The sequence below is a fragment of the Nothobranchius furzeri genome, chromosome 13 (genome assembly GCF_043380555.1).
Source record: "Nothobranchius furzeri strain GRZ-AD chromosome 13, NfurGRZ-RIMD1, whole genome shotgun sequence".
Lineage (NCBI taxonomy): Eukaryota > Metazoa > Chordata > Actinopteri > Cyprinodontiformes > Nothobranchiidae > Nothobranchius > Nothobranchius furzeri.
This window is the reverse complement of record NC_091753.1, coordinates 3,178,354-3,250,442: the sequence shown is the minus strand read 5'-3', so window position 1 is coordinate 3,250,442 and position 72,089 is coordinate 3,178,354. Positions and strand designations below refer to the sequence as shown.

General features: G+C 42.2%; 1 protein-coding gene across 2 annotated transcripts in view; it reads left to right on the top strand.

Annotated features, from left to right (window-relative positions):
• The first annotated feature begins 70,362 nt into the window (after positions 1-70,362).
• The window catches only part of LOC139062447 (spectrin alpha chain, non-erythrocytic 1-like), a 2,890-nt gene continuing 1,163 nt past the window's right edge, over positions 70,363-72,089 (top strand). For both annotated transcript variants that reach the window (XM_070543310.1, XM_070543311.1), the window contains exons 1-3: positions 70,363-70,509; positions 71,713-71,835; positions 71,906-72,089. The exon at positions 71,906-72,089 is cut by the window's right edge and continues 34 nt beyond it. Coding sequence is in view for 1 of the 2 variants with exons in the window: in XM_070543311.1 (XP_070399412.1) it covers positions 71,826-71,835; positions 71,906-72,089 (194 nt within the window). In the remaining variant the exon portion in view is untranslated. The remainder of the gene's footprint in view (positions 70,510-71,712; positions 71,836-71,905) is intronic.

Below are 72,089 nucleotides of genomic sequence, written 5' to 3'. Positions count from 1 at the left end.
ACCTTTGGGACATGGTTTGACCCCCTATAGGAATGTGCGATCATCTTGAAACGTTCAGATCACTTACAACTCAATAGATTCTACCTTCTTGTAGCGTTTCAGCCGGATTGGACCTTGTTTTCACACAAATTGACCCAGAATGATGTGAAATTGTGCTTCGTGCAACATAATTCTGGGTGCCATTTACAAACCATAAATGCTAATGACTTCATTCCTTTTAGTGGTAATGGGGGCTGCTAATTGGAGTACTCTAAAACAAACCTGACCTCTCTAGGATATTCAGAAGCCAAGATATAAGCCCACAAAGGTGTAACTGGACTACTTCTTTAAAGTGACACCAGGCCCGGTGACCTTTGGGACATGGTTTGACCCCCTTAGGAAAGTGCTATCATCATGAAACGTTCAGATCACTTACAATTCAATAGATTCTACCTTCCTGTAACGTTTCAGCCTGATTGTACCTTGTTTTCACACAAATGAACCCAGAATGATGTGAAATTGTGCTTCGTGCATCATAATTCTGGGTGCCATTTAAAAACCATAAGTCTAATGACTCCATTCCTTTTTGTGGTTGTAGGGGCTGTTGATTGGAGTATACTAAAAAAAATCTGATCGCTCTAGGACATTCAGAAGCCAAGGTTTAAGCCCACAAATGTGTAACTGGACTACTACTTTAAATTGACACCAGATCCGGTGACCTTTGGGACATGGTTTGACCCCCTATAGGAATGTGCGATCATCATGAAACGTTCAGATCACTTACAACTCAATAGATTCTACCTTCCTGTATTGTTTCAGCCTGATTGGACCTTGTTTTTACACAAATGAACCCAGAATGATGTGAAATTGTGCTTCGTGCATCATAATTCTGGGTGCCATTTAAAAACCATAAGTCTAATGACTCCATTCCTTTTTGTGGTTGTAGGGGCTGTTGATTGGAGTATACTAAAACAAACCTGATCTCTCTAGGACATTCAGAAGCCAAGTTATAAGCCCACAAATTTGTAACTGGACTACTTCTTTAGATACCAGATCCGGTGACCTTTGGGACATGGTTTGACCCCCTTAGGGAAGTGCTATCATCATGAAACGTTCAGATCACTTTCAACTTAATATATTCTACCTTCCTGTAATGTTTCAGCCTGATTGGACCTTGTTTTAACACAAATGGACCCAGAATGATGTGAAATTGTGCTTCGTGCAACATAATTCTGGGTGATATTTACAAACCATAAGTGCTAATGACTCCATTCCTTTTTGTGGTTGTAGGGGCTGTTTATTGGAGTACACTAAAACAAACCTGACCTCTCTAGGACATTCAGAAGCCAAGTTATAAGCCCACAAATGTGTAACTGGACTACTTCTTTAAATGACACCAGATCCGGTGACCTTTGGGACATGGTTTGACCCCCTTAGGAAAGGGCTATCATCATGAAACGTTCAGATCACTTACAACTCAATAGATTCTACCTTCCTGTAACGTTTCAGCCTGATTGGACCTTGTTTTCACACAAATGAACCCAGAATGATGTGAAATTGTGCTTCGTGCAACATAATTCTGGGTGCCATTTACAAACCATAAGTGCTAATGACTCCATTCCTTTTTGTGGTTTTAGGGGCTGTTGATTGGAGTACACTAAAACAAACCTGACCTCTCTAGGACATTCAGAAGCCAAGTTATAAGCCCACAAAGGTGTAACTGGACTACTTCTTTAAAGTGACACCAGGCCCGGTGACCTTTGGGACATGGTTTGACCCCCTAGAGGAATGTGCGATCATCATGAAACGTTCAGATCACTTACAACTCAATAGATTCTACCTTCTTGTAACGTTTCAGCCTGATTGGACCTCGTTTTCACACAAATGGACCCAGAATGATGTGAAATTGTGCTTCGTGCAACATAATTCTGGGTGCCATTTACAAACCATAAGTGCTAATGACTCCATTCCTTTTTGTGGTTGTAGGGGCTGTTGATTGGAGTACACTAAAACAAACCTGATATCTCTAGGACATTCAGAAGCCAAGTTATAAGCCCACAAATGTTTAACTGGACTACTTCTTTAAATTGACACCAGATCCGGTGACCTTTGGGACATGGTTTGACCCCCTTAGGAAAGTGCTATCATCATGAAACGTTCAGATCACTTACAACTCAATAGATTCTACCTTCCTGTAACGTTTCAGCCTGATTGGACCTTGTTTTCACACAAATGAACCCAGAATGATGTGAAATTGTGCTTCGTGCAACATAATTCTGGGTGCCATTTACAAACCATAAGTGCTAATTACTCCATTCCTTTTTGTGGTTGTAGGGGCTGTTGATTGGAGTATACTAAAACAAACCTGATCTCTCTAGGACATTCAGAAGCCAAGTTATAAGCCCACAAAGGTGTAACTGGACTACTTCTTTAAAGTGACACTTGGCCCGGTGACCTTTGGGACATGGTTTGACCCCCTATAGGAATGTGCGATCATCTTGAAACGTTCAGATCACTTACAACTCAATAGATTCTACCTTCTTGTAGCGTTTCAGCCGGATTGGACCTTGTTTTCACACAAATTGACCCAGAATGATGTGAAATTGTGCTTCGTGCAACATAATTCTGGGTGCCATTTACAAACCATAAATGCTAATGACTTCATTCCTTTTAGTGGTAATGGGGGCTGCTAATTGGAGTACTCTAAAACAAACCTGACCTCTCTAGGATATTCAGAAGCCAAGATATAAGCCCACAAAGGTGTAACTGGACTACTTCTTTAAAGTGACACCAGGCCCGGTGACCTTTGGGACATGGTTTGACCCCCTTAGGAAAGTGCTATCATCATGAAACGTTCAGATCACTTACAATTCAATAGATTCTACCTTCCTGTAACGTTTCAGCCTGATTGTACCTTGTTTTCACACAAATGAACCCAGAATGATGTGAAATTGTGCTTCGTGCATCATAATTCTGGGTGCCATTTAAAAACCATAAGTCTAATGACTCCATTCCTTTTTGTGGTTGTAGGGGCTGTTGATTGGAGTATACTAAAAAAAATCTGATCGCTCTAGGACATTCAGAAGCCAAGGTTTAAGCCCACAAATGTGTAACTGGACTACTACTTTAAATTGACACCAGATCCGGTGACCTTTGGGACATGGTTTGACCCCCTATAGGAATGTGCGATCATCATGAAACGTTCAGATCACTTACAACTCAATAGATTCTACCTTCCTGTATTGTTTCAGCCTGATTGGACCTTGTTTTTACACAAATGAACCCAGAATGATGTGAAATTGTGCTTCGTGCATCATAATTCTGGGTGCCATTTAAAAACCATAAGTCTAATGACTCCATTCCTTTTTGTGGTTGTAGGGGCTGTTGATTGGAGTATACTAAAACAAACCTGATCTCTCTAGGACATTCAGAAGCCAAGTTATAAGCCCACAAATTTGTAACTGGACTACTTCTTTAGATACCAGATCCGGTGACCTTTGGGACATGGTTTGACCCCCTTAGGGAAGTGCTATCATCATGAAACGTTCAGATCACTTTCAACTTAATAGATTCTACCTTCCTGTAATGTTTCAGCCTGATTGGACATTGTTTTAACACAAATGGACCCAGAATGATGTGAAATTGTGCTTCGTGCAACATAATTCTGGGTGCCATTTAAAAACCATAAGTGCTAATGACTCCATTCCTTTTTGTGGTTGAAGGGGCTGTTGATTGGAGTACACTAAAACAAACCTGACCTCTCTAGGACATTCAGAAGCCAAGTTATAAGCCCACAAAGGTGTAACTGGACTACTTCTTTAAAGTGACACCAGGCCCGGTGACCTTTGGGACATGGTTTTACCCCCTATAGGAATGTGCGATCATCTTGAAACGTTCAGATCACTTACAACTCAATAGATTCTACCTTCTTGTAGCGTTTCAGCCTGATTGGACCTTGTTTTCACACAAATGGACCCAGAATGATGTGAAATTGTGCTTCGTGCAACATATTTCTGGGTGCCATTTACAAACCATAAGTGCTAATGACTCCATTCCTTTTTGTGGTTGTAGGGGCTGTTGATTGGAGTACACTAAAGCAAACCTGATCGCTCTAGGACATTCAGAAGCCAAGTTATAAGCCCACAAATGTGTAACTGGACTACTTCTTTAAATTGACACCAGATCCGGTGACCTTTGGGACATGGTTTGACCCCCTTAGGAAAGTGCTATCATCATGAAACGTTCAGATCACTTACAACTCAATAGATTCTACCTTCCTGTAACGTTTCAGCCGGATTGGACCTTGTTTTCACACAAATGAACCCAGAATGATGTTAAATTGTGCTTCGTGCAACATAATTCTGGGTGCCATTTACAAACCATAAATGCTAATGACTCCATTCCTTTTTGTGGTTGTAGGGGCTGTTGATTGGAGTACATTAAAACAAACCTGATCTCTCTAGGACATTCAGAAGCCAAGTTATAACTCCACAAATGTGTAACTGGACTACTACTTTAAATTGACACCAGATCCGGTGACCTTTGGGACATGGTTTGACCCCCTTAGGAAAGTGCTATCATCATGAAACGTTCAGATCACTTACAACTCAATAGAATCTACCTTCCTGTAACGTTTCAGCCTGATTGGACCTTGTTTTCACACAAATGGACCCAGAATGATGTGAAATTGTGCTTCGTGCAACATAATTCTGGGTGCCATTTACAAACCATAAGTGCTAATGACTCCATTCCTTTTTGTGGTTGTAGGGGCTGTTGATTGGAGTACACTAAAACAAACCTGACCTCTCTAGGACATTCAGAAGCCAAGTTATAAGCCCACAAAGGTGTAACTGGACTACTTCTTTAAAGTGACACCAGGCCCGGTGACCTTTGGGACATGGTTTGACCCCCTATGGGAATGTGAGATCATCATGAAACGATCAGATCACTTACAACTCAATAGATTCTACCTTCTTGTAACGTTTCAGCCTGATTGGACCTTGTTTTCACACAAATGGACCCAGAATGATGTGAAATTGTGCTTCGTGCAACATAATTCTGGGTGCCATTTACAAACCATAAGTGCTAATGACTCCATTCCTTTTGTGGTTGTAGGGGCTGTTGATTGGAGTACACTAAAACAAACTTGATCTCTCTAGGACATTCAGAAGCCAAGTTATAATTCCACAAATGTGTAACTGGACTACTTCTTTAGACACCAGATCCGGTGACCTTTGGGACATGGTTTGACCCCCTTAGGGAAGTGCTATCATCATGAAACGTTCAGATCACTTACAACTTAATAGATTCTACCTTCCTGTAATGTTTCAGCCTGATTGGACCTTCTTTTCACACAAATGGACCCAGAATGATGTGAAATTGTGCTTTGTGCAACATAATTCTGGGTGCCATTTACAAACCATAAGTGCTAATGACTCCATTCCTTTTTGTGGTTGTAGGGGCTGTTGATTGGAGTACACTAAAACAAACCTGATCTCTCTAGGACATTCAGAAGCCAAGTTATAAGCCCACAAATGTGTAACTGGACTACTTCTTTAAATTGACACCAGATCCGGTGACCTTTGGGACATGGTTTGACCCCCTTAGGAAAGTGCTATCATCATGAAACGTTCAGATCACTTACAACTCAATAGATTCTACCTTCCTGTAACGTTTCAGCCTGATTGGACCTTGTTTTCACACAAATGAACCCAGAATGATGTGAAATTGTGCTTCGTGCAACGTAATTCTGGGTGCCATTTACAAACCATAAGTGCTAATGACTCCATTCCTTTTTGTGGTTGTAGGGGCTTTTGATTAGAGTACACTAAAACAAACCTAACCTCTCTAGGACATTCAGAAGCCAAGTTATAAGCCCACAAAGGTGTAACTGGACTACTTCTTTAAAGTAACACCAGGCCCGGTGACATTTGGGACATGGTTTGACCCCCTATAGGCATGTGCGATCATCTTGAAACGTTCAGATCACTTACAACTCAATAGATTCTACCTTCCTGTATTGTTTCAGCCTGATTGGACCTTGTTTTTACACAAATGAACCCAGAATGATGTGAAATTGTGCTTCGTGCAACATAATTCTGGGTGCCATTTAAAAACCATAAGTGCTAATGTCTCCATTCCTTTTTGTGGTTGTAGGGGCTGTTGATTGGAGTACACTAAAAAAATCTGATCGCTCTAGGACATTCAGAAGCCAAGGTTTAAGCCCACAAATGTGTAACTGGACTACTACTTTAAATTGACACCAGATCCGGTGACCTTTGGGACATGGTTTGGCCCCCTATAGGAATGTGCGATCATCATGAAACGTTCAGATCACTTACAACTCAATAGATTCTACCTTCCTGTATTGTTTCAGCCTGATTGGACCTTGTTTTTACACAAATGAACCCAGAATGATGTGAAATTGTGCTTCGTGCATCATAATTCTGGGTGCCATTTAAAAACCATAAGTCTAATGACTCCATTCATTTTTGTGGTTGTAGGGGCTGTTGATTGGAGTATACTAAAACAAACCTGATCTCTCTAGGACATTCAGAAGCCAAGTTATAAGCCCACAAATTTGTAACTGGACTACTTCTTTAGACACCAGATCCGGTGACCTTTGGGACATGGTTTGACCCCCTTAGGGAAGTGCTATCATCATGAAACGTTCAGATCACTTTCAACTTAATAGATTCTACCTTCCTGTAATGTTTCAGCCTGATTGGACCTTGTTTTAACACAAATGGACCCAGAATGATGTGAAATTGTGCTTCGTGCAACATAATTCTGGGTGATATTTACAAACCATAAGTGCTAATGACTCCATTCCTTTTTGTGGTTGTAGGGGCTGTTGATTGGAGTACACTAAAACAAACCTGACCTCTCTAGGACATTCAGAAGCCAAGTTATAAGCCCACAAATGTGTAACTGGACTACTTCTTTAAATGACACCAGATCCGGTGACCTTTGGGACATGGTTTGACCCCCTTAGGAAAGGGCTATCATCATGAAACGTTCAGATCACTTACAACTCAATAGATTCTACCTTCCTGTAACGTTTCAGCCTGATTGGACCTTGTTTTCACACAAATGAACCCAGAATGATGTGAAATTGTGCTTCGTGCAACATAATTCTGGGTGCCATTTACAAACCATAAGTGCTAATGACTCCATTCCTTTTTGTGGTTGTAGGGGCTGTTGATTGGAGTACACTAAAACAAACCTGACCTCTCTAGGACATTCAGAAGCCAAGTTATAAGCCCACAAAGGTGTAACTGGACTACTTCTTTAAAGTGACACCAGGCCCGGTGACCTTTGGGACATGGTTTGACCCCCTAGAGGAATGTGCGATCATCATGAAACGTTCAGATCACTTACAACTCAATAGATTCTACCTTCTTGTAACGTTTCAGCCTGATTGGACCTCGTTTTCACACAAATGGACCCAGAATGATGTGAAATTGTGCTTCATGCAACATAATTCTGGGTGCCATTTACAAACCATAAGTGCTAATGACTCCATTCCTTTTTGTGGTTGTAGGGGCTGTTGATTGGAGTACACTAAAACAAACCTGATATCTCTAGGACATTCAGAAGCCAAGTTATAAGCCCACAAATGTGTAACTGGACTACTTCTTTAAATTGACACCAGATCCGGTGACCTTTGGGACATGGTTTGACCCCCTTAGGAAAGTGCTATCATCATGAAACGTTCAGATCACTTACAACTCAATAGATTCTACCTTCCTGTAACGTTTCAGCCTGATTGGACCTTGTTTTCACACAAATGAACCCAGAATGATGTGAAATTGTGCTTCGTGCAACATAATTCTGGGTGCCATTTAAAAACCATAAGTGCTAATGACTCCATTCCTTTTTGTGGTTGTAGGGGCTGTTGATTGGAGTACACTAAAACAAACCTGATCGCTCTAGGACATTCAGAAGCCAAGTTATAAGCCCACAAATGTGTAACTGGACTACTTCTTTAAAGTAGTTTGGTTAACAATGATCATCGTCGTGTCCCATTGTAAACGGGCGCGCCATCGCACACATCGTACATGTGTGTTAACCCACCTGTATGCGACAGACTTTGTGTGTTGCTTGACATCGAGATGTATTGACGTCTGTGTCAATACAGGACTCTCTATAAGCCGGGAGCTGGACGCTAACGACCCGTGCATAGGCCACACAAAAGGTATCGTACATGTGTTAACCCACCTGTATACGACAGACTTTGTGTGTTGCATGACATCGAGATGTATTGACGTCTGTGTCAATACAGGACTCTATAAGCTGGGAGCTGGACGCTAACGACCCGTGCATGTGCCACACAAAAGGTAACTCGACTAACTACAAAACGCATATTGTGATGTAGAAAGTTGGCTCGACTGTTTGAATCAGCTGCAGCTGCGGTTTACTCACGAAGTGAATTGCACGCTTGTTAGAAATACATTCGGAGCACTTAAAAAATACATCGCTCTCATCGAGTTCCGTCTCAGCGTTCACCGGCTGATGGGCAAGAGCGTGACATGGGATCGCCAGGAACTTACTTAAGGACTATCATCTCATTTGGCATTTACTCACGGACCCAAGAAACCAGTTCCGAAAAATGGTTGAGAATTATAACTTGTCTAATAGCAACTGGAAGATATGTTGCGTCATAAGCCTCTGATGGTTCACAAGGTGCATGGTCCACTCGAAATCCTAATGCTGTATTTGTAGTACATACACTAAGTCTTCTCTGTTGATGTCAGACTAGAGTTTTATTAGAGTTTTACTTTGCAACAATGGGATTCGAGCAATTGATGTGTATATTTTTAATAGTGCACAATGCTACTATTCCTAGGCTGAATGTATGACATGGCTCTTATGTATCATTATGTATCGTTTCCATTAAGTACTAATTTAAATAAAGTCCCTCTGTCCTCAGTGCTAGGTTGTGGGTTTAATACACATTATTATGATCAACCTGTTGAATAGTATAATAACAATATTCCTGTAAAAGTCATTTAGTAATGAACAACCTCAGTTCTGTGAAAGAACATCATGTCTCTGATGTGTACACTGCAGGCCTGACCGGGGTTTGCACGCAAGGGCCTGTGTGTGTGTGTGTGTGTGTGTGTGTGTGTGTGTGTGTGCGTGCGTGTGTGTGTGTGTGTGTGTGTGTGTGTGTGTGTGTGTGTGTGTGTGTGTGTGTGTGTGTGTGTGTGTGTGTGTGTGTGTGTGTGTGTGTGAAACAAATAAAGATAAATATAGCTAGTGCGGCCACGAGCGGTCGTGCAGGGTAGAGGCTGCGCGAAAACGCCTCTAAAACAAGCGCGTGCCCACGCCCGATCCGTGGAAGCACGTAGAACTAGCAAACGTACTAGCAGAAATCAACGATCGCACACGGGTCATTGAGTGTGTACAGGGTTCGTCTGCGTGTGTGGCATTGGGCAATCTAGCGGCAACCGAGTGGCCTGAAGGCGGAACCGGCCAACCCGTCGCCCTCACCATCGTTGCGCTTCGAGATGAACTATTGCTAAAGACGATCGTCCTCGTCAACCACGGCGCTACCAGAGTTACCACGACATGCGCCTTAAAAGCGTTCTCGTTTGGGTCAGCGCCACCAGAATTGAATCGGCAAGTCAGCGGATATTACACAACTCGTAAAGAAAACCCTCTCCGCGACCTCGCGGCCATTGTGCGCAGTGTACAGCAAATGACAAACGATGTTGCGAGCGATATATCGGAAAACCTTTGCACTGACGCGACGGTCGCCACTGCAGGTTGTGTGAGTCTTGCACAAAGTGCCATATCAAACGTGCGCAAGCTAGTGACAAGCAACTTCACCAGATCCGTAGATTCTGCATACGCTCGGATACGAATGAAAGTATCGAGAGATAACACCGACACGAGTTGCGCGACGGCGCTGGCTGCAGTCGCTACAACACTGGATTTATTAATCAACGTAATTGTGATCTTAATGGCGTATCGAGTGTGCACCAGAAACTACAACCAGTACTACAGAAAACTGGCATGAGGGTCACGGTCTAACGTTATGTTGGTGTCTCGCATCGACCGTCGACGGCCGTTTGCCAGCGGCTGAAAATGGCACAGTTGACGAAATGGAAACGCCGACCGTCGATAGTGCACTCTCGCAAGTTCCAACCGCACCATCTCAGGAGACAGACCACAGAGTCATATTAGCGTAGGGTAGATAGAAAATGCGCAAATCGCCGCAACCGCCCATATACATACTATACGAGTTCAACATAGAGTAGAGTAAGAAGTTACTACCGATTGTATTTCCAACGTGCAAGCAGCTGGTGTGTGACGCTTTACTTGAGTATCACAGAGGTTGCGATGTCCTGTGTTCCGCGAGCGCATGCAAACAAGTGAACGAACTTCTACGGACCGTACTGCTGGGGTATGAGCGAGCTGTAAAATCAATACAAGCTAGACACGCGGACTTTGCCGCGTTACTGGACACGCATATCGCCACAACAAAACCGGGTCAAGTGTTCGGGGCATCACCGCGCTCGACTATACACGTCTTGGCCTACCACGAGTACATGAGCCCACAGATCCTAAGCGAGGTTGAAGCCGTTGTGTCTACTCAACGCAAATTCAGCACAGCCGTAGCGCTAAGACAAGTCCCTCTAGACTGCTGGAAACTTTGGAAACGTGGAAGGCTGGCGTGTACGCGCTTTCTACACATCTCAACGGTATGATCGCGATACTCTCTGCCGCACAACAACTAATGGTCATGTGTTCGGAAGGTCTGATCAGGTCTGACATGACCGGTTGTCAATCGACGTCGAGCGTGCACTCACACACGGATATCCTGGCGTACATTAAAGCGACGGCGACCTCTACGCTCACGTTGATCGCCGATGTTTCGAAGGGCAATCGAGTGTGTTGGCTGACGAAAGCTATGGTGACCGACGGTCGCGTCGACTACAATGTGCCTCATTGCGACTGGAGAGGCGTATGTGATCCTTTGCAAATTGACAACACCACCGCGGTCGAGTGCGAAGTCACGGTCGGCGGCGTGTTGTCCTTACTTTGCCCCATACAATGTGACGGTCCGTGACACGGACCTGTGTGTTACGACCCGACTAACGAAACGTACCAGGTGATAACATTGCATCCGCCCATTACAGCGGAGCGAGCGTTTCGCCACACTCCCAAACCAAGGTTAATAGTTGTAGCGCACGCCCTTTCGGACCTCGGTGCACGCGAAACTCTGGTGTACGCTCACAACATCACGCTCGAGACAGCTCAAGCGTTACGCGAAACAAAGGACGTGTTCAAATCCATAGAGAATATACGGTCTTTAGCGTATGCGTATATAAAGAAGGTCGATGACATTTACAGACCCGGCAGCATGGGCACCACAGTAGAACAACAAGGTGCTCTCAAGCGCACACAGATACTGGCCGCATTATCATTCGTGATGTCTATCCTGACATGCCCGTTTCTGATTTCTATGTATATTAAATTATGACAAGAGCTACTTTAGGTGGTTACGATTACACTATGACCACGTGCCTTAGTTTCTGCTAGTGACCTATAAATACATATACCCACTTGCTCTCACTGCCATTAAAGCGGCTGTACCCACACGTACAACACCCAAGAAAAAAAATGATCTCGCTGTATGTACTGGGTGTACTCTCAGTAGTCGCAGTTGCTCAGGCCATGGTGATACGCTCACATAACGCCTCTGAGATACGTCCCATCACACCACCTCCTAGACTACTCGCGAAGGAGTATTCAACACCCCCTTTGTACGAAGACAACCATTATAACGAGCACAGCACAACGCTTGCCGCACGCGACGACAACATGCAGGAGACAACGCTACCACCTGTCGTGAGAACAACGGATTCGAGTGACAACGATCGCGACTATGACGAGCACATTACAACACCCTCTGTGCACAAAGACCAGGTGCAGGAGACAACGCTACCACCTGTCGTGAGAAACAAGAATTTGGTTAACAATGATCATCGTCGTGTCCCATTGTATACGGGCGCGCCATCGCACACATCGTACATGTGTGTTAACCCACCTGTATGCGACAGACTTTGTGTGTTGCATGACATCGAGATGTATTGACGTCTGTGTCAATACAGGACTCTCTATAAGCCGGGAGCTGGACGCTAACGACCCATGCATGCGCCACACAAAAGGTATCGTACATGTGTTAACCCACCTGTATACGACAGACTTTGTGTGTTGCATGACATCGAGATGTATTGACGTCTGTGTCAATACAGGACTCTATAAGCTGGGAGCTGGACGCTAACGACCCGTGCATGCGCCACACAAAAGGTAACTCGACTAACTACAAAACGCATATTGTGATGTAGAAAGTTGGCTCGACTGTTTGAATCAGCTGCAGCTGCGGTTTACTCACGAAGTGAATCGCACGCTTGTTAGAAGTACATTCGGAGCACTTAAAAAATACATCGCTCTCATCGAGTTCCGTCTCAGCGTTCACCGGCTGATGGGCAAGAGCGTGACATGGGATCGCCAGGAACTTACTTAAGGACTATCATCTCATTTGGCATTTACTCACGGACCCAAGAAACCAGTTCCGAAAAATGGTCGAGAATTTTAACTTGTCTAATAGCAACTGGAAGATATGTTGCATCATAAGCCTCTGATGGTTCACAAGGTGCACGGTCCACTCGAAATCCTAATGCTGTATTTGTAGTACATACACTAAGTCTTCTCTGTTGATGTCAGACTAGAGTTTTATTAGAGTTTTACTTTGCAACAATGGGATTCGAGCAATTGATGTGTATATTTTTAATAGTGCACAATGCTACTATTCCTAGGCTGAATGTATGACATGGCTCTTATGTATCATTATGTATCGTTTCCATTAAGTACTAATTTAAATAAAGTCCCTCTGTCCTCAGTGCTAGGTTGTGGGTTTAATACACATCATTATGATCAACCTGTTGAATAGTATAATAACAATATTCCTGTAAAAGTCATTTAGTAATGAACAACCTCAGTTCTGTGAAAGAACATCATGTCTCTGATGTGTACACTGCAGGCCTGACCGGGGTTTGCACGCAAGGGCCTGTGTGTGTGTGTGTGTGTGTGTGTGTGTGTGTGTGTGTGTGTGTGTGTGTGTGTGTGTGTGTGTGTGTGTGTGTGTGTGTGTGTGTGTGTGTGTGTGTGTGTGAAACAATTAAAGATAAATATAGCTAGTGTGGCCACGAGCGGTCGTGCAGGGTAGAGGCTGCACGAAAACGCCTCTAAAACAAGCGCGTGCCCACGCCCGATCCGTGGAAGCACGTAGAACTAGCAAACGCACTAGCAGAAATCAACGATCGCACACGGGTCATTGAGTGTGTACAGGGTTTGTCTGCGTGTGTGGCATTGGGCAATCTAGCGGCAACCGAGTGGCCTGAAGGCGGAACCGGCCAACCCGTCGCCCTCACCATCGTTGCGCTTCGAGATGAACTATTGCTAAAGATGATCGTCCTCGTCAACCACGGCGCTACCAGAGTTACCACGACATGCGCCTTAAAACCGTTCTCGTTTGGGTCAGCGCCACCAGAATTGAATCGGCAAGTCAGCGGATATTACACAACTCGTAAGGAAAACCCTCTCCGCGACCTCGCGGCCAGTGTGCGCAGTGTACAGCAAATGACAAACGATGTTGCGAGCGATATATCGGAAAAACTTTGCACTGACGCGACGGTCGCCACTGCAGGTTGTGTGAGTCTCGCGCAAAGTGCCATATAAAATGTGCGCAAGCTTGTGACAAGCAACTTCACCAGATCCGTAGATTCTGCATACGCTCGGATACGAATGAAAGTATCAAGAGATAACACCGACACGAGTTGCGCGACGGCGCTGGCTGCAGTCGCTACAACACTGGATTTATTAATCAACGTAATTGTGATCGTAATGGCGTTTCGAGTGTGCACGAGAAACTACAACCAGTACTACAGAAAACTGGCATGAGGGTCGCGGTCTAACGTTATGTTGGTGTCTCGCATCGACCGTCGACGGCCGCTTGCCAGCAGCTGAAAATGGCACAGTTGACGAAATGGAAACGCCGACCGTCGATAGTGCACTCTCGCAAGTTCCAACCGCACCATCTCAGGAGACAGACCACAGAGTCATTTTAGCGGAGGGTGGATAGAAAATGCGCAAACCGCCGCAACCGCCCATATACATACTATCCGAGTTCAACATAGAGTGGAGTAAGAAGTTACTACCGATTGTATTTCCAACGTGCAAGCAGCTGCTGTGTGACGCTTTACTTGAGTATCACAGAGGTTGCGATGTCCTGTGTTCCACGAGCGCATGGAAACAAGTGAACGAACTTCTACGGACCGTACTGTTGGGGTATGAGTGAGCTGTAAAATCAATACACGCTAGACACGCGGACTTTTCCGCGTTACTGGACACGCATATCGCCACAACAAAACCGGGTCAAGTGTTCGGGGCGTCACCGCGCTCGACTATACACGTCTTGGCCTACCACGAGTACATGAGCCCACAGATCCTAAGCGAGGTCGAAGCCGTTGTGTCTACTCAACGCAAATTCAGCACAGCCGTAGCGCTAAGACAAGTCCCTCTAGACTGCTGGAAACTTTGGAAACGTGGAAGGCTGGCGTGTACGCGCTTTCTACACATCTCAACGGTATGATCGCGATACTCTCGGCCGCACAACAACTAATGGTCATGTGTTCGGAAGGTCTGATCAGGTCTGACATGACCGGTGTTCAATCGACGTCGAGCGTGCACTCACACACGGATATTAAAGCGACGGCGACCTCTACGCTCACGTTGATTGCCGATGTTTCGAAGGGCAATCGAGTGTGTTGGCTGACGAAAGCTATGGTGACCGACGGTCGCGTCGACTACAATGTGCCTCATTGCGACTGGAGAGGCGTATGTGATCCTTTGCAAATCGACAACACCACCGCGGTCGAGTGCGAAGTCACGGTCGGCGGTGTGTTGTCCTTACTGTGCCCCATACAATGTGACGGTCCGTGTGACTGACCGGTGTGTTACGACCCGACTAACGAAACGTACCAGGTGATAACATTGCATCCGCCCATTACAGCGGAGCGAGCGTTTCGCCACACTCCCAAACCAAGGTTAATAGTTGTAGCGCACGCCCTTTCGGACCTCGGTGCACGCGAAACACTGGCGTACACTCACAACATCACGCTCGAGACAGCTCAAGCGTTACGCGAAACAAAGGACGTGTTCAAATCCATAGAGAATATACAGTCTTTAGCGTATGCGTATATAAAGAAGGTCGATGACATTTACAGACCCGGCGGCGTGGGCACCACAGTAGAACAACAAGGTGCTCTCAAGCGCACATAGATACTGGCCGCATTATCACTCGTGATGTCTATCCTGACATGCCCGTTTCTGATTTCTATGTATATTAAATTATGACAAGAGCTACGGTGGTTACGATTACACTGACCACGCACCTTAGTTTCTGCTAGTGACCTATAAATACATTTGCCGACTTGCTCTCACTGCCATTAAAATGGCTGTACCCACACGTACAACACCCAAGAAAAAAAATGATCTCGCTGTCTGTACTGGGTGTACTCTCAGTAGCCGCAGTTGCTCAGGCCATGGTGGTACGCTCACATAACGCCTCTGAGATACGTCCCATCACACCACCTCCTAGACTACTCGCGAAGGAGTATTCAACACCCCCTTTGTACGAAGACAACCATTATAACGAGCACAGCACAACGCTTGCCGCACGCGACGACAACATGCAGGAGACAACGCTAACACCTGTCGTGAGAACAACGGATTCGAGTGACAACGATCGCGACTATGACGAGCACATTACAACACCCTCTGTGCACGAAGACCAGGTGCAGGAGACAACGCTACCACCTGTCGTGAGAAACAAGAGTTTGGTTAACAATGATCATCGTCGTGTCCCATTGTAAACGGGCGCGCCATCGCACACATCGTACATGTGTGTTAACCCACCTGTATGCGACAGACTTTGTGTGTTGCATGACATCGAGATGTATTGACGTCTGTGTCAATACAGGACTCTCTATAAGCCGGGAGCTGGACGCTAACGACCCGTGCATGCGCCACACAAAAGGTATCGTACATGTGTTAACCCACCTGTATGCGACAGACTTTGTGTGTTGCCTGACATCGAGATGTATTGACGTCTGTGTCAATACAGGACTCTCTAAGCTGGGAGCTGGACGCTAACGACCCGTGCATGCGCCACACAAAAGGTAACTCGACTAACTACAAAACGCATATTGTGATGTAGAAAGTTGGCTCGACTGTTTGAATCAGCTGCAGTTGCGGTTTACTCACGAAGTGAATCGCACGCTTGTTAGAAGTACATTCGGAGCACTTAAAAAATACATCGCTCTCATCGAGTTCCGTCTCAGCGTTCACCGGCTGATGGGCAAGAGCGTGACATGGGATCGCCAGGAACTTACTTAAGGACTATCATCTCATTTGGCATTTACTCACGGACCCAAGAAACCAGTTCCGAAAAATGGTTGAGAATTATAACTTGTCTAATAGCAACTGGAAGATATGTTGCGTCATAAGCCTCTGATGGTTCACAAGGTGCACGGTCCACTCGAAATCCTAATGCTGTATTTGTAGTACATACACTAAGTCTTCTCTGTTGATGTCAGACTAGAGTTTTATTAGAGTTTTACTTTGCAACAATGGGATTCGAGCAATTGATGTGTATATTTTTAATAGTGCACAATGCTACTATTCCTAGGCTGAATGTATGACATGGCTCTTATGTATCATTATGTATCGTTTCCATTAAGTAATAATTTAAATAAAGTCCCTCTGTCCTCAGTGCTAGGTTGTGGGTTTAATACAGATCATTATGATCAACCTGTTGAATAGTATAATAACAATATTCCTGTAAAAGTCATTTAGTAATGAACAACCTCAGTTCTGTGAAAGAACATCATGTCTCTGATGTGTACACTGCAGGCCTGACCGGGGTTTGCACGCAAGGGCCTGTGTGTGTGTGTGTGTGTGTGTGTGTGTGTGTGTGTGTGTGTGTGTGTGTGTGTGTGTGTGTGTGTGTGTGTGTGTGTGTGTGTGTGTGTGTGTGTGTGTGTGCGTGTGTATGTGTGTGTGTGTGTGTGTGTGTGTGTGTCTGTGTGTGAAACAAATAAAGATAAATATAGCTAGTGCGGCCAAGAGCGGTCGTGCAGGGTAGAGGCTGCGCAAAAACGCCTCTAAAACAAGCGCGTGCCCACGCCCGATCCGTGGAAGCACGTAGAACTAGCAAACGTACTAGCAGAAATCAACGATCGCACACGGGTCATTGAGTGTGTACAGGGTTCGTCTGCGTGTGTGGCATTGGGCAATCTAGCGGCAACCGAGTGGCCTGAAGGCAGAACCGGCCAACTAGTCGCCCTCACCATTGTTGCGTTTCGAGATGAACTATTGCTAAAGATGATCGTCCTCGTCAACCACGGCGCTATCAGAGTTACCACGACATGCGCCTTAAAAGCGTTCTCGTTTGGGTCAGCGCCACCAGAATTGAATCGGCAAGTCAGCGGATATTACACAACTCGTAACGAAGACCCTCTCCGCGACCTCGCGGCCAGTGTGCGCAGTGTACAGCAAATGACAAACGATGTTGCGAGCGATATATCGGAAAAACTTTGCACTGACGCGACGGTCGCCACTTAATGGTTGTGTGAGACTCGCGCAAAGTGCCATATCTAACGTGCGCAAGCTAGTGACAAGCAACTTCACCAGATCCGTAGATTCTGCATACGCTCGGATACGAACGAAGGTATCGAGAGATAACACCGACACGAGTTGCGCGCCGGCGCTGGCTGCAGTCGCTACAACACTGGATTTATTAATCAACGTAATTGTGATCGTAATGGCGTATCGAGTGTGCACCAGAAACTACAACCAGTACTACAGAAAACTGGCATGAGGGTCGCGGTCTAACGCTATGTTGGTGTCTCGCATCGACCGTCAACGGCCGTTTGCCAGCGGCTGAAAATGGCACAGTTGACGAAATGGAAACGCCGACCGTCGATAGTGCACTCTCGCAAGTTCCAACTGCACCTTCTCAGGAGACAGACCACAGAGTCATAGTAGCGGAGGGTAGATAGAAAATGCGCAAACCGCCGCAACCGCCCATATACGTACTATACGAGTTCAACATAGAGTGGAGTAAGAAGTTACTACCGATTGTATTTCCAACGTGCAAGCAGCTGGTGTGTGACGCTTTACTTGAGTATCACAGAGGTTGCGATGTCCTGTGTTCCATGAGCGCATGGAAGCAAGTGAACAAACTTCTACGTCACTTTAAAGAAGTAGTCCAGTTACACATTTGTGGGCTTATAACTTGGCTTCTGAATGTCCTAGAGAGATCAGGTTTGTTTTAGTGTACTCCAATCAACAGGCCCTACAACCACAAAAAGGAATGGAGTCATTAGCACTTATGGTTTGTAAATGGCACCCAGAATTATGTTGCACGAAGCACAATTTCACATCATTCTGGGTCCATTTGTGTGAAAACAAGGTCCAATCAGGCTGAAACGTTACAAGAAGGTAGAATCTATTGAGTTATAAGTGATCTGAACGTTTCATGATGATCGCACATTCCTATAGGGGGTCAAACCATGTCCCAAAGGTCACCAGGCCTGGTGTCACTTTAAAGAAGTAGTCCAATTACACCTTTGAGGGCTTATAACTTGGCTTCTGAATGTCCTAGAGAGATCAGGTTTGTTTTAGTGTACTCCAATCAACAGCCCCTACAACCTCAAAAAGGAATGGAATCATTAGCACTTATGGTTTTTAAATGGCACCCAGAATTATGTTGCACAAAGCACAATTTCACATCATTCTGGGTTCATTTGTGTGAAAACAAGGTCCAATCAGGCTGAAATGTTACAAGAAGGTAGAATCTATTGAGTTGTAAGTGATCTGAACGTTTCATGATGATCGCACATTCCTATAGGGGGTCAAACCATGTCCCAAAGGTCACCGGGCCTGGTGTCACTTTAAAGAAGTAGTCCAGTTACACCTTTGTGGGCTTATAACTGGGCTTCTGAATATCCTAGAGAGGTCAGGTTTGTTTTAGAGTACTCCAATTAACAGCCCCCATTACCATTAAAAGGAATGGAGTCATTAGCACTTATGATTTTTAAATGGCACCCAGAATTATGTTGCACGAAGCACAATTTCACATCATTCTGGGTCCATTTGTGTGAAAACAAGGTCCAATCAGGCTGAAACGTTACAAGAAGGTAGAATCTATTGAGTTGTAAGTGATCTGAACGTTTCATGATGATCGCACATTCCTATAGGGGGTCAAACCATGTCCCAAAGGTCACCGGGCCTGGTGTCACTTTAAAGAAGTAGTCCAGTTACACCTTTGTGGGCTTATAACTTGGCTTCTGAATATCCTAGAGAGGTCAGGTTTGTTTTAGAGAACTCCATTTAACAGCCCCCATTACCGCTAAAAGGAATGGAGTCATTAGCACTTATGGTTTTTAAATGGCACCCAGAATTATGTTGCACGAAGCACAATTTCACATCATTCTGGGTTCATTTGTGTGAAAACAAGGTCCAATTAGGCTGAAATGTTACAGGAAGGTAGAATCTATTGAGTTGTAAGTGATCTGAACATTTCATGATGATAGCACTTTCCTAAGGGGGTCAAACCATGTCCCAAAGGTCACCGGATCTGGTGTCAATTTAAAGAAGTAGTCCAGTTACACATTTGTGGGCTTATAACTTGGCTTCTGAATGTCCGAGAGAGATTAGGTTTGTTTTAATGTACTCCAACCAACAGCCCCTACAACCACAAAAAGGAATGGAGTCATTAGCACTTATGGTTTGTAAATGGCACCCAGAATTATGTTGCACGAAGCACAATTTCACATCATTCTGGGTCCATTTGTGTGAAAACAAGGTCCAATCAGGCTTAAACGTTACAAGAAGGTAGAATCTATTGAGTTGTAAGTGATCAGAACGTTTCATGATGATCGCACATTCCTATAGGGGGTCAAACCATGTCCCAAAGATCACCGGATCTGGTGTCAATTTAAAGAAGTAGTCCAGTTACACCTTTGTGGGCTTATAACTTGGCTTCTGAATATCCTAGAGAGGTCAGGTTTGTTTTAGAGCACTCCAATTAGCAGCCCCCATTACCACAAAAAGGAATGGAGTCATTAGCACTTATGGTTTTTAAATGGCACCCAGAATTATGTTGCACGAAGCACAATTTCACAACATTCTGGGTTCATTTGTATGAAAACAAGGTCCAATCAGGCTGAAACGTTACAGGAAGGTAGAATCTATTGAGTTGTAAGTGATCTGAACGTTTCATGATTATAGCACTTTCCTAAGGGGGTCAAACCATGTCCCAAAGGTCACCGGATCTGGTGTCAATTTAAAGTAGTCCAGTTACACATTTGTGGGCTTATAACTTGGCTTCTGAATGTCCTAGAGAGATCAGGTTTGTTTTAGTGTACTCCAATCAACAGCCCCTACAACCACAAAAAGGAATGGAGTCATTAGCACTTATGGTTTTTAAATGGCACCCAGAATTATGTTGCATGAAGCACAATTTCACATCATTCTGGGTTCATTTGTGTGAAAACAAGGTCCAATCAGGCTGAAACGTTACAGGAAGGTAGAATCTATTGAGTTGTAAGTGATCTGAACGTTTCATGATGATCGCACATTCCTATAGGGGGTAAAACCATGTCCCAAAGGTCACCGGAACTGGTGTCACTTTAAAGAAGTAGTCCAGTTACACATTTGTGGGCTTATAACTTGGCTTCTGAATGTCCTAGAGAGATCAGGTTTGTTTTAGTGTACTCCAATCAACAGGCCCTACAACCACAAAAAGGAATGGAGTCATTAGCACTTATGGTTTGTAAATGGCACCCAGAATTATGTTGCACAAAGCACAATTTCACATCATTCTGGGTCCATTTGTGTGAAAACAAGGTCCAATTAGGCTGAAACGTTCCAAGAAGGTAGAATCTATTGAGTTGTAAGTGATCTGAACGTTTCAAGATGATCGCACATTCCTGTAGGGGGTCAAACCATGTCCCAACGGTCACCGGGCCTGGTGTCACTTTAAAGAAGTAGTCCAATTACACCTTTGAGGGCTTATAACTTGGCTTCTGAATGTTCTAGAGAGATCAGGTTTGTTTTAGTGTACTCCAATCAACAGCCCCTACAACCTCAAAAAGGAATGGAATCATTAGCACTTATGGTTTTTAAATGGCACCCAGAATTATGTTGCACGAAGCACAATTTCACATCATTCTGGGTTCATTTGTGTGAAAACAAGGTCCAATCAGGCTGAAACGTTACAGGAAGGTAGAATCTATTGAGTTGTAAGTGATCTGAACGTTTCAAAATGATTTCACTTTCCTAAGGGTGTCAAACCATGTCCCAAAGGTCACCGGATCTGGTGTCAATTTAAAGAAGTAGTCCAGTTACACATTTGTGGGCTTATAGCTTGGCTTCTGAATGTCCTAGAGAGATCAGGTTTGTTTTAGTATACTCCAATCAACAGCTCCTATAACCACAAAAAGGAATGGAGTCATTAGCACTTATGGTATTTAAATGGCACCCAGAATTATGTGGCACGAAGCACAATTTCACATCATTCTGGGTTCATTTGTGTGAAAACAAGGTCCAATCAGGCTGAAACGTTACAGGAAGGTAGAATATATTGAGTTGTAAGGGATCTGAACGTTTCATGATGATAGAACTTTCCTAAGGGGATCAAACCATGTCCCAAAGGTCACCGGATCTGGGGTCAATTTAAAGAAGTAGTCCAGTTATACATTTGTGGCTTATAACTTGGCTTCTGAATGTCCTAGAGAGATCAGGTTTGTTTTAATGTACTCCAATCAACAGCCCCTACAACCACAAAAAGGAATGTGGTCATTAGCACTTATGGTTTTTAAATGGCACCCAGAATTATGTTGCATGAAGCACAATTTCACATCATTCTGGGTCCATTTGTGTGAAAACAAGGTCCAATCAGGCTGAAACGTTACAAGAAGGTAGAATCTATTGCGTTGTAAGTGATCTGAACGTTTCAAGATGATCGCACTTTCCTAAGGGGGTCAAACCATGTCCCAAAGGTCACCGGATCTGGTGTCAATTTAAAGAAGTAGTCCAGTTACACATTTGTGGGCTTATAACTTGGCTTCTGAATGTCCTAGAGAGATCAGGTTTGTTTTAATGTACTCCAATCAACAGCCCCTACAACCACAAAAAGGAATGGAGTCATTAGCACTTATGGTTTTTAAATGGCACCCAGAATTATGTTGCATGAAGCACAATTTCACATCATTCTGGGTCCATTTGTGTGAAAACAAGGTCCAATCAGGCTGAAACGTTACAAGAGGGTAGAATCTATTGAGTTGTAAGTGATCTGAACGTTTCAAGATGATCGCACTTTCCTAAGGGGGTCAAACCATGTCCCAAAGGTCACCGGATCTGGTGTCAATTTAAAGAAGTAGTCCAGTTACACATTTGTAGGCTTATAACTTGGCTTCTGAATGTCCTAGAGAGATCAGGTTTGTTTTAATGTACTCCAATCCACAGCCCCTACAACCACAAAAAGGAATGGAGTCATTAGCACTTATGGTTTTTAAATGGCACCCAGAATTATGTTGCACGAAGCACAATTTCACATCATTCTGGGTTCATTTGTGTGAAAACAAGAGACAATCAGGCTGAAATGTTACAGGAAGGTAGAATCTATTGAATTGTAAGTGATCTGAACGTTTCATGATGATAGCACTTTCCTAAGGGGGTCAAACCATGTCCCAAAGGTCACCAGATCTGGTGTCAATTTAAAGAAGTAGTCCAGTTACACATTTGTGGGCTTATAACTTGGCTTCTGAATGTCCTAGAGAGATCAGGTTTGTTTTAATGTACTCCAATCAACAGCCCCTACAACCACAAAATGTAATGGAGTCATTAGCACTTATGGTTTGTAAATGGCACCCAGAATTATGTTGCACGAAGCACAATTTCACATCATTCTCGGTCCATTTGTGTGAAAACAAGGTCCAATCAGGCTGAAACTTTACAAGACGGTAGAATCTATTGAATTGTAAGTGATCTGAACGTTTCATGATGATCGCACATTCCTATAGGGGGTCAAACCATGTCCCAAAGGTCACCGGGCCTGGTGTCACTTTAAAGAAGTAATCCAATTACACCTTTGAGGGCTTATAACTTGGTTTCTGAATGTCCTAGAGAGATCAGGTTTGTTTTAGTGTACTCCAATCAACAGCCCCTACAACCTCATAAAGGAATGGAGTCATTAGCACTTACGGTTTTTAAATGGCACCCAGAATTATGTTGCACGAAGCACAATTTCCCATCATTCTGGGTCCACTTGTGTGAAAACAAGGTCCAATCAGGCTGAAACGTTACAAGAAGGTAGAATCTATTGAGTTGTAAGTGATCTGAACGTTTCAAGATGATCGCACTTTCCTAAGGGGGTCAAACCATGTCCCAAAGGTCACCGGATCTGGTGTCAATTTAAAGAAGTAGTCCAGTTACACATTTGTAGGCTTATAACTTGGCTTCTGAATGTCCTAGAGAGATCAGGTTTGTTTTAATGTACTCCAATCAACAGCCCCTACAACCACAAAAAGGAATGGAGTCATTAGCACTTATGGTTTTTAAATGGCACCCAGAATTATGTTGCACGAAGCACAATTTCACATCATTCTGGGTTCATTTGTGTGAAAACAAGAGACAATCAGGCTGAAATGTTACAGGAAGGTAGAATCTATTGAATTGTAAGTGATCTGAACGTTTCATGATGATAGCACTTTCCTAAGGGGGTCAAACCATGTCCCAAAGGTCACCGGATCTGGTGTCAATTTAAAGAAGTAGTCCAGTTACACATTTGTGGGCTTATAACTTGGCTTTTGAATGTCCTAGAGAGATCAGGTTTGTTTTAATGTACTCCAATCAACAGCCCCTACAACCACAAAATGTAATGGAGTCATTAGCACTTATGGTTTGTAAATGGCACCCAGAATTATGTTGCACGAAGCACAATTTCACATCTTTCTCGGTCCATTTGTGTGAAAACAAGGTCCAATCAGGCTGAAACGTTACAAGACGGTAGAATCTATTGAATTGTAAGTGATCTGAACGTTTCATGATGATCGCACATTCCTATAGGGGGCCAAACCATGTCCCAAAGGTCACCGGGCCTGGTGTCACTTTAAAGAAGTAGTCCAATTACACCTTTGAGGGCTTATAACTTGGTTTCTGAATGTCCTAGAGAGATCAGGTTTGTTTTAGTGTACTCCAATCAACAGCCCCTACAACCTCAAAAAGGAATGGAGTCATTAGCACTTATGGTTTTTAATTGGCACCCAGAATTATGTTGCACGAAGCACAATTTCCCATCATTCTGGGTCCATTTGTGTGAAAACAAGGTCCAATCAGGCTGAAACGTTACAAGAAGGTAGAATCTATTGAGTTGTAAGTGATCTGAACGTTTCATGATGATCGCACATTCCGATTGGGGGTCAAACCATGTCCCAAAGGTCACCGGGCCTGGTGTCACTTTAAAGAAGTAGTCCAGTTACACCTTTGTGGGCTTATAACTTGGCTTCTGAATATCCTAGAGAGGTCAGGTTTGTTTTAGAGTACTCCAATTAGCAGCCCCCATTACCACTAAAAGGAATGGAGTCATTAGCACTTATGGTTTTTAAATGACACCCAGAATTATGTTGCATGAAGCACAATTTCACATCATTCTGGGTCCATTTGTGTGAAAACAAGGTCCAATCAGGCTGAAACGTTACAGGAAGGTAGAATCTATTGAGTTGTAAGTGATCTGAACGTTTCATGATGATAGCACTTTCCTAAGGGGGTCAAACCATGTCCCAAAGGTCACCGGATCTGGTGTCAATTTAAAGAAGTATTCCAGTTACACATTTGTGGGCTTATAACTTGGCTTCTGAATGTCCAAGAGAGATCAGGTTTGTTTTAATGTACTCCAACCAACAGCCCCTACAACCACAAAAAGGAATGGAGTCATTAGCACTTATGGTTTGTAAATGGCACCCAGAATTATGTTGCACGAAGCACAATTTCACATCATTCTGGGTCCATTTGTGTGAAAACAAGGTCCAATCAGGCTGAAACGTTACAAGAAGGTAGAATCTATTCAGTTGTAAGTGATCAGAATGTTTCATGATGATCGCACATTCCTATAGGGGGTCAAACCATGTCCCAAAGGTCACCGGGCCTGGTGTCACTTTAAAGAAGTAGTCCAGTTACACCTTTGTGGGCTTATAACTTGGCTTCTGAATATCCTAGAGAGGTCAGGTTTGTTTTAGAGCACTCCAATTAGCAGCCCCCATTACCTCTAAAAGGAACGGAGTCATTAGCACTTATGGTTTTTAAATGGCACCCAGAATTATGTTGCACGAAGCACAATTTCACATCATTCTGGGTTCATTTGTGTGAAAACAAGGTCCAATCAGGCTGAAACGTTACAGGAAGGTAGAATCTATTGAGTTGTAAGTGATCTGAACGTTTCATGATGATAGCACTTTCCTAAGGGGGTCAAACCATGTCCCAAAGGTCACCGGATCTGGTGTCAATTTAAAGAAGTAGTCCAGTTACACATTTGTGGGCTTATAACTTGGCTTCTGAATGTCCTAGAGATATCAGGTTTGTTTTAGTGTACTCCAATCAACAGCCCCTACAACCACAAAAAGGAATGGAGTCATTAGCACTTATGGTTTGTAAATGGCACCCAGAATTATGTTGCACGAAGCACAATTTCACATCATTCTGGGTCCATTTGTGTGAAAACGAGGTCCAATCAGGCTGAAACGTTACAAGAAGGTAGAATCTATTGAGTTGTAAGTGATCTGAATGTTTCATGATGATCGCACATTCCTCTAGGGGGTCAAACCATGTCCCAAAGGTCACCGGGCCTGGTGTCACTTTAAAGTAGTCCAGTTACACCTTTGTGGGCTCATAACTTGGCTTCTGAATGTCCTAGAGAGGTCAGGTTTGTTTTAGTGTACTCCAATCAACAGCCCCTACAACCACAAAAAGGAATGGAGTCATTAGCACTTATGGTTTGTAAATGGCACCCAGAATTATGTTGCACGAAGCGCAATTTCACATCATTCTGGGTTCATTTGTGTGAAAACAAGGTCCAATCAGGCTGAAACGTTACAGGAAGGTAGAATCTATTGAGTTGTAAGTGATCTGAACGTTTCATGATGATAGCCCTTTCCTAAGGGGGTCAAACCATGTCCCAAAGGTCACCGGATCTGGTGTCAATTTAAAGAAGTAGTCCAGTTACACATTTGTGGGCTTATAACTTGGCTTCTGAATGTCCTAGAGAGGTCAGGTTTGTTTTAGTGTACTCCAATCAACAGCCCCTACAACCACAAAAAGGAATGGAGTCATTAGCACTTATGGTTTGTAAATATCACCCAGAATTATTTTGCACGAAGCACAATTTCACATCATTCTGGGTCCATTTGTGTTAAAACAAGGTCCAATCAGGCTGAATCATTACAGGAAGGTAGAATCTATTAAGTTGTAAGTGATCTGAACGTTTCATGATGATAGCACTTCCCTAAGGGGGTCAAACCATGTCCCAAAGGTCACCGGATCTGGTGTCTAAAGAAGTAGTCCAGTTACAAATTTGTGGGCTTATAACTTGGCTTCTGAATGTCCTAGAGAGATCAGGTTTGTTTTAGTATACTCCAATCAACAGCCCCTACAACCACAAAAAGGAATGGAGTCATTAGACTTATGGTTTTTAAATGGCACCCAGAATTATGTTGCACGAAGCACAATTTCACATCATTCTGGGTTCATTTGTGTGAAAACAAGGTCCAATCAGGCTGAAACGTTACAGGAAGGTAGAATCTATTGCGTTGTAAGTGATCTGAACGTTTCATGATGATCGCACATTCCTATAGGGGGTCAAACCATGTCCCAAAGGTCACCGGATCTGGTGTCAATTTAAAGTAGTAGTCCAGTTACACATTTGTGGGCTTAAACCTTGGCTTCTGAATGTCCTAGAGCGATCAGGTTTTTTTAGTGTACTCCAATCAACAGCCCCTACAACCACAAAAAGGAATGGAGACATTAGCACTTATGGTTTTTAAATGGCACCCAGAATTATGTTGCACGAAGCACAATTTCACATCATTCTGGGTTCATTTGTGTAAAAACAAGGTCCAATCAGGCTGAAACAATACAGGAAGGTAGAATCTATTGAGTTGTAAGTGATCTGAACGTTTCAAGATGATCGCACATGCCTATAGGGGGTCAAACCATGTCCCAAATGTCACCGGGCCTGGTGTCACTTTAAAGAAGTAGTCCAGTTACACCTTTGTGGGCTTATAACTTGGCTTCTGAATGTCCTAGAGAGGTTAGGTTTGTTTTAGTGTACTCTAATCAAAAGCCCCTACAACCACAAAAAGGAATGGAGTCATTAGCACTTATGGTTTGTAAATGGCACCCAGAATTACGTTGTACGAAGCACAATTTCACATCATTCTGGGTTCATTTGTGTGAAAACAAGGTCCAATCAGGCTGAACCGTTACAGGAAGGTAGAATCTATTGAGTTGTAAGTGATCTGAACGTTTCATGATGATAGCACTTTCCTAAGGGGGTCAAACCATGTCCCAAATGTCACCGGATCTAGTGTCAATTTAAAGAAGTAGTCCAGTTACACATTTGTGGGCTTATAAATTGGCTTCTGAATGTCCTAGAGAGATCAGGTTTGTTTTAGTGTACTCCAATCAAAAGCCCCTACAACCACAAAAAGGAATGGAGTCATTAGCACTTATGGTTTGTAAATGGCACCCAGAATTATGTTGCACAAAGCACAATTTCACATCATTCTGGGTCCATTTGTGTGAAAACAAGGTCCAATCAGGCTGAAACATTACAGGAAGGTAGAATCTATTAAGTTGTAAGTGATCTGAACGTTTCATGATGATAGCACTTCCCTAAGGGGGTCAAACCATGTCCCAAAGGTCACCGGATCTGGTGTCTAAAGAAGTAGTCCAGTTACACATTTGTGGGCTTATAACTTGGCTTCTGAATGTCCTAGAGAGATCAAGTTTGTTTTAGTGTACTCCAATCAACAGCCCCTACAACCACAAAAGGAATGGAGTCATTAGCACTTATGGTTTGTAAATGGCACCCAGAATTATGTTGCACGAAGCACAATTTCACATCATTCTGGGTCCATTTGTGTGAAAACAAGGTCCAATCAGGCTGAAACGTTACAAGAAGGTAGAATCTATTGAGTTGTAAGTGATCTGAACGTTTCATGATGATCTCACATTCCCATAGGGGGTCAAACCATGTCCCAAAGGTCACCGGGCCTGGTGTCACTTTAAAGAAGTAGTCCAGTTACACCTTTGTGGGCTTATAACTTGGCTTCTGAATGTCCTAGAGAGGTCAGGTTTGGTTTAGTGTACTCCAATCAACAGCCCCTACAACCACAAAAAGGAATGGAGTCATTAGCACTTATGGTTTGTAAATGGCACCCAGAATTATGTTGCATGAAGCACAATTTCACATCATTCTGGGTCCATTTGTGTGAAAACAAGGTCCAATCAGGCTGAAACGTTACAGGAAGGTAGAATCTATTGAGTTGTAAGTGATCTGACCATTTCATGATGATAGCACTTTCCTAAGGGGGTCAAACCATGTCCCAAAGGTCACCGGATCTGGTGTCAATTTAAAGTAGTAGTCCAGTTACACATTTGTGGACTTATAACTTGGCTTCTGAATGTCCTAGAGAGATCAGGTTTGTTTTAATGTACTCCAGTCAACAGCCCCTACAACCACAAAAAGGAATGGAGTCATTAGCATTTATGGTTTGTAAATGGCACCCAGAATTATGTTGCACGAAGCACAATTTCACATCATTCTGGGTTCATTTGTGTGAAAACAAGGTCCAATCCGGCTGAAACGTTACAGGAAGATAGAATCTATTGAGTTGTAAGTGATCTGAACGTTTCATGATGATAGCACTTTCCTAAGGGGGTCAAACCATGTCCCAAAGGTCACCGGATCTGGTGTCAATTTAAAGAAGTAGTCCAGTTACACATTTGTGGGCTTATAACTTGGCTTCTGAATGTCCTAGAGCGATCAGGTTTGCTTTAGTGTACTCCAATCAACAGCCCCTACAACCACAAAAAGGAATGGAGTCATTAGCACTTATGGTTTGTAAATGGCACCCAGAATTATGTTGCACGAAGCACAATTTCACATCATTCTGGGTCCATTTGTGTGAAAACAAGGTCCAATCAGGCTGAAACGCTACAAGAAGGTAGAATCTATTGAGTTGTAAGTGATCTGAACGTTTCAAGATGATCGCACATTCCTATAGGGGGTAAAACCATGTCCCAAAGGTCACCGGGCCTGGTGTCACTTTAAAGAAGTAGTCCAGTTACACCTTTGTGGGCTTATAACTTGGCTTCTGAATGTCCTAGAGAGGTCAGGTTTGTTTTAGTGTACTCCAATCAACAGCCCCTACAACCACAAAAAGGAATGGAGTAATTAGCACTTATGGTTTGTAAATGGCCCCCAGAATTATGTTGCACGAAGCACAATTTCACATTATTTGGGTCCATTTGTCTGAAAACAAGGTCCAATCAGGCTGAAACGTTACAGGAAGGTAGAATCTATTGAGTTGTAAGTGATCTGAACGTTTCATGATGCTAGCACTTTCCTAAGGGGGTCAAACCATGTCCCAAAGGTCACCGGATCTGGTGTCAATTTAAAGAAGTAGTCCAGTTACACATTTGTGGGCTTATAACTTGGCTTCTGAATGTCCTAGAGGGATCAGGTTTGTTTTAGTATACTCCAATCAACAGCCCCTACAACCACAATAAGGAATGGAGTCATTAGCACTTATGGTTTTTAAATAGCACCCAGAATTATGTTGCACGAAGCACAATTTCACATCATTCTGGGTTCATTTGTGTGAAAACAAGGTACAATCAGGCTGAAACGTTACAGGAAGGTAGAATCTATTGAATTGTATGTGATCTGAACGTTTCATGATGATAGCACTTTCCTAAGGGGGTCAAACCATGTCCCAAAGGTCACCGGGCCTGGTGTCACTTTAAAGAAGTAGTCCAGTTACACCTTTGTGGGCTTATAACTTGGCTTCTGAATATCCTAGAGAGGTCAGGTTTGTTTTAGAGTACTCCAATTAGCAGCCCCCATTACCACTAAAAGGAATGAAGTCATTAGCATTTATGGTTTGTAAATGGCACCCAGAATTATGTTGCACGAAGCACAATTTGACATCATTCTGGGTCAATTTGTGTGAAAACAAGGTCCAATCCAGCTGAAACGCTACAAGAAGGTAGAATCTATTGAGTTGTAAGTGATCTGAACGTTTCAAGATGATCGCACATTCCTATAGGGGGTCAAACCATGTCCCAAAGGTCACCGGGCCAAGTGTCACTTTAAAGAAGTAGTCCAGTTACACCTTTGTGGGCTTATAACTTGGCTTCTGAATGTCCTAGAGAGATCAGGTTTGTTTTAGTATACTCCAATCAACAGCCCCTACAACCACAAAAAGGAATGGAGATATTAGCACTTATGGTTTGTAAATGGCACCCAGAATTATGTTGCACGAAGCACAATTTCACATCATTCTGGGTTCATTTGTGTGAAAACAAGGTCCAATCAGGCTGCAACGTTACAAGAAGGTAGAATCTATTGAGTTGTAAGTTATCTGAACGTTTCATGATGATAGCGCTTTACTAAGGGGATCAAACCATGTCCCAAAGGTCACCGGATCTGGTGTCAATTTAAAGAAGTAGTCCAGTTACACATTTGTGGGCTTATAACTTGGCTTCTGAATGTCCTAGAGAGATCAAGTTTGTTTTAGTGTACTCCAATCAACAGCCCCTACAACCACAAAAGGAATGGAGTCATTAGCACTTATGGTTTGTAAATGGCATCCAGAATTATGTTGCACGAAGCACAATTTCACATCATTCTGGGTCCATTTGTGTGAAAACAAGGTCCAATCAGGCTGAAACGTTACAAGAAGGTAAAATCTATTGAGTTGTAAGTGATCTGAACGTTTCATGATGATCTCACATTCCCATAGGGGGTCAAACCATGTCCCAAAGGTCACCGGGCCTGGTGTCACTTTAAAGAAGTAGTCCAGTTACACCTTTGTGGGCTTATAACTTGGCTTCTGAATGTCCTAGAGAGGTCAGGTTTGTTTTAGTGTACTCCAATCAACAGCCCCTACAACCACAAAAAGGAATGGAGTCATTAGCACTTATGGTTTGTAAATGGCACCCAGAATTATGTTGCACGAAGCACAATTTCACATCATTCTGGGTCCATGTGTGTGAAAACAAGGTCCAATCAGGCTGAAACGTTACAGGAAGGTAGAATCTATTGAGTTGTAAGTGATCTGAACGTTTCATGATGATAGCACTTTCCTAAGGGGGTCAAACCATGTCCCAAAGGTCACCGGATCTGGTGTCAATTTAAAGTAGTAGTCCAGTTACACATTTGTGGACTTATAACTTGGCTTCTGAATGTCCTAGAGAGATCAGGTTTGTTTTAATGTACTCCAATCAACAGCCCCTACAACCACAAAAAGGAATGGAGTCATTAGCATTTATGTTTTGTAAATGGCACCCAGAATTATGTTGCACGAAGCACAATTTCACATCATTCTGGGTCAATTTGTGTGAAAACAAGGTCCAATCTGGCTGAAACGCTACAAGAAGGTAGAATCTATTGAGTTGTAAGTGATCTGAACGTTTCAAGATGATCGCACATTCCTATAGGGGGTCAAACCATGTCCCAAAGGTCACCGGGCCAAGTGTCACTTTAAAGAAGTAGTCCAGTTACACCTTTGTGGGCTTATAACTTGGCTTCTGAATGTCCTAGAGAGATCAGGTTTGTTTTAGTATACTCCAATCAACAGCCCCTACAACCACAAAAAGGAATGGAGTCATTAGCACTTATGGTTTGTAAATGGCACCCAGAATTATGTTGCACGAAGCACAATTTCACATCATTCTGGGTTCATTTGTGTGAAAACAAGGTCCAATCAGGCTGCAACGTTACAAGAAGGTAGAATCTATTGAGTTGTAAGTGATCTGAACGTTTCATGATGATAGCGCTTTCCTAAGGGGATCAAACCATGTCCCAAAGGTAACCGGATCTGGTGTCAATTTAAAGAAGTAGTCCAGTTACACATTTGTGGGCTTATAACTTGGCTTCTGAATGTCCTAGAGAGATCAAGTTTGTTTTAGTGTACTCCAATCAACAGCCCCTACAACCACAAAAGGAATGGAGTCATTAGCACTTATGGTTTGTAAATGGCATCCAGAATTATGTTGCACGAAGCACAATTTCACATCATTCTGGGTCCATTTGTGTGAAAACAAGGTCCAATCAGGCTGAAACGTTACAAGAAGGTAAAATCTATTGAGTTGTAAGTGATCTGAACGTTTCATGATGATCTCACATTCCCATAGGGGGTCAAACCATGTCCCAAAGGTCACCGGGCCTGGTGTCACTTTAAAGAAGTAGTCCAGTTACACCTTTGTGGGCTTATAACTTGGCTTCTGAATGTCCTAGAGAGGTCAGGTTTGTTTTAGTGTACTCCAATCAACAGCCCCTACAACCACAAAAAGGAATGGAGTCATTAGCACTTATGGTTTGTAAATGGCACCCAGAATTATGTTGCACGAAGCACAATTTCACATCATTCTGGGTCCATGTGTGTGAAAACAAGGTCCAATCAGGCTGAAACGTTACAGGAAGGTAGAATATATTGAGTTGTAAGTGGTCTGAACGTTTCATGATGATAGCACTTTCCTAAGGGGGTCAAACCATGTCCCAAAGGTCACCGGATCTGGTGTCAATTTAAAGTAGTAGTCCAGTTACACATTTGTGGACTTATAACTTGGCTTCTGAATGTCCTAGAGAGATCAGGTTTGTTTTAATGTACTCCAATCAACAGCCCCTACAACCACAAAAAGGAATGGAGTCATTAGCATTTATGGTTTGTAAATGGCACCCAGAATTATGTTGCACGAAGCACAATTTCACATCATTCTGGGTTCATTTGTGTGAAAACAAGGTCCAATCCGGCTGAAACGTTACAGGAAGGTAGAATCTATTGAGTTGTAAGTGATCTGAACGTTTCATGATGATAGCACTTTCCTAAGGGGGTCAAACCATGTCCCAAAGGTCACCGGATCTGGTGTCAATTTAAAGAAGTAGTCCAGTTACACATTTGTGGGCTTATAACTTGGCTTCTGAATGTCCTAGAGCGATCAGGTTTGCTTTAGTGTACTCCAATCAACAGCCCCTACAACCACAATAAGGAATGGAGACATTAGCACTTATGGTTTTTAAATGGCACCCAGAATTATGTTGCACGAAGCACAATTTCACATCATTCTGGGTTCATTTGTGTGAAAACAAGGTCCAATCAGGCTGAAACAATACAGGAAGGTAGAATCTATTGAGTTGTAAGTGATCTGAACGTTTCATGATGATCGCACTTTCCTAAGGGGGTCAAACCATGTCCCAAAGGTCACTGGATCTGGTGTCACTTTAAAGAAGTAGTCCAGTTACACATTTGTGGGCTTATAACTTGGCTTCTGAATGTCCTAGAGAGGTCAGGGTTGTTTTAGTGTACTCCAATCAACAGCCCCTACAACCACAAAAAGGACTGGAGTCATTAGCACTTATGGTTTTTAAATGGCACCCAGAATTATGTTGCACGAAGCACAATTTCACATCATTCTGGGTTCATTTGTGTGAAAACAAGGTCCAATCAGGCTGAAACGTTACAGGAAGGTAGAATCTACTGAGTTGTAAGTGATCTGAACGTTTCATGATGATAGCACTTTCCTAAGGGGGTCAAACGATGTCCTAAAGATCACCGGATCTGGTGTCAATTTAAAGAAGTAGTCCAGTTACACATTTGTGGGCTTATAACTTAGCTTCTGAATGTCCTAGAGAGATCAGGTTTGTTTTAGTGTACTCCAATCAACAGCCCCTACAACCACAAAAAGGAATGGAGTCATTAGCACTTATGGTTTGTAAATGGCACCCAGAATAATGTTGCACGAAGCACAATTTCACATCATTCTGGGTCCATTTGTGTGAAAACAAGGTCCAATCAGGCTGAAACGCTACAAGAAGGTAGAATCTATTGAGTTGTAAGTGATCTGAACGTTTCAAGATGATCGCACATTCCTATAGGGGGTAAAACCATGTCCCAAAGGTCACCGGGCCTGGTGTCACTTTAAAGAAGTAGTCCAGTTACACCTTTGTGGGCTTATAACTTGGCTTCTGAATATCCTAGAGAGGTCAGGTTTGTTTTAGAGTACTCCAATTAGCAGCCCCATTACCACTAAAAGGAATGAAGTCATTAGCATTTATGGTTTGTAAATGGCACCCAGAATTATGTTGCACGAAGCACAATTTCACATCATTCTGGGTTCATTTGTGTGAAAACAAGGTCCAATCAGGCTGAAACGTTACAGGAAGGTAGAATCTATTTAGTTGTAAGTGATCTGAACGTTTCATGATGATAGCACTTTGCTAAGGGGGTCAAACCATGTCCCAAAGGTCACCGGGCCTGGTGTCACTTTAAAGAAGTAGTCCAGTTACACATTCGTGGGCTTATAACTTGGCTTCTGAATGTCCTAGAGAGATCAGGTTTGTTTTAATGTACTCCAATCAACAGCCCCTACAACCACAAAAAGGAATGGAGTCATTAGCATTTATGGTTTGTAAATGGCACCCAGAATTATGTTGCACGAAGCACAATTTCACATCATTCTGGGTTCATTTGTTTGAAAACAAGGTCCAATCAGGCTGAAACGTTACAGGAAGGTAGAATCTATTTAGTTGTAAGTGATCTGAATGTTTCATGATGATAGCGCTTTCCTAAGGGGATCAAACCATGTCCCAAAGGTCACCGGATCTGGTGTCAATTTAAAGAAGTAGTCCAGTTACACATTTGTGGGCTTATAACTAGGCTTCTGAACGTCCTAGAGAGATCAGGTTTGTTTTAATGTACTCCAATCAACAGCCCCTACAACCACAAAAAGGAATGGAGATATTAGCACTTATGGTTTGTAAATGGCACCCAGAATTATGTTGCACGAAGCACAATTTCACATCATTCTGGGTTCATTTGTGTGAAAACAAGGTCCAATCAGGCTGAAACGTTACAGGAAGGTAGAATCTATTGAGTTGCAAGTGATCTGAACGTTTCATGATGATAGCACTTTCCTAAGGGGGTCAAACCATGTCCCAAAAGTCACCGGATCTGGTGTCAATTTAAAGAAGTAGTCCAGTTACACATTTGTGGGCTTATAACTTGGCTTCTGAATGTCCTAGAGAGATCAGGTTTGTTTTACTGTACTCCAATCAACAGCCCCTACAACCTCAAAAAGGAATGGAGTCATTAGCACTTATGGTTTGTAAATGGCACCCAGAATTATGTTGCACGAAGCACAATTTCACATCATTCTGGGTCCATTTGTGTGAAAACAAGGTCCAATCAGGCTGAAACGCTACAAGAAGGTAGAATCTATTGAGTTGTAAGTGATCTGAACATTTCAAGATGATCGCACATTCCTATAGGGGGTAAAACCATGTCCCAAAGGTCACCGGGCCTGGTGTCACTTTAAAGTAGTAGTCCTGTTACACCTTTTGGGCTTATAACTTGGCTTCTGAATGTCCTAGAGAGGTTAGTTTGTTTTAGTGTAGTCCAATCAACAGCCCCTAAAACCACAAAAAGGAATGGAGTCATTAGCACTTATGGTTTGTAAATGGCACCCAGAATTATGTTGCACGAAGCACAATTTCACATCATTCTGGGTTCATTTGTGTGAAAACAAGGTCCAATCAGGCTGAAACGTTACAGGAAGGTAGAATCTATTGAGTTGTAAGTGATCTGAACGTTTCATGATGATAGCACTTTCCTAAGGGGGTCAAACCATGTCCCAAAGGTCACCGGATCTGGTGTCAATTTAAAGAAGTAGTCCAGTTACACATTTGTGGGCTTATAACTTGGCTTCTGAATGTCCTAGAGAGATCAGGTTTGTTTTAGTGTACTCCAATCAACAGCCCCTACAACCACAAAAAGGAATGGAGTCATTAGCACTTAAGGTTTGTAAATGGCACCCAGAATTATGTTGCACGAAGCACAATTTCACATCATTCTGGGTTCATTTGTGTGAAAACAAGGTCCAATCAGGCTGAAACGTTACAGGAAGGTAGAATCTATTGAGTTGTAAGTGATCTGAATGTTTCATGATGATAGCACTTTCCTAAGGGGGTCAAACCATGTCCCAACGGTCACCGGATCTGGTGTCAATTTAAAGTAGTAGTCCAGTTACACATTTGTGGGCTTATAACTTGACTTCTGAATGTCCTAGAGAGATCAGGTTTGTTTTAATGTACTCCAATCAACAGCCCCTACAACCACAAAAAGGAATGGAGTCATTAGCACTTATGGTTTGTAAATGGCACCCAGAATTATGTTGCACGAAGCACAATTTCACATCATTCTGGGTCCATTTGTGTGAAAACAAGGTCCAATCAGGCTGAAACTCTACAAGAAGGTAGAATCTATTGAGTTGTAAGTGATCTGAATGTTTCAAGATGATCGCACATTCTTATAGGGGGTAAAACCATGTCCCAAAGGTCACCGGGCCTGGTGTCACTTTAAAGAAGTTGTCCAGTTACACCTTTGTGGGCTTATAACTTGGCTTCTGAATGTCCTAGAGAGGTCAAGTTTGTTTTAGTGTACTCCAATCAACAGCCCCTACAACCACAAAAAGGAATGGAGTCATTAGCACTTATGGTTTGTAAATGGCACCCAGAATTATGTTGCACGAAGCACAATTTCACATCATTCTGGGTTCATTTGTGTGAAAACAAGGTCCAAGCAGGCTGAAACGTTACAGGAAGGTAGAATCTATTGAGTTGTAAGTGATCTGAACGTTTCATGATGATAGCACTTTCCTAAGGGGGTCAAACCATGTCCCAAAGGTCACCGGATCTGGTGTCAATTTAAAGAAGTAGTCCAGTTACACATTTGTGGGCTTATAACTTGGCTTCTGAATGTCCTAGAGAGATCAGGTTTATTTTAGTGTACTCCAATCAACAGCCCCTACAACCACAAAAAGGAATGGAGTCATTAGCACTTATGGTTTTTAAATGGCACCCAGAATTATGTTGCACGAAGCACAATTTCACATCATTCTGGGTCCATTTGTGTGAAAACAAGGTCCAATCAGGCTGAAACGTTACAGGAAGGTAGAATCTATTGAGTTGTAAGTGATCTGAACGTTTCATGATGATAGCACTTTCCTAAGGGGGTCAAACCATGTCCCAAAGGTCACTGGATCTGGTGTCAATTTAAAGAAGTAGTCCAGTTACACATTTGTGGGCTTATAACTTGGCTTCTGAATGTCCTAGAGAGATCAGGTTTGTTTTAATGTACTCCAATCAACAGCCCCTACAACCACAAAAAGGAATGGAGTCATTAGCACTTATGGTTTGTAAGTGGCTCCCAGAATTATGTTGCACGAAGCACAATTTCACATCATTCTGGGTTCATTTGTGTGAAAACAAGGTCCAATCAGGCTGAAACGTTACAGGAAGGTAGAATCTATTGCGTTGTAAGTGATCTGAACGTTTCATGATGGTAGCACTTTCCTAAGGGGGTCAAACCATGTCCCAAAGGTCACCGGATATGGTGTCAATTTAAAGAAGTAGTCCAGTTACACATTTGTGGGCTTATAACTTGGCTTCTGAATGTCCTAGAGCGATCAGTTTTGTTTTAGTGTACGCCAATCAACAGCCCCTACAACCACAAAAAGGAATGGAGTCATTAGCACTTATGGTTTTTAAATGGCACCCAGAATTATGTTGCACGAAGCACAATTTCACATCATTCTGGGTTAATTTGTGTGAAAACAAGGTCCAATCAGGCTGAAACATTACAGGAAGGTAGAATCTATTGAGTTGTAAGTGATCTGAACGTTTCATGATGATAGCACTTTCCTAAGGGGGTCAAAACATGTCCCAAAGGTCACCGGATCTGGTGTCAATTTAAAGAAGTAGTCCAGTTACACATTTGTGGGCTTATAACTTGGCTTCTGAATGTCCTAGAGAGATCAGGTTTGTTTTAGTGTACTCCAATCAACAGCCCCTACAACCACAAAAAGGAATGGAGTCATTAGCACTTATGGTTTGTAAATGGCACCCAGAATTATGTTGCACGAAGCACAATTTCACATCATTCTGGGTCCATTTGTGTGAAAACAAGGTCCAATCAGGCTGAAACATTACAGGAAGGTAGAATCTATTAAATTGTAAGTGATCTGAACGTTTCATGATGATAGCACTTCCCTAAGGGGGTCAAACCATGTCCCAAAGGTCACCGGATCTGGTGTCTAAAGAAGTAGTCCAGTTACACATTTGTGGGCTTATAACTTGGCTTCTGAATGTCCTAGAGAGATCAGGTTTGTTTTAGTATACTCCAATCAACAGCCCCTACAACCACAAAAAGGAATGGAGTAATTAGCACTTATGGTTTTTAAATGGCACCCAGAATTATGTTGCACGAAGCACAATTTCACATCATTCTGGGTTCATTTGTGTGAAAACAAGGTCCAATCAGGCTGAAACGTTACAGGAAGGTAGAATCTATTGAGTTGTAAGTGATCTGAACGTTTCATGATGATAGCACTTTCCTAAGGGGGTCAAACCATGTCCCAAATGTCACCGGATCTGGTGTCATTTTAAAGTAGTAGTCCAGTTACACATTTGTGGGCTTATAACTTGGCTTCTGAATGTCCTGGAGAGGTCAGGTTTGTTTTAATGTACTCCAATCAACAGCCCCTACAACCACAAAAAGGAATGGAGTCATTAGCACTTATGGTTTGTAAATGGCACCCAGAATTATGTTGCACGAAGCAAAATTTCACATCATTCTGGGTTCATTTGTGTGAAAACAAGGTCCAATCAGGCAGAAACGTTACAGGAAGGTAGAATCTATTGAGTTGTAAGTGATCTGAACGTTTCAAGATGATCGCACATTCCTATAGGGGGTAAAACCATGTCCCAAAGGTCACCGGGCCTGGTGTCACTTTAAAGAAGTAGTCCAGTTACATCTTTGTAGGCTTATAACTTGACTTCTGAATGTCCTAGAGAGATCAGGTTTGTTTTAATGTACTACAATCAACAGCCCCTACAACCACAAAAAGGAATGGAGTCATTAGCACTTATGGATTGTAAATGGCACCCAGAATTATGTTGCACGAAGCACAATTTCACATCATTCTGGGTTCATTTGTGTGAAAACAAGGTCCAATCAGGCAGAAACGTTACAAGAAGGTAGAATCTATTGAGTTGTAAGTGATCTGAACGTTTCATGATGATAGCACTTTCCTAAGGGGGTCAAACCATGTCGCAAAGGTCACCGGATCTGGTGTCACTTTAAAGAATTAGTCCAGTTACACATTTGTGGGCTTATAACTTGGCTTCTGAATGTCCTAGAGAGATCAGGTTTGTTTTAGTGTACTCCAATCAACAGCCCCTACAACCACAAAAAGGAATGGAGTCATTAGCACTTATGGTTTGTAAATGGCACCCAGAATTATGTTGCACGAAGCACAATTTCACATCATTCTGGGTCCATTTGTGTGAAAACAAGGTCCAATCAGGCTGAAACGTTACAAGAAGGTAGAATCTATTGAGTTGTAAGTGATCTGAACGTTTCATGATGATAGCACTTTCCTAAGGGGGTCAAACCATGTCCCAAAGGTCACCGGATCTGGTGTCAATTTAAAGTAGTCCAGTTACACATTTGTGGGCTTGTAACTTGGCTTCTGAATGTCCTAGAGAGATCAGGTTTGTTTTAGTGTACTCCAATCAACAGCCCCTACAACCACAAAAAGGAATGGAGTCATTAGCACTTATGGTTTGTAAATGGCACCCAGAATTATGTTGCACGAAGCACAATTTCACTTCATTCTGGGTCCATTTGTGTGAAAACAAGGTCCAATCAGGCTGAAACGCTATAAGAAGGTAGAATCTATTGAGTTGTAAGTGATTTGAACGTTTCAAGATGATCGCACATTCCTATAGGGGGTAAAACCATGTCCCAAAGGTCACCGGGCCTGGTGTCACTTTAAAGAAGTAGTCCAGTTACATCTTTGTGGGCTTATAACTTGGCTTCTGAATGTCCTAGAGAGGTTAGGTTTGTTTTAGTGTACTCCAATCAACAGCCCCTACAACCACAAAAAGGAATGGAGTCATTAGCACTTATGGTTTATAAATGGCACCCAGAATTATGTTGCACGAAGCACAATTTCACATCATTCTGGGTTAATTTGTGTGAAAACAAGGTCCAATCAGGCTGAAACGTTACAAGAAGGTAGAATCTATTGAGTTGTAAGTGATCTGAACGTTTCATGATGATCGCACATTCCTATAGGGGGTCAAACCATGTCCCAAAGGTCACCGGGCCTGGTGTCACTTTAAAGAAGTAGTCCAGTTACACATTTGTGGGCTTATAACTTGGCTTCTGAATGTCCTGGAGAGATCAGGTTTGTTTTAGTGTACTCCAATCAACAGCCCCTACAACCACAAAAAGGAATGGAGTCATTAGCACTTATGGTTTGTAAATGGCACCCAGAATTATGTTGCACGAAGCACAATTTCACATCATTCTGGGTTCATTTGTGTGAAAACAAGGTCCAATCAGGCTGAAACGATACAGGAAGGTAGAATCTATTGAGTTGTAAGTGATCTGAACGTTTCATGATGATAGCCCTTTCCTAAGGGGGTCAAACCATGTCCCAAAGGTCACCGGATCTGGTGTCAATTTAAAGAAGTAGTCCAGTTACACATTTGTGGGCTTATAACTTGGCTTCTGAATGTCCTAGAGAGGTCAGGTTTGTTTTAGTGTACTCCAATCAACAGCCCCTACAACCACAAAAAGGAATGGAGTCATTAGCACTTATGGTTTGTAAATATCACCCAGAATTATTTTGCACGAAGCACAATTTCACATCATTCTGGGTCCATTTGTGTGAAAACAAGGTCCAATCAGGCTGAAACATTACAGGAAGGTAGAATCTATTAAATTGTAAGTGATCTGAACGTTTCATGATGATAGCACTTCCCTAAGGGGGTCAAACCATGTCCCAAAGGTCACCGGATCTGGTGTCTAAAGAAGTAGTCCAGTTACACATTTGTGGGCTTATAACTTGGCTTCTGAATGTCCTAGAGAGATCAGGTTTGTTTTAGTATACTCCAATCAACAGCCCCTACAACCACAAAAAGGAATGGAGTAATTAGCACTTATGGTTTTTAAATGGCACCCAGAATTATGTTGCACGAAGCACAATTTCACATCATTCTGGGTTCATTTGTGTGAAAACAAGGTCCAATCAGGCTGAAACGTTACAGGAAGGTAGAATCTATTGAGTTGTAAGTGATCTGAACGTTTCATGATGATAGCACTTTCCTAAGGGGGTCAAACCATGTCCCAAATGTCACCGGATCTGGTGTCATTTTAAAGTAGTAGTCCAGTTACACATTTGTGGGCTTATAACTTGGCTTCTGAATGTCCTGGAGAGGTCAGGTTTGTTTTAATGTACTCCAATCAACAGCCCCTACAACCACAAAAAGGAATGGAGTCATTAGCACTTATGGTTTGTAAATGGCACCCAGAATTATGTTGCACGAAGCAAAATTTCACATCATTCTGGGTTCATTTGTGTGAAAACAAGGTCCAATCAGGCAGAAACGTTACAGGAAGGTAGAATCTATTGAGTTGTAAGTGATCTGAACGTTTCAAGATGATCGCACATTCCTATAGGGGGTAAAACCATGTCCCAAAGGTCACCGGGCCTGGTGTCACTTTAAAGAAGTAGTCCAGTTACATCTTTGTAGGCTTATAACTTGACTTCTGAATGTCCTAGAGAGATCAGGTTTGTTTTAATGTACTCCAATCAACAGCCCCTACAACCACAAAAAGGAATGGAGTCATTAGCACTTATGGTTTGTAAATGGCACCCAGAATTATGTTGCACGAAGCACAATTTCACATCATTCTGGGTTCATTTGTGTGAAAACAAGGTCCAATCAGGCAGAAACGTTACAGGAAGGTAGAATCTATTGAGTTGTAAGTGATCTGAACGTTTCATGATGATAGCACTTTCCTAAGGGGGTCAAACCATGTCCCAAATGTCACCGGATCTGGTGTCATTTTAAAGTAGTAGTCCAGTTACACATTTGTGGGCTTATAACTTGGCTTCTGAATGTCCTGGAGAGGTCAGGTTTGTTTTAATGTACTCCAATCAACAGCCCCTACAACCACAAAAAGGAATGGAGTCATTAGCACTTATGGTTTGTAAATGGCACCCAGAATTATGTTGCACGAAGCAAAATTTCACATCATTCTGGGTTCATTTGTGTGAAAACAAGGTCCAATCAGGCAGAAACGTTACAGGAAGGTAGAATCTATTGAGTTGTAAGTGATCTGAACGTTTCAAGATGATCGCACATTCCTATAGGGGGTAAAACCATGTCCCAAAGGTCACCGGGCCTGGTGTCACTTTAAAGAAGTAGTCCAGTTACATCTTTGTAGGCTTATAACTTGACTTCTGAATGTCCTAGAGAGATCAGGTTTGTTTTAATGTACTCCAATCAACAGCCCCTACAACCACAAAAAGGAATGGAGTCATTAGCACTTATGGTTTGTAAATGGCACCCAGAATTATGTTGCACGAAGCACAATTTCACATCATTCTGGGTTAATTTGTGTGAAAACAAGGTCCAATCAGGCTGAAACGTTACAAGAAGGTAGAATCTATTGAGTTGTAAGTGATCTGAACGTTTCATGATGATCGCACATTCCTATAGGGGGTCAAACCATGTCCCAAAGGTCACCGGGCCTGGTGTCACTTTAAAGAAGTAGTCCAGTTACACATTTGTGGGCTTATAACTTGGCTTCTGAATGTCCTGGAGAGATCAGGTTTGTTTTAGTGTACTCCAATCAACAGCCCCTACAACCACAAAAAGGAATGGAGTCATTAGCACTTATGGTTTGTAAATGGCACCCAGAATTATGTTGCACGAAGCACAATTTCACATCATTCTGGGTTCATTTGTGTGAAAACAAGGTCCAATCAGGCTGAAACGATACAGGAAGGTAGAATCTATTGAGTTGTAAGTGATCTGAACGTTTCATGATGATAGCCCTTTCCTAAGGGGGTCAAACCATGTCCCAAAGGTCACCGGATCTGGTGTCAATTTAAAGAAGTAGTCCAGTTACACATTTGTGGGCTTATAACTTGGCTTCTGAATGTCCTAGAGAGGTCAGGTTTGTTTTAGTGTACTCCAATCAACAGCCCCTACAACCACAAAAAGGAATGGAGTCATTAGCACTTATGGTTTGTAAATATCACCCAGAATTATTTTGCACGAAGCACAATTTCACATCATTCTGGGTCCATTTGTGTGAAAACAAGGTCCAATCAGGCTGAAACATTACAGGAAGGTAGAATCTATTAAATTGTAAGTGATCTGAACGTTTCATGATGATAGCACTTCCCTAAGGGGGTCAAACCATGTCCCAAAGGTCACCGGATCTGGTGTCTAAAGAAGTAGTCCAGTTACACATTTGTGGGCTTATAACTTGGCTTCTGAATGTCCTAGAGAGATCAGGTTTGTTTTAGTATACTCCAATCAACAGCCCCTACAACCACAAAAAGGAATGGAGTAATTAGCACTTATGGTTTTTAAATGGCACCCAGAATTATGTTGCACGAAGCACAATTTCACATCATTCTGGGTTCATTTGTGTGAAAACAAGGTCCAATCAGGCTGAAACGTTACAGGAAGGTAGAATCTATTGAGTTGTAAGTGATCTGAACGTTTCATGATGATAGCACTTTCCTAAGGGGGTCAAACCATGTCCCAAATGTCACCGGATCTGGTGTCATTTTAAAGTAGTAGTCCAGTTACACATTTGTGGGCTTATAACTTGGCTTCTGAATGTCCTGGAGAGGTCAGGTTTGTTTTAATGTACTCCAATCAACAGCCCCTACAACCACAAAAAGGAATGGAGTCATTAGCACTTATGGTTTGTAAATGGCACCCAGAATTATGTTGCACGAAGCAAAATTTCACATCATTCTGGGTTCATTTGTGTGAAAACAAGGTCCAATCAGGCAGAAACGTTACAGGAAGGTAGAATCTATTGAGTTGTAAGTGATCTGAACGTTTCAAGATGATCGCACATTCCTATAGGGGGTAAAACCATGTCCCAAAGGTCACCGGGCCTGGTGTCACTTTAAAGAAGTAGTCCAGTTACATCTTTGTAGGCTTATAACTTGACTTCTGAATGTCCTAGAGAGATCAGGTTTGTTTTAATGTACTCCAATCAACAGCCCCTACAACCACAAAAAGGAATGGAGTCATTAGCACTTATGGTTTGTAAATGGCACCCAGAATTATGTTGCACGAAGCACAATTTCACATCATTCTGGGTTCATTTGTGTGAAAACAAGGTCCAATCAGGCAGAAACGTTACAGGAAGGTAGAATCTATTGAGTTGTAAGTGATCTGAACGTTTCATGATGATAGCACTTTCCTAAGGGGGTCAAACCATGTCGCAAAGGTCACCGGATCTGGTGTCACTTTAAAGAATTAGTCCAGTTACACATTTGTGGGCTTATAACTTGGCTTCTGAATGTCCTAGAGAGATCAGGTTTGTTTTAGTGTACTCCAATCAACAGCCCCTACAACCACAAAAAGGAATGGAGTCATTAGCACTTATGGTTTGTAAATGGCACCCAGAATTATGTTGCACGAAGCACAATTTCACATCATTCTGGGTCCATTTGTGTGAAAACAAGGTCCAATCAGGCTGAAACGTTACAAGAAGGTAGAATCTATTGAGTTGTAAGTGATCTGAACGTTTCATGATGATAGCACTTTCCTAAGGGGGTCAAACCATGTCCCAAAGGTCACCGGATCTGGTGTCAATTTAAAGTAGTCCAGTTACACATTTGTGGGCTTGTAACTTGGCTTCTGAATGTCCTAGAGAGATCAGGTTTGTTTTAGTGTACTCCAATCAACAGCCCCTACAACCACAAAAAGGAATGGAGTCATTAGCACTTATGGTTTGTAAATGGCACCCAGAATTATGTTGCACGAAGCACAATTTCACTTCATTCTGGGTCCATTTGTGTGAAAACAAGGTCCAATCAGGCTGAAACGCTATAAGAAGGTAGAATCTATTGAGTTGTAAGTGATTTGAACGTTTCAAGATGATCGCACATTCCTATAGGGGGTAAAACCATGTCCCAAAGGTCACCGGGCCTGGTGTCACTTTAAAGAAGTAGTCCAGTTACATCTTTGTGGGCTTATAACTTGGCTTCTGAATGTCCTAGAGAGGTTAGGTTTGTTTTAGTGTACTCCAATCAACAGCCCCTACAACCACAAAAAGGAATGGAGTCATTAGCACTTATGGTTTATAAATGGCACCCAGAATTATGTTGCACGAAGCACAATTTCACATCATTCTGGGTTAATTTGTGTGAAAACAAGGTCCAATCAGGCTGAAACGTTACAAGAAGGTAGAATCTATTGAGTTGTAAGTGATCTGAACGTTTCATGATGATCGCACATTCCTATAGGGGGTCAAACCATGTCCCAAAGGTCACCGGGCCTGGTGTCACTTTAAAGAAGTAGTCCAGTTACACATTTGTGGGCTTATAACTTGGCTTCTGAATGTCCTGGAGAGATCAGGTTTGTTTTAGTGTACTCCAATCAACAGCCCCTACAACCACAAAAAGGAATGGAGTCATTAGCACTTATGGTTTGTAAATGGCACCCAGAATTATGTTGCACGAAGCACAATTTCACATCATTCTGGGTTCATTTGTGTGAAAACAAGGTCCAATCAGGCTGAAACGTTACAGGAAGGTAGAATCTATTGAGTTGTAAGTGATCTGAACGTTTCATGATGATAGCCCTTTCCTAAGGGGGTCAAACCATGTCCCAAAGGTCACCGGATCTGGTGTCAATTTAAAGAAGTAGTCCAGTTACACATTTGTGGGCTTATAACTTGGCTTCTGAATGTCCTAGAGAGGTCAGGTTTGTTTTAGTGTACTCCAATCAACAGCCCCTACAACCACAAAAAGGAATGGAGTCATTAGCACTTATGGTTTGTAAATATCACCCAGAATTATTTTGCACGAAGCACAATTTCACATCATTCTGGGTCCATTTGTGTTAAAACAAGGTCCAATCAGGCTGAATCATTACAGGAAGGTAGAATCTATTAAGTTGTAAGTGATCTGAACGTTTCATGATGATAGCACTTCCCTAAGGGGGTCAAACCATGTCCCAAAGGTCACCGGATCTGGTGTCTAAAGAAGTAGTCCAGTTACAAATTTGTGGGCTTATAACTTGGCTTCTGAATGTCCTAGAGAGATCAGGTTTGTTTTAGTATACTCCAATCAACAGCCCCTACAACCACAAAAAGGAATGGAGTCATTAGACTTATGGTTTTTAAATGGCACCCAGAATTATGTTGCACGAAGCACAATTTCACATCATTCTGGGTTCATTTGTGTGAAAACAAGGTCCAATCAGGCTGAAACGTTACAGGAAGGTAGAATCTATTGCGTTGTAAGTGATCTGAACGTTTCATGATGATCGCACATTCCTATAGGGGGTCAAACCATGTCCCAAAGGTCACCGGATCTGGTGTCAATTTAAAGTAGTAGTCCAGTTACACATTTGTGGGTTTAAACCTTGGCTTCTGAATGTCCTAGAGCGATCAGGTTTTTTTAGTGTACTCCAATCAACAGCCCCTACAACCACAAAAAGGAATGGAGACATTAGCACTTATGGTTTTTAAATGGCACCCAGAATTATGTTGCACGAAGCACAATTTCACATCATTCTGGGTCCATTTGTGTGAAAACAAGGTCCAATCAGGCTGAAACTCTACAAGAAGGTAGAATCTATTGAGTTGTAAGTGATCTGAATGTTTCAAGATGATCGCACATTCTTATAGGGGGTAAAACCATGTCCCAAAGGTCACCGGGCCTGGTGTCACTTTAAAGAAGTTGTCCAGTTACACCTTTGTGGGCTTATAACTTGGTTTCTGAATGTCCTAGAGAGGTCAAGTTTGTTTTAGTGTACTCCAATCAACAGCCCCTACAACCACAAAAAGGAATGGAGTCATTAGCACTTATGGTTTGTAAATGGCACCCAGAATTATGTTGCACGAAGCACAATTTCACATCATTCTGGGTTCATTTGTGTGAAAACAAGGTCCAAGCAGGCTGAAACGTTACAGGAAGGTAGAATCTATTGAGTTGTAAGTGATCTGAACGTTTCATGATGATAGCACTTTCCTAAGGGGGTCAAACCATGTCCCAAAGGTCACCGGATCTGGTGTCAATTTAAAGAAGTAGTCCAGTTACACATTTGTGGGCTTATAACTTGGCTTCTGAATGTCCTAGAGAGATCAGGTTTATTTTAGTGTACTCCAATCAACAGCCCCTACAACCACAAAAAGGAATGGAGTCATTAGCACTTATGGTTTTTAAATGGCACCCAGAATTATGTTGCACGAAGCACAATTTCACATCATTCTGGGTCCATTTGTGTGAAAACAAGGTCCAATCAGGCTGAAACGTTACAGGAAGGTAGAATCTATTGAGTTGTAAGTGATCTGAACGTTTCATGATGATAGCACTTTCCTAAGGGGGTCAAACCATGTCCCAAAGGTCACTGGATCTGGTGTCAATTTAAAGAAGTAGTCCAGTTACACATTTGTGGGCTTATAACTTGGCTTCTGAATGTCCTAGAGAGATCAGGTTTGTTTTAATGTACTCCAATCAACAGCCCCTACAACCACAAAAAGGAATGGAGTCATTAGCACTTATGGTTTGTAAGTGGCTCCCAGAATTATGTTGCACGAAGCACAATTTCACATCATTCTGGGTTCATTTGTGTGAAAACAAGGTCCAATCAGGCTGAAACGTTACAGGAAGGTAGAATCTATTGCGTTGTAAGTGATCTGAACGTTTCATGATGGTAGCACTTTCCTAAGGGGGTCAAACCATGTCCCAAAGGTCACCGGATATGGTGTCAATTTAAAGAAGTAGTCCAGTTACACATTTGTGGGCTTATAACTTGGCTTCTGAATGTCCTAGAGCGATCAGTTTTGTTTTAGTGTACGCCAATCAACAGCCCCTACAACCACAAAAAGGAATGGAGTCATTAGCACTTATGGTTTTTAAATGGCACCCAGAATTATGTTGCACGAAGCACAATTTCACATCATTCTGGGTTCATTTGTGTGAAAACAAGGTCCAATCAGGCTGAAACATTACAGGAAGGTAGAATCTATTGAGTTGTAAGTGATCTGAACGTTTCATGATGATAGCACTTTCCTAAGGGGGTCAAAACATGTCCCAAAGGTCACCGGATCTGGTGTCAATTTAAAGAAGTAGTCCAGTTACACATTTGTGGGCTTATAACTTGGCTTCTGAATGTCCTAGAGAGATCAGGTTTGTTTTAGTGTACTCCAATCAACAGCCCCTACAACCACAAAAAGGAATGGAGTCATTAGCACTTATGGTTTGTAAATGGCACCCAGAATTATGTTGCACGAAGCACAATTTCACATCATTCTGGGTCCATTTGTGTGAAAACAAGGTCCAATCAGGCTGAAACATTACAGGAAGGTAGAATCTATTAAATTGTAAGTGATCTGAACGTTTCATGATGATAGCACTTCCCTAAGGGGGTCAAACCATGTCCCAAAGGTCACCGGATCTGGTGTCTAAAGAAGTAGTCCAGTTACACATTTATGGGCTTATAACTTGGCTTCTGAATGTCCTAGAGAGATCAGGTTTGTTTTAGTATACTCCAATCAACAGCCCCTACAACCACAAAAAGGAATGGAGTAATTAGCACTTATGGTTTTTAAATGGCACCCAGAACTATGTTGCACGAAGCACAATTTCACATCATTCTGGGTTCATTTGTGTGAAAACAAGGTCCAATCAGGCTGAAACGTTACAGGAAGGTAGAATCTATTGAGTTGTAAGTGATCTGAACGTTTCATGATGATAGCACTTTCCTAAGGGGGTCAAACCATGTCCCAAATGTCACCGGATCTGGTGTCATTTTAAAGTAGTAGTCCAGTTACACATTTGTGGGCTTATAACTTGGCTTCTGAATGTCCTGGAGAGGTCAGGTTTGTTTTAATGTACTCCAATCAACAGCCCCTACAACCACAAAAAGGAATGGAGTCATTAGCACTTATGGTTTGTAAATGGCACCCAGAATTATGTTGCACGAAGCAAAATTTCACATCATTCTGGGTTCATTTGTGTGAAAACAAGGTCCAATCAGGCAGAAACGTTACAGGAAGGTAGAATCTATTGAGTTGTAAGTGATCTGAACGTTTCAAGATGATCGCACATTCCTATAGGGGGTAAAACCATGTCCCAAAGGTCACCGGGCCTGGTGTCACTTTAAAGAAGTAGTCCAGTTACATCTTTGTAGGCTTATAACTTGACTTCTGAATGTCCTAGAGAGATCAGGTTTGTTTTAATGTACTCCAATCAACAGCCCCTACAACCACAAAAAGGAATGGAGTCATTAGCACTTATGGTTTGTAAATGGCACCCAGAATTATGTTGCACGAAGCACAATTTCACATCATTCTGGGTTCATTTGTGTGAAAACAAGGTCCAATCAGGCAGAAACGTTACAGGAAGGTAGAATCTATTGAGTTGTAAGTGATCTGAACGTTTCATGATGATAGCACTTTCCTAAGGGGGTCAAACCATGTCGCAAAGGTCACCGGATCTGGTGTCACTTTAAAGAATTAGTCCAGTTACACATTTGTGGGCTTATAACTTGGCTTCTGAATGTCCTAGAGAGATCAGGTTTGTTTTAGTGTACTCCAATCAACAGCCCCTACAACCACAAAAAGGAATGGAGTCATTAGCACTTATGGTTTGTAAATGGCACCCAGAATTATGTTGCACGAAGCACAATTTCACATCATTCTGGGTCCATTTGTGTGAAAACAAGGTCCAATCAGGCTGAAACGTTACAAGAAGGTAGAATCTATTGAGTTGTAAGTGATCTGAACGTTTCATGATGATAGCACTTTCCTAAGGGGGTCAAACCATGTCCCAAAGGTCACCGGATCTGGTGTCAATTTAAAGTAGTCCAGTTACACATTTGTGGGCTTGTAACTTGGCTTCTGAATGTCCTAGAGAGATCAGGTTTGTTTTAGTGTACTCCAATCAACAGCCCCTACAACCACAAAAAGGAATGGAGTCATTAGCACTTATGGTTTGTAAATGGCACCCAGAATTATGTTGCACGAAGCACAATTTCACTTCATTCTGGGTCCATTTGTGTGAAAACAAGGTCCAATCAGGCTGAAACGCTATAAGAAGGTAGAATCTATTGAGTTGTAAGTGATTTGAACGTTTCAAGATGATCGCACATTCCTATAGGGGGTAAAACCATGTCCCAAAGGTCACCGGGCCTGGTGTCACTTTAAAGAAGTAGTCCAGTTACATCTTTGTGGGCTTATAACTTGGCTTCTGAATGTCCTAGAGAGGTTAGGTTTGTTTTAGTGTACTCCAATCAACAGCCCCTACAACCACAAAAAGGAATGGAGTCATTAGCACTTATGGTTTATAAATGGCACCCAGAATTATGTTGCACGAAGCACAATTTCACATCATTCTGGGTTAATTTGTGTGAAAACAAGGTCCAATCAGGCTGAAACGTTACAAGAAGGTAGAATCTATTGAGTTGTAAGTGATCTGAACGTTTCATGATGATCGCACATTCCTATAGGGGGTCAAACCATGTCCCAAAGGTCACCGGGCCTGGTGTCACTTTAAAGAAGTAGTCCAGTTACACATTTGTGGGCTTATAACTTGGCTTCTGAATGTCCTGGAGAGATCAGGTTTGTTTTAGTGTACTCCAATCAACAGCCCCTACAACCACAAAAAGGAATGGAGTCATTAGCACTTATGGTTTGTAAATGGCACCCAGAATTATGTTGCACGAAGCACAATTTCACATCATTCTGGGTTCATTTGTGTGAAAACAAGGTCCAATCAGGCTGAAACGTTACAGGAAGGTAGAATCTATTGAGTTGTAAGTGATCTGAACGTTTCATGATGATAGCCCTTTCCTAAGGGGGTCAAACCATGTCCCAAAGGTCACCGGATCTGGTGTCAATTTAAAGAAGTAGTCCAGTTACACATTTGTGGGCTTATAACTTGGCTTCTGAATGTCCTAGAGAGGTCAGGTTTGTTTTAGTGTACTCCAATCAACAGCCCCTACAACCACAAAAAGGAATGGAGTCATTAGCACTTATGGTTTGTAAATATCACCCAGAATTATTTTGCACGAAGCACAATTTCACATCATTCTGGGTCCATTTGTGTTAAAACAAGGTCCAATCAGGCTGAATCATTACAGGAAGGTAGAATCTATTAAGTTGTAAGTGATCTGAACGTTTCATGATGATAGCACTTCCCTAAGGGGGTCAAACCATGTCCCAAAGGTCACCGGATCTGGTGTCTAAAGAAGTAGTCCAGTTACAAATTTGTGGGCTTATAACTTGGCTTCTGAATGTCCTAGAGAGATCAGGTTTGTTTTAGTATACTCCAATCAACAGCCCCTACAACCACAAAAAGGAATGGAGTCATTAGACTTATGGTTTTTAAATGGCACCCAGAATTATGTTGCACGAAGCACAATTTCACATCATTCTGGGTTCATTTGTGTGAAAACAAGGTCCAATCAGGCTGAAACGTTACAGGAAGGTAGAATCTATTGCGTTGTAAGTGATCTGAACGTTTCATGATGATCGCACATTCCTATAGGGGGTCAAACCATGTCCCAAAGGTCACCGGATCTGGTGTCAATTTAAAGTAGTAGTCCAGTTACACATTTGTGGGCTTAAACCTTGGCTTCTGAATGTCCTAGAGCGATCAGGTTTTTTTAGTGTACTCCAATCAACAGCCCCTACAACCACAAAAAGGAATGGAGACATTAGCACTTATGGTTTTTAAATGGCACCCAGAATTATGTTGCACGAAGCACAATTTCACATCATTCTGGGTTCATTTGTGTAAAAACAAGGTCCAATCAGGCTGAAACAATACAGGAAGGTAGAATCTATTGAGTTGTAAGTGATCTGAACGTTTCAAGATGATCGCACATGCCTATAGGGGGTCAAACCATGTCCCAAATGTCACCGGGCCTGGTGTCACTTTAAAGAAGTAGTCCAGTTACACCTTTGTGGGCTTATAACTTGGCTTCTGAATGTCCTAGAGAGGTTAGGTTTGTTTTAGTGTACTCTAATCAAAAGCCCCTACAACCACAAAAAGGAATGGAGTCATTAGCACTTATGGTTTGTAAATGGCACCCAGAATTACGTTGCACGAAGCACAATTTCACATCATTCTGGGTTCATTTGTGTGAAAACAAGGTCCAATCAGGCTGAACCGTTACAGGAAGGTAGAATCTATTGAGTTGTAAGTGATCTGAACGTTTCATGATGATAGCACTTTCCTAAGGGGGTCAAACCATGTCCCAAAGGTCACCGGATCTAGTGTCAATTTAAAGAAGTAGTCCAGTTACACATTTGTGGGCTTATAACTTGGCTTCTGAATGTCCTAGAGAGATCAGGTTTGTTTTAGTGTACTCCAATCAAAAGCCCCTACAACCACAAAAAGGAATGGAGTCATTAGCACTTATGGTTTGTAAATGGCACCCAGAATTATGTTGCACAAAGCACAATTTCACATCATTCTGGGTCCATTTGTGTGAAAACAAGGTCCAATCAGGCTGAAACATTACAGGAAGGTAGAATCTATTAAGTTGTAAGTGATCTGAACGTTTCATGATGATAGCACTTCCCTAAGGGGATCAAACCATGTCCCAAAGGTCACCGGATCTGGTGTCTAAAGAAGTAGTCCAGTTACACATTTGTGGGCTTATAACTTGGCTTCTGAATGTCCTAGAGAGATCAAGTTTGTTTTAGTGTACTCCAATCAACAGCCCCTACAACCACAAAAGGAATGGAGTCATTAGCACTTATGGTTTGTAAATGGCACCCAGAATTATGTTGCACGAAGCACAATTTCACATCATTCTGGGTCCATTTGTGTGAAAACAAGGTCCAATCAGGCTGAAACGTTACAAGAAGGTAGAATCTATTGAGTTGTAAGTGATCTGAACGTTTCATGATGATCTCACATTCCCATAGGGGGTCAAACCATGTCCCAAAGGTCACCGGGCCTGGTGTCACTTTAAAGAAGTAGTCCAGTTACACCTTTGTGGGCTTATAACTTGGCTTCTGAATGTCCTAGAGAGGTCAGGTTTGGTTTAGTGTACTCCAATCAACAGCCCCTACAACCACAAAAAGGAATGGAGTCATTAGCACTTATGGTTTGTAAATGGCACCCAGAATTATGTTGCATGAAGCACAATTTCACATCATTCTGGGTCCATTTGTGTGAAAACAAGGTCCAATCAGGCTGAAACGTTACAGGAAGGTAGAATCTATTGAGTTGTAAGTGATCTGACCATTTCATGATGATAGCACTTTCCTAAGGGGGTCAAACCATGTCCCAAAGGTCACCGGATCTGGTGTCAATTTAAAGTAGTAGTCCAGTTACACATTTGTGGACTTATAACTTGGCTTCTGAATGTCCTAGAGAGATCAGGTTTGTTTTAATGTACTCCAGTCAACAGCCCATACAACCACAAAAAGGAATGGAGTCATTAGCATTTATGGTTTGTAAATGGCACCCAGAATTATGTTGCACGAAGCACAATTTCACATCATTCTGGGTTCATTTGTGTGAAAACAAGGTCCAATCCGGCTGAAACGTTACAGGAAGGTAGAATCTATTGAGTTGTAAGTGATCTGAACGTTTCATGATGATAGCACTTTCCTAAGGGGGTCAAACCATGTCCCAAAGGTCACCGGATCTGGTGTCAATTTAAAGAAGTAGTCCAGTTACACATTTGTGGGCTTATAACTTGGCTTCTGAATGTCCTAGAGCGATCAGGTTTGCTTTAGTGTACTCCAATCAACAGCCCCTACAACCACAAAAAGGAATGGAGTCATTAGCACTTATGGTTTGTAAATGGCACCCAGAATTATGTTGCACAAAGCACAATTTCACATCATTCTGGGTCCATTTGTGTGAAAACAAGGTCCAATCAGGCTGAAACGCTACAAGAAGGTAGAATCTATTGAGTTGTAAGTGATCTGAACGTTTCAAGATGATCGCACATTCCTATAGGGGGTAAAACCATGTCCCAAAGGTCACCGGGCCTGGTGTCACTTTAAAGAAGTAGTCCAGTTACACCTTTGTGGGCTTATAACTTGGCTTCTGAATGTCCTAGAGAGGTCAGGTTTGTTTTAGTGTACTCCAATCAACAGCCCCTACAACCACAAAAAGGAATGGAGTAATTAGCACTTATGGTTTGTAAATGGCCCCCAGAATTATGTTGCACGAAGCACAATTTCACATTATTTGGGTCCATTTGTCTGAAAACAAGGTCCAATCAGGCTGAAACGTTACAGGAAGGTAGAATCTATTGAGTTGTAAGTGATCTGAACGTTTCATGATGCTAGCACTTTCCTAAGGGGGTCAAACCATGTCCCAAAGGTCACCGGATCTGGTGTCAATTTAAAGAAGTAGTCCAGTTACACATTTGTGGGCTTATAACTTGGCTTCTGAATGTCCTAGAGGGATCAGGTTTGTTTTAGTATACTCCAATCAACAGCCCCTACAACCACAATAAGGAATGGAGTCATTAGCACTTATGGTTTTTAAATAGCACCCAGAATTATGTTGCACGAAGCACAATTTCACATCATTCTGGGTTCATTTGTGTGAAAACAAGGTACAATCAGGCTGAAACGTTACAGGAAGGTAGAATCTATTGAATTGTATGTGATCTGAACGTTTCATGATGATAGCACTTTCCTAAGGGGGTCAAACCATGTCCCAAAGGTCACCGGGCCTGGTGTCACTTTAAAGAAGTAGTCCAGTTACACCTTTGTGGGCTTATAACTTGGCTTCTGAATATCCTAGAGAGGTCAGGTTTGTTTTAGAGTACTCCAATTAGCAGCCCCCATTACCACTAAAAGGAATGAAGTCATTAGCATTTATGGTTTGTAAATGGCACCCAGAATTATGTTGCACGAAGCACAATTTCACATTTTTCTGGGTCAATTTGTGTGAAAACAAGGTCCAATCCGGCCGAAACGCTACAAGAAGGTAGAATCTATTGAGTTGTAAGTGATCTGAACGTTTCAAGATGATCGCACATTCCTATAGGGGGTCAAACCATGTCCCAAAGGTCACCGGGCCAAGTGTCACTTTAAAGAAGTAGTCCAGTTACACCTTTGTGGGCTTATAACTTGGCTTCTGAATGTCCTAGAGAGATCAGGTTTGTTTTAGTATACTCCAATCAACAGCCCCTACAACCACAAAAAGGAATGGAGTCATTAGCACTTATGGTTTGTAAATGGCACCCAGAATTATGTTGCACGAAGCACAATTTCACATCATTCTGGGTTCATTTGTGTGAAAACAAGGTCCAATCAGGCTGCAACGTTACAAGAAGGTAGAATCTATTGAGTTGTAAGTGATCTGAACGTTTCATGATGATAGCGCTTTCCTAAGGGGATCAAACCATGTCCCAAAGGTCACCGGATCTGGTGTCAATTTAAAGAAGTAGTCCAGTTACACATTTGTGGGCTTATAACTTGGCTTCTGAATGTCCTAGAGAGATCAAGTTTGTTTTAGTGTACTCCAATCAACAGCCCCTACAACCACAAAAGGAATGGAGTCATTAGCACTTATGGTTTGTAAATGGCATCCAGAATTATGTTGCACGAAGCACAATTTCACATCATTCTGGGTCCATTTGTGTGAAAACAAGGTCCAATCAGGCTGAAACGTTACAAGAAGGTAAAATCTATTGAGTTGTAAGTGATCTGAACGTTTCATGATGATCTCACATTCCCATAGGGGGTCAAACCATGTCCCAAAGGTCACCGGGCCTGGTGTCACTTTAAAGAAGTAGTCCAGTTACACCTTTGTGGGCTTATAACTTGGCTTCTGAATGTCCTAGAGAGGTCAGGTTTGTTTTAGTGTACTCCAATCAACAGCCCCTACAACCACAAAAAGGAATGGAGTCATTAGCACTTATGGTTTGTAAATGGCACCCAGAATTATGTTGCACGAAGCACAATTTCACATCATTCTGGGTTCATTTGTGTGAAAACAAGGTCCAATCAGGCTGAAACGTTACAGGAAGGTAGAATCTATTTAGTTGTAAGTGATCTGAACGTTTCATGATGATAGCACTTTGCTAAGGGGGTCAAACCATGTCCCAAAGGTCACCGGGCCTGGTGTCACTTTAAAGAAGTAGTCCAGTTACACATTCGTGGGCTTATAACTTGGCTTCTGAATGTCCTAGAGAGATCAGGTTTGTTTTAATGTACTCCAATCAACAGCCCCTACAACCACAAAAAGGAATGGAGTCATTAGCATTTATGGTTTGTAAATGGCACCCAGAATTATGTTGCACGAAGCACAATTTCACATCATTCTGGGTTCATTTGTTTGAAAACAAGGTCCAATCAGGCTGAAACGTTACAGGAAGGTAGAATCTATTTAGTTGTAAGTGATCTGAACGTTTCATGATGATAGCGCTTTCCTAAGGGGATCAAACCATGTCCCAAAGGTCACCGGATCTGGTGTCAATTTAAAGAAGTAGTCCAGTTACACATTTGTGGGCTTATAACTAGGCTTCTGAACGTCCTAGAGAGATCAGGTTTGTTTTAATGTACTCCAATCAACAGCCCCTACAACCACAAAAAGGAATGGAGATATTAGCACTTATGGTTTGTAAATGGCACCCAGAATTATGTTGCACGAAGCACAATTTCACATCATTCTGGGTTCATTTGTGTGAAAACAAGGTCCAATCAGGCTGAAACGTTACAGGAAGGTAGAATCTATTGAGTTGCAAGTGATCTGAACGTTTCATGATGATAGCACTTTCCTAAGGGGGTCAAACCATGTCCCAAAAGTCACCGGATCTGGTGTCAATTTAAAGAAGTAGTCCAGTTACACATTTGTGGGCTTATAACTTGGCTTCTGAATGTCCTAGAGAGATCAGGTTTGTTTTACTGTACTCCAATCAACAGCCCCTACAACCACAAAAAGGAATGGAGTCATTAGCACTTATGGTTTGTAAATGGCACCCAGAATTATGTTGCACGAAGCACAATTTCACATCATTCTGGGTCCATTTGTGTGAAAACAAGGTCCAATCAGGCTGAAACGCTACAAGAAGGTAGAATCTATTGAGTTGTAAGTGATCTGAACATTTCAAGATGATCGCACATTCCTATAGGGGGTAAAACCATGTCCCAAAGGTCACCGGGCCTGGTGTCACTTTAAAGTAGTAGTCCTGTTACACCTTTTGGGCTTATAACTTGGCTTCTGAATGTCCTAGAGAGGTTAGTTTGTTTTAGTGTAGTCCAATCAACAGCCCCTAAAACCACAAAAAGGAATGGAGTCATTAGCACTTATGGTTTGTAAATGGCACCCAGAATTATGTTGCACGAAGCACAATTTCACATCATTCTGGGTTCATTTGTGTGAAAACAAGGTCCAATCAGGCTGAAACGTTACAGGAAGGTAGAATCTATTGAGTTGTAAGTGATCTGAACGTTTCATGATGATAGCACTTTCCTAAGGGGGTCAAACCATGTCCCAAAGGTCACCGGATCTGGTGTCAATTTAAAGAAGTAGTCCAGTTACACATTTGTGGGCTTATAACTTGGCTTCTGAATGTCCTAGAGAAATCAGGTTTGTTTTAGTGTACTCCAATCAACAGCCCCTACAACCACAAAAAGGAATGGAGTCATTAGCACTTAAGGTTTGTAAATGGCACCCAGAATTATGTTGCACGAAGCACAATTTCACATCATTCTGGGTTCATTTGTGTGAAAACAAGGTCCAATCAGGCTGAAACGTTACAGGAAGGTAGAATCTATTGAGTTGTAAGTGTTCTGAATGTTTCATGATGATAGCACTTTCCTAAGGGGGTCAAACCATGTCCCAACGGTCACCGGATCTGGTGTCAATTTAAAGTAGTAGTCCAGTTACACATTTGTGGGCTTATAACTTGACTTCTGAATGTCCTAGAGAGATCAGGTTTGTTTTAATGTACTCCAATCAACAGCCCCTACAACCACAAAAAGGAATGGAGTCATTAGCACTTATGGTTTGTAAATGGCACCCAGAATTATGTTGCACGAAGCACTATTTCACATCATTCTGGGTCCATTTGTGTGAAAACAAGGTCCAATCAGGCTGAAACTCTACAAGAAGGTAGAATCTATTGAGTTGTAAGTGATCTGAATGTTTCAAGATGATCGCACATTCTTATAGGGGGTAAAACCATGTCCCAAAGGTCACCGGGCCTGGTGTCACTTTAAAGAAGTTGTCCAGTTACACCTTTGTGGGCTTATAACTTGGCTTCTGAATGTCCTAGAGAGGTCAAGTTTGTTTTAGTGTACTCCAATCAACAGCCCCTACAACCACAAAAAGGAATGGAGTCATTAGCACTTATGGTTTGTAAATGGCACCCAGAATTATGTTGCACGAAGCACAATTTCACATCATTCTGGGTTCATTTGTGTGAAAACAAGGTCCAATCAGGCTGAAACGTTACAGGAAGGTAGAATCTATTGAGTTGTAAGTGATCTGAACGTTTCATGATGATAGCACTTTCCTAAGGGGGTCAAACCATGTCCCAAAGGTCACCGGATCTGGTGTCAATTTAAAGAAGTAGTCCAGTTACACATTTGTGGGCTTATAACTTGGCTTCTGAATGTCCTAGAGAGATCAGGTTTATTTTAGTGTACTCCAATCAACAGCCCCTACAACCACAAAAAGGAATGGAGTCATTAGCACTTATGGTTTTTAAATGGCACCCAGAATTATGTTGCACGAAGCACAATTTCACATCATTCTGGGTCCATTTGTGTGAAAACAAGGTCCAATCAGGCTGAAACGTTACAGGAAGGTAGAATCTATTGAGTTGTAAGTGATCTGAACGTTTCATGATGATAGCACTTTCCTAAGGGGGTCAAACCATGTCCCAAAGGTCACTGGACCTGGTGTCAATTTAAAGAAGTAGTCCAGTTACACATTTGTGGGCTTATAACTTGGCTTCTGAATGTCCTAGAGAGATCAGGTTTGTTTTAATGTACTCCAATCAACAGCCCCTACAACCACAAAAAGGAATGGAGTCATTAGCACTTATGGTTTGTAAGTGGCTCCCAGAATTATGTTGCACGAAGCACAATTTCACATCATTCTGGGTCAATTTGTGTGAAAACAAGGTCCAATCCGGCTGAAACGCTACAAGAAGGTAGAATCTATTGAGTTGTAAGTGATCTGAACGTTTCAAGATGATCGCATATTCCTATAGGGGGTCAAACCATGTCCCAAAGGTCACCGGGCCAAGTGTCACTTTAAAGAAGTAGTCCAGTTACACCTTTGTGGGCTTATAACTTGGCTTCTGAATGTCCTAGAGAGGTTAGGTTTGTTTTAGTGTACTCCAATCAACAGCCCCTACAACCACAAAAAGGAATGGAGTCATTAGCACTTATGGTTTTTAAATGGCACCCAGAATTATGTTGCACGAAGCACAATTTCACATCATTCTGGGTTCATTTGTGTGAAAACGAGGTCCAATCAGGCTGAAACGTTACAGGAAGGTAGAATCTATTGCGTTGTAAGTGATCTGAACGTTTCATGATGGTAGCACTTTCCTAAGGGGGTCAAACCATGTCCCAAAGGTCACCGGATATGGTGTCAATTTAAAGAAGTAGTCCAGTTACACATTTGTGGGCTTATAACTTGGCTTCTGAATGTCCTAGAGCGATCAGTTTTGTTTTAGTGTACGCCAATCAACAGCCCCTACAACCACAAAAAGGAATGGAGTCATTAGCACTTATGGTTTTTAAATGGCACCCAGAATTATGTTGCACGAAGCACAATTTCACATCATTCTGGGTTCATTTGTGTGAAAACAAGGTCCAATCAGGCTGAAACATTACAGGAAGGTAGAATCTATTGAGTTATAAGTGATCTGAACGTTTCATGATGATAGCACTTTCCTAAGGGGGTCAAAACATGTCCCAAAGGTCACCGGATCTGGTGTCAATTTAAAGAAGTAGTCCAGTTACACATTTGTGGGCTTATAACTTGGCTTCTGAATGTCCTAGAGAGATCAGGTTTGTTTTAGTGTACTCCAATCAACAGCCCCTACAACCACAAAAAGGAATGGAGTCATTAGCACTTATGGTTTGTAAATGGCACCCAGAATTATGTTGCACGAAGCACAATTTCACATCATTCTGGGTTCATTTGTGTGAAAACAAGGTCCAATCAGGCTGAAACGTTACAGGAAGGTAGAATCTATTGAGTTGTAAGTGATCTGAACGTTTCATGATGATAGCACTTTCCTAAGGGGGTCAAACCATGTCCCAAATGTCACCGGATCTGGTGTCATTTTAAAGTAGTAGTCCAGTTACACATTTGTGGGCTTATAACTTGGCTTCTGAATGTCCTGGAGAGGTCAGGTTTGTTTTAATGTACTCCAATCAACAGCCCCTACAACCACAAAAAGGAATGGAGTCATCAGCACTTATGGTTTGTAAATGGCACCCAGAATTATGTTGCACGAAGCAAAATTTCACATCATTCTGGGTTCATTTGTGTGAAAACAAGGTCCAATCAGGCAGAAACGTTACAGGAAGGTAGAATCTATTGAGTTGTAAGTGATCTGAACGTTTCAAGATGATCGCACATTCCTATAGGGGGTAAAACCATGTCCCAAAGGTCACCGGGCCTGGTGTCACTTTAAAGAAGTAGTCCAGTTACATCTTTGTAGGCTTATAACTTGACTTCTGAATGTCCTAGAGAGATCAGGTTTGTTTTAATGTACTCCAATCAACAGCCCCTACAACCACAAAAAGGAATGGAGTCATTAGCACTTATGGTTTGTAAATGGCACCCAGAATTATGTTGCACGAAGCACAATTTCACATCATTCTGGGTTCATTTGTGTGAAAACAAGGTCCAATCAGGCAGAAACGTTACAGGAAGGTAGAATCTATTGAGTTGTAAGTGATCTGAACGTTTCATGATGATAGCACTTTCCTAAGGGGGTCAAACCATGTCGCAAAGGTCACCGGATCTGGTGTCACTTTAAAGAATTAGTCCAGTTACACATTTGTGGGCTTATAACTTGGCTTCTGAATGTCCTAGAGAGATCAGGTTTGTTTTAGTGTACTCCAATCAACAGCCCCTACAACCACAAAAAGGAATGGAGTCATTAGCACTTATGGTTTGTAAATGGCACCCAGAATTATGTTGCACGAAGCACAATTTCACATCATTCTGGGTCCATTTGTGTGAAAACAAGGTCCAATCAGGCTGAAACGTTACAAGAAGGTAGAATCTATTGAGTTGTAAGTGATCTGAACGTTTCATGATGATAGGACTTTCCTAAGGGGGTCAAACCATGTCCCAAAGGTCACCGGATCTGGTGTCAATTTAAAGTAGTCCAGTTACACATTTGTGGGCTTGTAACTTGGCTTCTGAATGTCCTAGAGAGATCAGGTTTGTTTTAGTGTACTCCAATCAACAGCCCCTACAACCACAAAAAGGAATGGAGTCATTAGCACTTATGGTTTGTAAATGGCACCCAGAATTATGTTGCACGAAGCACAATTTCACTTCATTCTGGGTCCATTTGTGTGAAAACAAGGTCCAATCAGGCTGAAACATTACAAGAAGGTAGAATCTATTGAGTTGTAAGTGATCTGAACGTTTCATGATGATCGCACATTCCTATAGGGGGTCAAACCATGTCCCAAAGGTCACCGGGCCTGGTGTCACTTTAAAGTAGTAGTCCTGTTACACCTTTTGGGCTTATAACTTGGCTTCTGAATGTCCTAGAGAGGTTAGTTTGTTTTAGTGTAGTCCAATCAACAGCCCCTAAAACCACAAAAAGGAATGGAGTCATTAGCACTTATGGTTTGTAAATGGCACCCAGAATTATGTTGCACGAAGCACAATTTCACATCATTCTGGGTTCATTTGTGTGAAAACAAGGTCCAATCAGGCTGAAACGTTACAGGAAGGTAGAATCTATTGAGTTGTAAGTGATCTGAACGTTTCATGATGATAGCACTTTCCTAAGGGGGTCAAACCATGTCCCAAAGGTCACCGGATCTGGTGTCAATTTAAAGAAGTAGTCCAGTTACACATTTGTGGGCTTATAACTTGGCTTCTGAATGTCCTAGAGAAATCAGGTTTGTTTTAGTGTACTCCAATCAACAGCCCCTACAACCACAAAAAGGAATGGAGTCATTAGCACTTAAGGTTTGTAAATGGCACCCAGAATTATGTTGCACGAAGCACAATTTCACATCATTCTGGGTTCATTTGTGTGAAAACAAGGTCCAATCAGGCTGAAACGTTACAGGAAGGTAGAATCTATTGAGTTGTAAGTGATCTGAATGTTTCATGATGATAGCACTTTCCTAAGGGGGTCAAACCATGTCCCAACGGTCACCGGATCTGGTGTCAATTTAAAGTAGTAGTCCAGTTACACATTTGTGGGCTTATAACTTGACTTCTGAATGTCCTAGAGAGATCAGGTTTGTTTTAATGTACTCCAATCAACAGCCCCTACAACCACAAAAAGGAATGGAGTCATTAGCACTTATGGTTTGTAAATGGCACCCAGAATTATGTTGCACGAAGCACAATTTCACATCATTCTGGGTCCATTTGTGTGAAAACAAGGTCCAATCAGGCTGAAACTCTACAAGAAGGTAGAATCTATTGAGTTGTAAGTGATCTGAATGTTTCAAGATGATCGCACATTCTTATAGGGGGTAAAACCATGTCCCAAAGGTCACCGGGCCTGGTGTCACTTTAAAGAAGTTGTCCAGTTACACCTTTGTGGGCTTATAACTTGGCTTCTGAATGTCCTAGAGAGGTCAAGTTTGTTTTAGTGTACTCCAATCAACAGCCCCTACAACCACAAAAAGGAATGGAGTCATTAGCACTTATGGTTTGTAAATGGCACCCAGAATTATGTTGCACGAAGCACAATTTCACATCATTCTGGGTTCATTTGTGTGAAAACAAGGTCCAATCAGGCTGAAACGTTACAGGAAGGTAGAATCTATTGAGTTGTAAGTGATCTGAACGTTTCATGATGATAGCACTTTCCTAAGGGGGTCAAACCATGTCCCAAAGGTCACCGGATCTGGTGTCAATTTAAAGAAGTAGTCCAGTTACACATTTGTGGGCTTATAACTTGGCTTCTGAATGTCCTAGAGAGATCAGGTTTATTTTAGTGTACTCCAATCAACAGCCCCTACAACCACAAAAAGGAATGGAGTCATTAGCACTTATGGTTTTTAAATGGCACCCAGAATTATGTTGCACGAAGCACAATTTCACATCATTCTGGGTCCATTTGTGTGAAAACAAGGTCCAATCAGGCTGAAACGTTACAGGAAGGTAGAATCTATTGAGTTGTAAGTGATCTGAACGTTTCATGATGATAGCACTTTCCTAAGGGGGTCAAACCATGTCCCAAAGGTCACTGGATCTGGTGTCAATTTAAAGAAGTAGTCCAGTTACACATTTGTGGGCTTATAACTTGGCTTCTGAATGTCCTAGAGAGATCAGGTTTGTTTTAATGTACTCCAATCAACAGCCCCTACAACCACAAAAAGGAATGGAGTCATTAGCACTTATGGTTTGTAAGTGGCTCCCAGAATTATGTTGCACGAAGCACAATTTCACATCATTCTGGGTCAATTTGTGTGAAAACAAGGTCCAATCCGGCTGAAACGCTACAAGAAGGTAGAATCTATTGAGTTGTAAGTGATCTGAACGTTTCAAGATGATCGCATATTCCTATAGGGGGTCAAACCATGTCCCAAAGGTCACCGGGCCAAGTGTCACTTTAAAGAAGTAGTCCAGTTACACCTTTGTGGGCTTATAACTTGGCTTCTGAATGTCCTAGAGAGGTTAGGTTTGTTTTAGTGTACTCCAATCAACAGCCCCTACAACCACAAAAAGGAATGGAGTCATTAGCACTTATGGTTTTTAAATGGCACCCAGAATTATGTTGCACGAAGCACAATTTCACATCATTCTGGGTTCATTTGTGTGAAAACAAGGTCCAATCAGGCTGAAACGTTACAGGAAGGTAGAATCTATTGCGTTGTAAGTGATCTGAACGTTTCATGATGGTAGCACTTTCCTAAGGGGGTCAAACCATGTCCCAAAGGTCACCGGATATGGTGTCAATTTAAAGAAGTAGTCCAGTTACACATTTGTGGGCTTATAACTTGGCTTCTGAATGTCCTAGAGCGATCAGTTTTGTTTTAGTGTACGCCAATCAACAGCCCCTACAACCACAAAAAGGAATGGAGTCATTAGCACTTATGGTTTTTAAATGGCACCCAGAATTATGTTGCACGAAGCACAATTTCACATCATTCTGGGTTAATTTGTGTGAAAACAAGGTCCAATCAGGCTGAAACATTACAGGAAGGTAGAATCTATTGAGTTGTAAGTGATCTGAACGTTTCATGATGATAGCACTTTCCTAAGGGGGTCAAAACATGTCCCAAAGGTCACCGGATCTGGTGTCAATTTAAAGAAGTAGTCCAGTTACACATTTGTGGGCTTATAACTTGGCTTCTGAATGTCCTAGAGAGATCAGGTTTGTTTTAGTGTACTCCAATCAACAGCCCCTACAACCACAAAAAGGAATGGAGTCATTAGCACTTATGGTTTGTAAATGGCACCCAGAATTATGTTGCACGAAGCACAATTTCACATCATTCTGGGTTCATTTGTGTGAAAACAAGGTCCAATCAGGCTGAAACGTTACAGGAAGGTAGAATCTATTGAGTTGTAAGTGATCTGAACGTTTCATGATGATAGCACTTTCCTAAGGGGGTCAAACCATGTCCCAAATGTCACCGGATCTGGTGTCATTTTAAAGTAGTAGTCCAGTTACACATTTGTGGGCTTATAACTTGGCTTCTGAATGTCCTGGAGAGGTCAGGTTTGTTTTAATGTACTCCAATCAACAGCCCCTACAACCACAAAAAGGAATGGAGTCATTAGCACTTATGGTTTGTAAATGGCACCCAGAATTATGTTGCACGAAGCAAAATTTCACATCATTCTGGGTTCATTTGTGTGAAAACAAGGTCCAATCAGGCAGAAACGTTACAGGAAGGTAGAATCTATTGAGTTGTAAGTGATTTGAACGTTTCAAGATGATCGCACATTCCTATAGGGGGTAAAACCATGTCCCAAAGGTCACCGGGCCTGGTGTCACTTTAAAGAAGTAGTCCAGTTACATCTTTGTAGGCTTATAACTTGACTTCTGAATGTCCTAGAGAGATCAGGTTTGTTTTAATGTACTCCAATCAACAGCCCCTACAACCACAAAAAGGAATGGAGTCATTAGCACTTATGGTTTTTAAATGGCACCCAGAATTATGTTGCACGAAGCACAATTTCACATCATTCTGGGTTCATTTGTGTGAAAACAAGGTCCAATCAGGCTGAAACGTTACAGGAAGGTAGAATCTATTGCGTTGTAAGTGATCTGAACGTTTCATGATGGTAGCACTTTCCTAAGGGGGTCAAACCATGTCCCAAAGGTCACCGGATATGGTGTCAATTTAAAGAAGTAGTCCAGTTACACATTTGTGGGCTTATAACTTGGCTTCTGAATGTCCTAGAGCGATCAGTTTTGTTTTAGTGTACGCCAATCAACAGCCCCTACAACCACAAAAAGGAATGGAGTCATTAGCACTTATGGTTTGTAAATGGCACCCAGAATTATGTTGCACGAAGCACAATTTCACATCATTCTGGGTTCATTTGTGTGAAAACAAGGTCCAATCAGGCAGAAACGTTACAGGAAGGTAGAATCTATTGAGTTGTAAGTGATCTGAACGTTTCATGATGATAGCACTTTCCTAAGGGGGTCAAACCATGTCGCAAAGGTCACCGGATCTGGTGTCACTTTAAAGAATTAGTCCAGTTACACATTTGTGGGCTTATAACTTGGCTTCTGAATGTCCTAGAGAGATCAGGTTTGTTTTAGTGTACTCCAATCAACAGCCCCTACAACCACAAAAAGGAATGGAGTCATTAGCACTTATGGTTTGTAAATGGCACCCAGAATTATGTTGCACGAAGCACAATTTCACATCATTCTGGGTCCATTTGTGTGAAAACAAGGTCCAATCAGGCTGAAACGTTACAAGAAGGTAGAATCTATTGAGTTGTAAGTGATCTGAACGTTTCATGATGATAGCACTTTCCTAAGGGGGTCAAACCATGTCCCAAAGGTCACCGGATCTGGTGTCAATTTAAAGTAGTCCAGTTACACATTTGTGGGCTTGTAACTTGGCTTCTGAATGTCCTAGAGAGATCAGGTTTGTTTTAGTGTACTCCAATCAACAGCCCCTACAACCACAAAAAGGAATGGAGTCATTAGCACTTATGGTTTGTAAATGGCACCCAGAATTATGTTGCACGAAGCACAATTTCACTTCATTCTGGGTCCATTTGTGTGAAAACAAGGTCCAATCAGGCTGAAACGCTATAAGAAGGTAGAATCTATTGAGTTGTAAGTGATTTGAACGTTTCAAGATGATCGCACATTCCTATAGGGGGTAAAACCATGTCCCAAAGGTCACCGGGCCTGGTGTCACTTTAAAGAAGTAGTCCAGTTACATCTTTGTGGGCTTATAACTTGGCTTCTGAATTTCCTAGAGAGGTTAGGTTTGTTTTAGTGTACTCCAATCAACAGCCCCTACAACCACAAAAAGGAATGGAGTCATTAGCACTTATGGTTTATAAATGGCACCCAGAATTATGTTGCACGAAGCACAATTTCACATCATTCTGGGTTAATTTGTGTGAAAACAAGGTGCAATCAGGCTGAAACGTTACAAGAAGGTAGAATCTATTGAGTTGTAAGTGATCTGAACGTTTCATGATGATCGCACATTCCTATAGGGGGTCAAACCATGTCCCAAAGGTCACCGGGCCTGGTGTCACTTTAAAGAAGTAGTCCAGTTACACATTTGTGGGCTTATAACTTGGCTTCTGAATGTCCTGGAGAGATCAGGTTTGTTTTAGTGTACTCCAATCAACAGCCCCTACAACCACAAAAAGGAATGGAGTCATTAGCACTTATGGTTTGTAAATGGCACCCAGAATTATGTTGCACGAAGCACAATTTCACATCATTCTGGGGCCATTTGTGTGAAAACAAGGTCCAATCAGGCTGAAACGTTACAAGAAGGTAGAATCTATTGAGTTGTAAGTGATCTGAACGTTTCATGATGATAGCACTTTCCTAAGGGGGTCAAACCATGTCCCAAAGGTCACCGGATCTGGTGTCAATTTAAAGAAGTAGTACAGTTACAAATTGGTGGGCTTATAACTTGGCTTCTGAATGTCCTAGAGAGATCAGGTTTGTTTTAGTGTACTCCAATCAACAGCCCATACAACCACAAAAAGGAATGGAGTCATTAGCACTTGTGGTTTGTAAATGACACCCAGAATTATGTTGCACGAAGCACAATTTCACTTCATTCTGGGTTCATTTGTGTGAAAACAAGGTCCAATCAGGCTGAAACGTTACAAGAAGGTAGAATCTATTGAGTTGTAAGTGATCTGAACGTTTCATGATGATCGCACATTCCTATAGGGGGTCAAACCATGTCCCAAAGGTCACCGGGCCTGGTGTCACTTTAAAGTAGTAGTCCAGTTACACATTTGTGGGCTTATAACTTGGCTTCTGAATATCCTAGAGAGGTCAGGTTTGTTTTAGAGTACTCCAGTTAACAGCCCCCATTACCCCAAAGAGGAATGGAGTCATTAGCACTTATGGTTTTTAAATGGCACCCAGAATTATGTTGCACGAAGCACACTTTCACATCATTCTGGGTTCATTTGTGTGAAAACAAGGTCCAATCAGGCTGAAACGTTACAGGAAGTTAGAATCTATTGAGTTGTAAGTGATCTGAACGTTTCATGATGATAGCACTTTCCTAAGGGGGTCAAACCATGTCCCAAAGGTCACCGGATCTGGTGTCAATTTAAAGAAGTAGTCCAGTTACACATTTGTGGGCTTATAACGTGGCTTCTGAATGTCCTAGAGAGATCAGGTTTGTTTTAGTATACTCCAATTAACAGCCCCTACAACCACAAAAAGGAATGGAGTCATTAGCACTTATGGTTTTTAAATGGCACCCAGAATTATGTTGCACGAAGCACAATTTCACATGATTCTGGGTCCATTTGTGTGAAAACAAGGTCCAATCAGGCTGAAACGTTACAGGAAGTTAGAATCTATTGAGTTGTAAGTGATCTGAACGTTTCATGATGATAGCACTTTCCTAAGGGGATCAAACCATGTCCCAAAGGTCACCGGATCTGGTGTCAATTTAAAGAAGTAGTCCAGTTACACATTTGTGGGCTTATAACTTGGCTTCTGAATGTCCTAGAGAGATCAGGTTTGTTTTAATGTACTCCAATCAACAGCCCCTACAACCACAAAACGGAATGGAGTCATTAGCATTTATGGTTTGTAAATGGCACCCAGAATTATGTTGCACGAAGCACAATTTCACATCATTCTGGGTTCATTTGTGTGAAAACAAGGTCCAATCAGGCTGAAACGTTACAGGAAGGTAGAATCTATTTAGTTGTAAGTGATCTGAACGTTTCATGATGATAGCGCTTTCCTAAGGGGATCAAACCATGTCCCAAAGGTCACCGGATCTGGTGTCTAAAGAAGTAGTCCAGTTACACATTTGTGGGCTTATAACTTGGCTTCTGAATGTCCTAGAGAGATCAGGTTTGTTTTAGTATACTCCAATCAACAGCCCCTACAACCACAAAAAGGAATGGAGTCATTAGCACTTATGGTTTTTAAATGGCACCCAGAATTATGTTGCACGAAGCACAATTTCACATCATTCTGGGTCCATTTGTGTGAAAACAAGGTCCAATCAGGCTGAAACGTTACAAGAAGGTAGAATCTATTGAGTTGTAAGTGATCTGAACGTTTCATGATGATAGCACTTTCCTAAGGGGGTCAAACCATGTCCCAAAGGTCACCGGATCTGGTGTCAATTTAAAGTAGTCCAGTTACACATTTGTGGGCTTATAACTTGGCTTCTGAATGTCCTAGAGAGATCAGGTTTGTTTTAGTGTACTCCAATCAACAGCCCCTACAACCACAAAAAGGAATGGAGTCATTAGCACTTATGGTTTGTAAATGGCACCCAGAATTATCTTGCACGAAGCACAATTTCACTTCATTCTGGGTCCATTTGTGTGAAAACAAGGTCCAATCAGGCTGAAACGCTATAAGAAGGTAGAATCTATTGAGTTGTAAGTAATTTGAACGTTTCAAGATGATCGCACATTCCTATAGGGGGTAAAACCATGTCCCAAAGGTCACTGGGCCTGGTGTCACTTTAAAGAAGTAGTCCAGTTACATCTTTGTGGGCTTATAACTTGGCTTCTGAATGTCCTAGAGAGGTTAGGTTTGTTTTAGTGTACTCCAATCAACAGCCCCTACAACCACAAAAAGGAATGGAGTCATTAGCACTTATGGTTTGTAAATGGCACCCAGAATTATGTTGCACGAAGCACAATTTCACATCATTCTGGGTTAATTTCAAGCCCCCACAATGCCGCTCAGAAAATGGTCCCAACCCGGAAGTAAGAAAAATTGCAGTTCCACCCTCATCCGCTGGGGGCTGGTACCAGAAGCGAGCAAATCCTCATTGACTCCCATGTTAAAAATGCCATTTTCACAGCAGAAATAAACATGTTTACAGCCTGGTTCAAAAAATGTTTTTTTGTCTAAATTATCTAGTTTATACTCATGACAACTCTGAGGGGGGTGAATTTTTTTCTCACTCTTCTGTTTAAGTGTATTGAAAGCCTAAAATTCTGTATAATTAATGAGCATCCGACACACGTGACCGCCGCCTCAGACCCACGTGACCACAGAGCTAGCTCCGTGGAAAGGCCTCAGTACAGCCTCGGTCTCTCCTGGAAACTGTGTCGGGATTTTGAGTCTCTGTGCTTGTGAATTCTGTTTTGGATAATATTGGTGCAATTGTTGGACAAAATGACTTGCAGTGGTATTAATTGCACTAATAGAGCGTCCAAGGAGTCTCCACTTCATTTTTTTCGGTAAGTTAAAATCTATATTTGTATTTTATGTCACTGCTGCCTTTAAACTAGCTGAGTTTACCGAAGTAGCTAGCTAACTATCAGTTTAACATGTAGCATGTACTGTTTAACCATGAAATTTAAATGTAAAATACGGTAAAATAATTAATAGGGCATATTTAAATGGGTAATAGGGTAAAACCCAGTGCATTTAAGATAAAAATGGGTTGAAATATGACGGGGCGTGCCGCTTGGGGGGACACTTCTGTGCTCTATTCTTTCATCCGGTAATCCCCAGCGGTCAGGCCGGGCAGGCTGATCGATGCGGCGCCTCGCTGCTGCGGGCTGACTGCTCGTGGAACTCGGAGACAGATCTGACCGGAGAAATACTGCAGCTCGTTGAGAAGTCTATAGGGCATACAGCGTTTCCCTTAAATCCCACTGCCACGCCGACAAGATCCCAAGTTTCTTTGTTTTTGTTGGCGCTGTTTACCGAAGAAGCAGCGGGAATACCAGCAACTTTCATCAGACTCGTAAAGTTAGTTTTTGCAGGGGACCCCCTGTATTTTACTGCTCCCTCCTGCAGTCTTCCCCTATTAAAATTTAAAATGTGTAACTTCATGTATTGGGATGAATGACTAATATTCATGTTAACTAAAACGTTAGGTATTTAGGGGGAAAAAACAAAATAATAAACATTATACAGATGTCAAATAAATCAAACTGTAATTAAACTATATATTTTCAAAGTCTAGATTCTGGATAAAATCCAACAACATATGCTTTATAAATAAACACTACGCATGGCTTTTACACACACACACACACACACACACACGTTACATTGTGATTTCTTAGTAAATATTCTATTTGGCGAGAGATAAACTTTATTGTATTTATCCTAGTGAATCTATAATTAAACGGGTAAACTAGCAGTAGTACATCCAACATCAAAGAAAGTAAAATGTTATTATCAGGAGAGGGAGAATGATTAAGTGGTTAGCAGCAGTGTGCTAGACGATGGCCCCTCCATGAGGCCACCACAGCTCAGCAAAGCATCATTGTTGCTTCTTCTGGGGAGAAAAACACTTACAGAAAAAATTAAGTTAACAGCTGAAATAGCAGGAAATAATACAGTTAAAGAGCAGATAGTAGAAGAAAGAAACCCCTAGGTTAAACTGGTCTGTCTACTGCATAATGCTGAACTCTAACATGTGTCCTCAGGGAAGGACCTGATTGGTGTCCAGAACCTGCTGAAGAAGCACGAGGCTCTGCAGGCTGAGATCACAGGTCATGAACCTCGCATCAAGGCTGTCACCCAGAAAGGAGAGACCATAATGGAGGAAGGTAGAGCAGGTCTGGTCCTGACATGTTTCTGAGGTGTCTGCAGGTTCTGGCTCACTTTGTTTGGGTCCAGGTCACTTCGCTGGTTCAGAACCCTCGGCCCGTCAGAACATTCTTATCCACCACGTTCTAACACCAGACCTGTTAACCCGACAGCAACAAGTGGCTCCAACTGACGATGAGACCGGGAAGGAGCTGGTTCTGGCTCTGTACGACTACCAGGAGAAGAGTCCTGGAGAGGTCACCATGAAGAAGGG